This window comes from Phaseolus vulgaris, chromosome 4, assembly GCF_000499845.2.
Source record: "Phaseolus vulgaris cultivar G19833 chromosome 4, P. vulgaris v2.0, whole genome shotgun sequence".
Classification (NCBI taxonomy): domain Eukaryota; kingdom Viridiplantae; phylum Streptophyta; class Magnoliopsida; order Fabales; family Fabaceae; genus Phaseolus; species Phaseolus vulgaris.
In genome coordinates, this window is record NC_023756.2 from 7,246,633 (window position 1) to 7,318,721 (window position 72,089).

General features: G+C 32.0%; 4 protein-coding genes across 7 annotated transcripts; 3 read left to right on the top strand and 1 right to left on the bottom strand.

Moving 5' to 3' along the window:
• Nucleotides 1-2,694: 2,694 nt before the first annotated feature.
• On the top strand, nt 2,695-9,788 carry LOC137837116 (sulfite oxidase). 2 transcript variants are annotated; one of them, XM_068645981.1, is made up of 12 exons: nt 2,695-2,884; nt 2,983-3,098; nt 3,176-3,238; nt 4,120-4,156; nt 4,250-4,331; nt 4,560-4,678; nt 4,791-4,886; nt 6,867-6,977; nt 7,063-7,164; nt 7,528-7,575; nt 8,273-8,488; nt 9,432-9,788. In XM_068645981.1, the coding sequence occupies exons 1-12, from the start codon at nt 2,810-2,812 to the stop codon at nt 9,465-9,467; spliced, it is 1,101 nt and encodes a 366-aa protein (XP_068502082.1). In that variant the 5' UTR covers nt 2,695-2,809; the 3' UTR covers nt 9,468-9,788. The 2 variants fall into 2 exon arrangements, with proteins under 2 accessions (XP_068502082.1, XP_068502081.1); XM_068645980.1 differs by having other exon boundaries at nt 9,439-9,788.
• A 15,348-nt stretch (nt 9,789-25,136) lies between these two features.
• LOC137837117 (uncharacterized) lies at nt 25,137-32,055 on the top strand. 3 transcript variants are annotated; one of them, XM_068645982.1, is made up of 7 exons: nt 25,137-25,275; nt 25,464-25,625; nt 27,472-27,607; nt 28,425-28,509; nt 28,611-28,658; nt 30,674-30,774; nt 31,672-32,055. In XM_068645982.1, exons 2-7 carry the CDS (start codon nt 25,478-25,480, stop codon nt 31,811-31,813), a joined length of 660 nt encoding a protein of 219 aa, XP_068502083.1. In that variant the 5' UTR covers nt 25,137-25,275; nt 25,464-25,477; the 3' UTR covers nt 31,814-32,055. The 3 variants fall into 3 exon arrangements, with proteins under 3 accessions (XP_068502083.1, XP_068502084.1, XP_068502085.1); XM_068645983.1 differs by having other exon boundaries at nt 25,181-25,257; XM_068645984.1 differs by having other exon boundaries at nt 25,208-25,275; nt 25,461-25,625.
• A 925-nt stretch (nt 32,056-32,980) lies between these two features.
• LOC137837118 (SWI/SNF complex component SNF12 homolog) lies at nt 32,981-36,186 on the bottom strand. The gene is made up of 3 exons (XM_068645985.1): nt 35,819-36,186; nt 33,986-35,576; nt 32,981-33,546 (listed from the first exon to the last, which is right to left on the bottom strand). The coding sequence occupies exons 2-3, from the start codon at nt 35,554-35,556 to the stop codon at nt 33,474-33,476; spliced, it is 1,644 nt and encodes a 547-aa protein (XP_068502086.1). The 5' UTR covers nt 35,557-35,576; nt 35,819-36,186; the 3' UTR covers nt 32,981-33,473.
• A 17,680-nt stretch (nt 36,187-53,866) lies between these two features.
• Nucleotides 53,867-56,171, top strand: LOC137837119 (small ribosomal subunit protein bS21c-like). Its single transcript, XM_068645986.1, has 2 exons — nt 53,867-54,329; nt 55,922-56,171. The coding sequence occupies exons 1-2, from the start codon at nt 53,923-53,925 to the stop codon at nt 56,028-56,030; spliced, it is 516 nt and encodes a 171-aa protein (XP_068502087.1). The 5' UTR covers nt 53,867-53,922; the 3' UTR covers nt 56,031-56,171.
• Nucleotides 56,172-72,089: the final 15,918 nt, after the last annotated feature.

A 72,089-nucleotide genomic window follows, 5' to 3' on the forward strand; every position in this document is an offset into this window, starting at 1 on the left:
AACCCGAATATGATTTAATAATAATAATAGAATTAAAGGGTCTGTTGGTTAACGTGAGAATAAATATATGATGATACTTAATGAAAAACCTACATTTGATGGAGATTAGGAATAAAAAGTTATAGGGTTCTGTATCTGCAAATAATAGTTTTCTCACTGTTAACCATCACAAAAGTGTGTGACAAGAACAAAATTGCTAAGAGATAGATTAGGACAAAGGAGACACAGTAATTGCTCAAGTAGGATCACTCATGGATCAAGGTAAGTGCCCATTCCTTCTTGATTGTATGGATATATGTGAGAATCATGATATGATAAGATTTATATGTGAACATGAATGTATGCGTTTATAATCATGTTTAATCGTGTTTTAATTTACAGTTTCCTCTAATTTTTAAGTTGAATTGTGTTCTTGAACATGACTTGTAGAATTGCTTTAAATTGGGTAGAAATAAGTCGGTGGATATATAAATATGAAATGCATAACTATATTATCTAAAAACAACAAAGAAAATTATGAAAGAGAAATTAAGAGAATTAGTCGAGACCTATAAGAGCAAAGAGAAAAAAAATATATAGGACAACTCACAACACATTCACACCCTTATATGCATGTTCTTACATTTCTAGTTTTGTTTTTAAAATGTAAATGTACTTGTCTATAGTTCAACTTTCTTAATTTTTGTTTGTTTTGGTGCTCATATTCTAGACCTCTTCCTTATTTGAGTGTCTTTATTGAAATTTGCTTTAATTTTTGCTTGTTTTCTTTTGGAATTTTTTTAGTTTTGTCATCTATAATCTTTCAATTGAAATTTGTCTTCTTCAAAATGTGCTTTTCTTGATTTTTTTTCTTCTCACTCTACTTGGAAATTATTTGATCACTCTACTTGGAAATTATTTGAACTCTTCCTTCCCTTGAATATTGAAAGAAACTCACTTCTAAAGTAGCTTTCTAGGTGTTGATAGAAGAACTTTTTAAAGACTACCTTTTTAGGAGACTTTGGAAGAAAAGAAGAGCATTTTGAAGAAAACATCATTGACTAGTGGACGAAAACATTAAAAAAAACCCGCAAAGCATCAAAGCCGAATTAATGCCATAATTCTCCATCACAAATGTAGAAATCCATCACTAAAGTTCTTGTTTTGTAACTTGTTCTTGTCACAATTTTTTTTAGCAATTTTCTTTCTTTTTCTTAAGTGTAATCTATCTCCATATATCTGTATAATAGTTTCATTTTAGACTTTTGGAAATGTTACAACAAACTCAAAAGTATCACTTGGACACTGGTATAGTTTACTTTTGTTTTAGCTCTCCTTTACTTTAAGTTGTTTTACCATTTAATGCTTCATATTGGTGGCAAGACTAAGAAAGAAAAATCTCTTGAACTAGTTATTGTCTTTTGGTCCTAAGGATTCTACTCACACACTTGAAAGATTTTTTAAATTTTTTATAAAGAAAATTTGTGAAACTGGTAGGAAACGTTTTAACTAAAAAATAATTGATACTTAAAAGTGTGTCATCAAATTCTCTTTCCTGATAATATACTTAGTAAACTTTCAAGATCTTTTCCTTTTAAAGAACCTCTCTAGACAAACACATTTGTAAAAAAGTTATAAAAAATCATATAAAAGTTGGATTTCTATGAAACCAAATTCAACTTCTCCACAGTCAAATTCTAGCCATGTAGAGTGAACATGTCTATTCATATAAATACATAAGCACCCACACTAGGTTTATTTTGATTTTTTTTTTTCTTTTAAAAACTCCAATTTGTTAGTATAAAAAACCTTTAAAAAAATAAAAAAAATTAGAAGATAAGTTTGAAATGCGTTGCGAGACAAAAATACCCCTACCGGCCCCAAAAATACAAAATATTCCAGGGTGGCACACTAGTGCATTACACGTGTTCAATGAATCCGTGGAACACTCGACAAGCACTTACGGTGAATTTAATAATTTTTTATAATTGATTAAAATTTATTACAATCAACCGTTTTAATAAAATAATTTTCTATCATCACAAAAGGTAGAAAAATAATCACACTCCGTACTGTATGATAGATTCCATGATGAATGTTATAAAATTTAATTACATATTATCCATGACTTGTCTCGGTCTTTCTATTCGAGATGACAGAGTCACACGTTGGCACGACTCTGTTTACCTGATCGACGATACACAATCAGACTGACCGACACGTATAACTATTAATGCTCAATTTAAAGTTAGTGAAACTAAATCATCATTAATGATTAGGTAATGTAACTCTCAGGTTCAATGAATTAAGTCTATTAAAATAATATAAATAACACATATTCTAATGACACAATCTACGTCATTTATTAGTATGCACCTACCTAAATACCGATTACTCGTTTTACTGACTTGAACGTCGAGTGTTTTCCGCAGGTACTCCGTTCGGTGTTCACCCAAAACCAAGAGCCGAAGGAGAAGCACAAAGACGAAAAGGACCACAGTCAAGCGTCCAACAACTTGTTCAACCGAAAAAAGAAGACGAAGAGTTCAATATTTCTCTAGTCTCATCTTCCTAATAAGAACTCATATTCTGTAATAAAATTATTATTAAAAAACAATAATAAGCAGAAATCAGTAAAAAAGGAAACAAAAAAATAGAAAGATAATAATCTAACTGTTTTTAAACAATAACAACTTAATTTTATCTATTCATTGTAACTATCATTCCTCCAATGGCACGTATATAACCACAAGCATTCTCGATTATCGCAACGCACTGAACTTCACTGCTTCACTCGCTTTCTTCTCTCTGTTTTTCCATTTCAGCGAAAATGCCAGGTCTCACAGCACCTTCTGATTACTCCCAGGAGCCTCCGCGTCACCCTTCTCTTTCCGTCAACGCCAAGGCAAGCCAATTTATTATCCTTTTTCTCTCTCTCTGTTCCCCAATTTTCGCAAACTCTAAATACCAATCGTCGCTGCGTTTTTTCCTTTTCCCTCTCAGACACCGTTCAATGCGGAGCCACCGCGTTCGGCGTTGGTTTCCTCCTACGTTACCTCTTCCGATTTCTTTTACAAGAGGAATCACGGTCCAATTCCCGTCGTTGAGGACATAAACAGGTTTCTTCATCGCTGTGCCTTAATTATGTAGGTGTTAGTTTATCTTGCTTTGTGACGCGTTTGGTTGTGTTGAGCAGGTACTCCGTGTCCGTGTCCGGTTTGCTGGAGCGTCCCAAACAGATCATGATGAAAGATATCTGGTTAGTGTGTGTGTGTGTGTGTGTTTGGTATAGCTAATGGTTAAACTTGTACATTGAATGTCGTAATTTGAGCTAGGATTTGCCATGCGTGGCACGATTTGAGGTTGAATGTTGGCTATTATGTCAAATTAGTCACTTAATTTTGCAGCGTTGGTCAAATTAGTCCTTGAATGATGTGAACTATGCCTAAGGTTTTTGGCTGATGAGCATGGTTTTAAAGTACAGTCTCGGTTGTGGTTTGGTCGCATCTCTTATATTTTGGGAACAAATGCGGTCGATGCAGCCATAATTATGATTGTTTTGACAATGTGGCCATAATTGTGGCTGTGGACCGTTTTAAAAGCCTTTTTGATGGCTAAAATGCATATTAAGAGTGTTGAACACACCCTATTTGATTATTCGAATGCTATATTTTCACTTTTCTTTTACGTTTTATACTGTCAGATTCATTCCATGCAGTACATTCGGCTGTTCCACTGTTCTGTTATCAATCTTCAGAAATGGAGTTCATGCACTTAGTTATGACTTATTGTTTTATTTCACGAGCCTTGTATATTGTCCATTTCTGGTTTTAAATATAACTATGTTACTAAACATTATTATACGATTTATTTCAATCTATATTTTTCATTGTGACTAAGTTTTATGATTTGATATCATTTATGATTCACAATTCACAAATTAGTTGGACAGTCAGGATTCAACAATCTTGCTTTAAAAAATTATTTGATTATTTACTCAGTAAAAATTGGATAAGTCGTAATAGTGACATTTCATGTATCCAAGAGTTATTAACAACACCAACCTGCTCTGAGAAAATAATTTGGGTTTTTTAATATTTGTCATGTTTACAATGAAATGATCATGTTATTTGATGACAGGATGCTCCCAAAGTATAATGTCACTGCTACATTACAGGTGTGTGCTGTTTTGCAGAACTTGGATTGAATTGAAGCCTTGGATTTTTTGCTGTTGATAAGATAGTTACATCCTGCAAATGATTTATCTCAGTGTGCAGGTAATAGAAGGACTGCTATGAGCAAGACCAAAGCAGTAAGGGGAGTTGGCTGGGATGTTTCTGCTATTGGAAATGGTTAGTATTGTCAACTTTCTTGGAATAATGGGATGAAAATTGACGTGATAAAGGATTGAAGGAGCTCATAAAACTTTTATAAAGGTGGAAACAAAAACATATTGAACTCTTGATTAATTAATTTCCATAGCAACTTGGATGCCACTTGAGTACTTAGCTACAAAATAAATCTCTACCCTAATAGATTTCATATTCTAATCACTGTTTCATTATATTTGCCTTTTTCAGCCATATGGGGTGGTGCCAAATTGTCTGATGTTCTAGAACTTGTTGGAATTCCAAAGTTGACTAGTGTAACTCAATTTGGTGGAAGACATGTGGAGTTTGTAAGCGTTGATAAGTGCAAGGTGATGGCTATGGCTCAAATGTTTACTCCAGATACATTGACTTCATTTTGATTATTTGTACATATTCATTGAAGTGTTGTATTATTTTTTTCAAAATTACAAAATCTGATAGGAGGAAAATGGAGGCCCATACAAGGCTTCAATACCACTTAGTCAGGCCACAAATCCCGAAGCAGACGTTCTTCTAGCTTATGAAATGAATGGTGAAGTAAGTACCTTTGACTACGCTATCTTCCTGCAGCACTAAAGTTTTCAAGAATTTTTTATTATCAGATTTCATTACCTTGGGGAAGAAACAAACATAAAAGGTTCTCTGTTCATGCCATGCTGTAGGTTTCTGACATCTTTACTAGAAGTACTGCAGGTTTCATTGTTTAATTTGTTTGTAAGATATTAAATGAATATTGTTTATTACATGAATGGTTTTCTTTTTCTGTTTTTTGTATTTTTGGTCATTGATGAACATTGATGACAGGGAATAAAAACAGGAACGGGTAACGTAGCATCAAAGGTTATTGAACAAATTAATGAATTGATTATTTGACTTAAAGAAATAAGATTGAAGAGACATGTAGGAACAAGGAGAACAAATCTTAAGTTTTAGGAAAGAAAAAGGGAAACTTGACCGATTCCTTGAGAAACAACTTTAGATCCATAAGCTAAGGTTATAAAATGAGGAATTTTAGGAAAAGAAAGGAAAGAGAACATATAGAGGTATTGCCAGAAATATGATCAAAAGCACTTGAGTGAATTATCCATAGACTTTGACTTTCCACTGATTGTGAAATGTAATTGTTGACAAATTGGTTTTTGTAGATGATTGTGCTAGGCTGTTGAATTTAAACCTCAAATATTATTGATATTCCTTATCAGAAAACTTTAGTTCAACAACCTAAGATTTTGAGATATTGGCTATCTTGTTAGGAAATCTATGGAAAAGGTAGCAGTTCTCTTGGGTAAGACCCACTTTTTAACAATATGTGCATTGAGGATGTCCTTTACCACCACATCCTCCTCTAATGCCACAAACTTCTCTTCCACATGTAGATACCATAATAGAGGATTCAGTAGATCCTTGAAAATTTCCACCTTTAAGAGTTGAAAATAATAGAGGATTCAGTAGATCCTTGAAATTTTCCACCTCTAAGTGTTGGAACATGAAGAAAAGTCAGTCATGCCACTATAGGTAGTTATGCATGTCTGGAGAAGATTTAAACCCTACAAAGGAGATCAAATGGAGGGTAGCCCTGTCACGTAAAGCTAGGAGGTCAAGAAAAACTATAGGCAAAGTCATTATGAAGGATTTAGTAGTCAATGATTTGTCTAATGACTACAGATGTGATTAACAGTTGCACGTTATCATTGCGGTGTTGTTGGAACAAGGTAGCCAACCCTACCTGGTGGGAAAGAGGCTTCATTACTTCGGTTGTATTTAGCATCACAATCCAGAAAAAATTCTACACCTCTTCGAGACCATAACCTACGAAAAGAACATGAATACTAGAATGCTTTTATAACTGGATTTTGAATTAGAAACTGCGAAAAGAAATTCAAAATATAAGCACCAGAAGGGTGGTCATATTTTTTACTTTTATTGATCTAAAATATGAGGGAAATGATTATTGTTCATAATTGTTAAACCCTAGATAAGGGAGAAACATTGAGTTGAAACCGCGAGTTTCTAAGACAACATGGGTGCTTTATTTATATTAAGAAAAAGAAATCAATATAATAAATAGATTGTGTTATTTATGCCAACAAGTAGGTCTGGCACTAGTCTATGGACTTTGAACTGTCATACATCTGATCTAAATAAAGTATCTTTAATTTAGAATATTTATTGAGTTTCCTCTTTCCTTTTTTCCTACTTCTTTACATGTATCCAATAAATTCATAGTAGAATAAATAAGATTAGCTATTGAATAGATTTCGCAAAGTTTAAAACAATTACTTTCTTCTAGGTAACGAGATGAACATCCAGGGGGTATGCATGACTACTATTCATTATAGACTTTGTCATTGAACCATAACTATCTTTAATCTTTGTCTTTCCTTTGTAACAGAATTATACATTATACTTTCAGTGTGAATTTACTTCTGGATTTTTCTTTTGGCTTTGAATGGTGAGGTATATTATGTAATTATTTTAGTTAGTGTTTTTAGCTCTGTTTAATGCCCCTTTCATTAGCCTCTTAATAGGGATCATGGGTATCCATTACGTGTGGTTGTTCCTGGTGTCATTGGAGCTCGATCTGTTAAATGGCTGGAAGAGATCAATATCATTGCAGAGGAATGCCAGGTCTAATATATTATGTAGAGTTGTATTGATATACCAAACATTTACTATTCAAAATGCCCTATAACTTCAAATTATCATGTATCAGGGTTTTTTCATGCAAAAGGACTACAAAATGTTTCCACCATCAGTTAACTGGGATAATATTGATTGGTCTACCCGCAGACCCCAAATGGATTTCCCAGTTCAGGTATTTTGATTATTTTACTGTTTCTGGCTTCCTTTTTAAGTAACATAAAACCTGTCAGTTAGTATTTTTAAGTCCCGTTTAGTACATATAATTTGTTGCATGTTGAGTAATCAGGTCATGATGAACCAAGTAGAACAAGTTTGTTTGTTTTTTACCTCTTTGAAACTTTAGCAATGGTGACAAAATGGTAATTTGTTTACCCAGGTGTGTGTGTGTGTGTGTGTGTGTGTGTTGGTATAAGGTTGTGAAGGAATACAAACTCTTTCTGTTACTCTGCTTTTTGTAGCAGAGTAGGTGTTGTGTCTTAGGATTCCCGTTTCTTGATTTCCTAACAAAAACTAATACTTAATATTGTTGTGGCAGTGTGTTATATGTTCTCTAGAAGATGTGAGCACAATAAAGCCTGGGAAGGTTAGTTTATTTAATCATGTGTATACCTGGTTGAATGAGTTTCTCCATAAGTTCCTTTTAGGAGAAGAAAAATTGAAATTAGCTAATTCATAAGCTAAAAGTAGCTTATGCATGAGCCAATTTGTAGATGCTCTCTCTCATATAGCTTCTCTAATTTTAGCTTATTGAGAAATCAAATTTGTTTTTTATTCTTATTTTTCTTCCCTTGAAGAGTTTACTGAGAAACTGGTCCAAACCGGCCTATGATGGGCTATTCATGAATATTTGGGAAGCATTAATTCGTCTTTTCTTTTTTTTGAGTTACATGAATGTGTTTTTATTAGTCACTATGAAGTTCCAAAACATATAAATTTTCTTTGCTTTTATTAGTCACTATGAAGTTCAAAAACATCCCTGTATTTGACTTTTTCTTCAGAATATATTGTTCTGGTTCCTTGATCGATTCCCAGTACTGAGAAAATTATTTTTGTTTTCCTCTTATGTAAATTCAAATAATATTTTTATTTGAAGTTTCCTGAAAATGAAAACACGTCCACAATCTTTCTTTGCACAAATGAATTTTCAATACACACCTATCCATCTACCTTAACTCAAATTTTGGCATATATTCCATTTGATGATTTTTCGCAATTTTTTTCTTACATTTTTGTCCTTGTTGTAATTGACTGAAATCTTAATTCTTGCATATCGTGTGCAGGTAAAAATTAGTGGATATGCCTCCTCAGGAGGTGGCAGAGGCATTGAGAGAGTAGATGTCTCTATTGATGGAGGCAAAACATGGATGGAAGCTTCAAGATTTCAGAAAAGTGGTGTTCCCTATATATCAGACCATGCCAGCAGTGACAAATGGGCATGGGTATTCTTTGAAGTCACGGCTGATATTCTTCAGAGCACTGAGATAATTGCAAAAGCGGTATGTCGTCCCATTGTTGTGATTCTAGTATCTTTTCTAATGTACTTAATGAGTCTGTAAATCTGTTGTTAACATGTATAGATGTATCATGTACGACCACGATGGTAGGATAATGGTCATTCAATTCAAATTTAAGTGGTTAAAAGTCATCTATTGTTGGGGTTAGCAATTAACCCCAACCTTTGTACCAATATACTGGATACAAAGTTGTGTCATGCTCCATTCTCAATCAATACCATGACTCTTTTTTTCAGCCTTTGATTGTTCCAGTGTTTTTACTGTAGGCGTGTATGGATTAGTGTTGATCTGTAGGTAAGTTGTGAGTTTGTTTTAGGTGAAATGCAAGCATTTGGATGGATTATTTATTGTAAATTGGATCCATGATGTTTACAATGCCATGTGTATAATCAATTATAAGCTTTCCATAATTGATTATGTATTTACATAATGTATTATGCATGACAATGATCGATTATGTAGAATATTTAGAGTTAAATGTCGGAGGCAATGTGCTTTGCTGATATAGATTCTACCTGATAGTACCATAGAAGAATGTGTTGACTTAGAAGAGGAGGTAAGCAAAGTGGAAGGAGTAGGTTTAACCCTTGAGGAGGACCTTCAAGCTCAAGATGCTAAGTTAAACGGAATAGAGATTTTATTAATTAAAAGAACAAAGGTTACACTGAAGAATTTACAGGATCAGTGTAGTTGTCTGAGTGACAGCTGTATAACTAACTACCTATATTAACACCTTAGTTGACTATAATACTTAACAACCTAGTCATTGTGTAATTGACTTAACTACTTTGCTAACAACTAACCGCCCAAGAAGTTGAATAACTGCTATTCTAATACTATATTCACACCATTTTCATTATGGTTCAGAGGGATCACCCCTCTAATTTAGTCGGGGATATTTTGTGACATCTCACCTTTTGTCTAGTTTGCAGGTAGATTCTGCTGCAAATGTCCAGCCTGAAAAGGTTGAAGACATTTGGAACCTGAGAGGGATTTTGAACACTTCATGGCATCGGGTAAAAGTCCAAGCAAGTCACTCAAACCTGTAAAAGTAGCACCAACATTCCAATACAATATTTGATGTTGGGCACCTACAAATATCTCTTCTTGCACTTACCTTTGAGCACTCAAAACACCGAACAATGCATCTAGGCATCGCGATAAGCTATGTAAGCTATAGGAAAGGTGTTATAAATAAGTAATCGCTTTACTTTAGTTTTGCAGAGTTTTACATGGAATATCTGCTACTCCTTCTCTTCAAGGAAATAATTTGAGATCTTAATCATGATGCATTTGCTGTTCACCCATTTTATCATTTTCCCCGCACCTTAAATTGTGTCACATCTACGCATTTGATTTATTGTTATCCTAGTAAATTATCATTCTGAACTTTGAAAAATAGAATTGATGTTTTTGAAACAGTTATTAGACCAGTAAAAAATAGTATGAATAAGTAACGAACAAATCTGTATTACATGATTCATCCGCTACCACCACTGAATCAACAAATCATGATCCGCTACATGGTTATAGAAATCAGTCATGTCTGTTTTAGTTTGTTACGTTTCTTTTATTTTTTATGTAAAAGAAACATTGTATTCAAAACTTGAATGAGAATATACATATACTCAGTAAATTTCTTTCCAGTTTTCTTATGATATCTCTAGCCCCTCCTTTTCTCTAGGAGCTATGTTGTGCAACTCTCCAGAAATTCAAATTTAGAATCGGGAAATGGTGCAATCACTATCCTAGACCCTATTCTTAGGTTTAAATGATGCCCCAACCATTCTTGGGCAATAATGATGCCCCAACCTCTTTGATCGCGAACAAGAGATACAGATTTGTTGAAGAAGCTCCTGGTGCCACCTGTTATAGATTCACACTATTTTTCTTGGAAAAGATGCAACTAATGAATCGTGAATTCCATCTCCTTATCAATAGGAGAGTGTTGTTTTCATGGAAAATGTTATAGACATCTGGTCTGATTTAAAAGAATGATTCTTACAAAGAGATTTGATTCGTGTTTCAGAGCTTCAACAAGGAAATCCATAATTTCAAATGAGGACCTCTCGGTGTAACTGAATTTTCCACTAAGCTTAACAAGCTGTGGGAGAAGCTTGAAAGTTATAGATCGATTCTTACTTGCACTTGTCCTATTCGATGTAATTGCCAAGTGTTGAGTAATGCAAAAAATTATAGACTTCAAGATACAATTATTCAGTTTCTGAATGGTTTGAATGACTATCTTAGTACTGTCAAATCTCAGATATTGTTGATGGACTCTTTACCTTCTCTGAACAAAGTTTTTTCTATCATAATTCAACGTGAAAGGCATGGTAACCTAAGTATTGGTGAAGAGAAACAAAGTGTTTGCTGGAAACATCGAGAACTTTTGCAGAGGCAAAGGCAATAACAGTTGGGGACGTGTCTCAGAAAAGCTTTGTTCCTATTGTGGAAAGAATGGGCATTGTTAACGTGTGTTATAAGAAACATGAGTATCCTCTGAATTTTGGTTCAAAGAATAATTTACAGTGCACAATGTTGTCTAGGAAAAGATTGAGGAGAATCAGGACCAACCAAGAAACGAGGATTCATGTAGTCCTCAACAAGTATTGAATGACTTGAATAGAAACTTGCTTACATTAGTACTCCAATTAAGTTTGCTAGCTTCTTCATGCCACACTTCAAATCATGTCAGCATTAGCATGCCTACACAATCCCATCTATCCTTAGATAAAATTCTATATTTTATCTTGTCCTTCATGTCAATATTCTAACTCCTCGATATTAGATTCATGAGCCATAGATAACATATATTGTTCCTTGATATTATTTGATATTGTCAATATTGTTAACACCTTGTAGTTTTGATTTAGTGCTTAAATTAACAAGATATGTAGTTGTGTCTTATATGACGAATATTATATCATACAACTGCACAATTTCTTAGATGATAAGAGCGCCATGTTGATCAACCACATTTTCTAATAATTAAAAATTAAAGATGATCAGACGATAAGTATAGCTAAATGATCAAGCTAACACTTTCATGAAAAATATTTTTGAAGTTTGAGTTTGTATTGCAAAAAATGTATTCTACATCTATTCCCAAGGAAGTATGCACCAAACAACAACATTTAATTATATCTTGGGAGTAGAGCCAAAGCTGCAACATTTGTCAATTCTCCTAACACAAGTTTTTTTTAACTCTAGCCCAGCTATATGTCCTCTCCAGTGTATTTAACCATTATTTGGTGAACAAGTTATGCTATGGAAGAAGATAAGTATTGTCATCTATCTGAAAGATTAAGAGAAGAGAAATTAATGTTACATGTCATGCATAATGTTTCTCAACGCAAAAACTCATTAAAAGCTAGTAGAAGAAGAATAAGACAATCAAGAGAGTTCAAAGCTACTCAAAAACTAAAAAAGGAAATACAAAGACTACTTTTTCCAAGCCTATATAAAGATATGCTTCAAAGAGAAGAAAAGCTTTGTAAGAGTACAATTTGTATTTATTCCTACAAACTAGTAGAGAGAACTTAAACCTTTTATACATTGAAAGACGTTACCCTCTCTAGTGAGCGAAAACAATGATATATTAATCGCTCAAATTTTGTAACTATCTTGAGTCAGGAGTGACTTGTGAAAGAACACTTAGTGGTTAGCCATAAGTGGTTTGATTAAAGAACACTTTGTGGTCATTCAAGAGTGACTTAAATAAATAATACTTTACTGAGGTTAGTCAAGAGTTGCTATAAGCCCAAAGAATACTCACTGTTAACCAGGAGTAGCTTAATCAAATAATACTAATTTATATTTCGTAGCGGTACTCTATTCAATGAAACTTTATTGGTCAAGAACTAGACGTATTGCGACAGACGAACCAATATAAAAAATATTATGTAAATACTCTCCTTCAATAATGGAAGTTGCAAAAGTTAAAAGTCTTTTATTTTTGTAAATACTGAATCTATCGTCTAATTGTGAAATATTAAATAATGCTTATGAAAAAGAAATATTTTTTTAAAACAAAATTTAACTCTCCTTTCTTGTTTTTTTTTTCACATATACCTTTCATCAAAATAAATTTGTTAGTGTAATTCTACCTAAAGGGCATAAAACTTTGCCCAATCACTCTGGTATAATAGTTTTCTCTCTTGGCCTTATTTTGACAAATGAGTTATTTCTCCCAGAATTCAATTTTTACCTTTTTTTTCATGTCTAAATTATGTCAAAATTCTAAATGTTTTGTAAGTTTTTTGTTTGAGAATTGTCAATTCTAGAATATGAAATCAATGAGGATGATTGATTTGGCTAAATAAGTGGGAGGTTTGTATTTACAGATGATATATACTTAAAAGAAAATGGTAGAGGCTCAGTTCATCAATGCTACAACAGAAAGCATACCAAAATGAAGTTTATGGCACTTTAGGTTGGGGCACCTTTGAAATGAGAGATTAAGAACTATATTTAGGAAAGATCCTAACATTTTTATAAACAAGGATGTTATTTATGATATTTTCAATTTGGAAAAACAAATGAAATTGTCATATTTGATTAGTAAGAATAAAGCCTTTGAAATTTGTGAGTTGTTACATTTTGACATATGGGTTTCTATCAAATAAATTTTGTTCATGGTCACAAGTACATTCTTATTGTCGTAGATGACTATAGCATATTTGTGTGGGTTGTTTGATGAAATCCAAATTCGACGCACACATTTGCAAAATCATGTAGATATGTTGGAAATGTAAGAAATTATGTAAATTAATTTCTATAAAGTGACTCACATGACTTAGAGTTTGGGCTTTGGGCCCAAATATGATTTAATAATAATAATATAATTAAAGGCTCATTGGTTAACATGAGAAATATATATCTGATGATATACCTAATGAAAACCGACATCTGATGGAGATTGGGAACTAAAGGCTATAGGGTTTTGTCTCTGCAAATAATAGTTGTCTCAATATTAACCATCACGAAAGTGTGTGACAAGAACAGAATTGCTAAGAGATAGATTGGGACAGAGGAGATAAAGTAATTGCTCAAGTAGGATCACTCATGGATCAAGGTAAGTGCATATTCCTTCTTGATTGTATGGATATATGTGAGAATCATGATATGATAAGATCTGTATAAGAACATTTTTGTATGCGTTCATAATCATGTTTAATCGTATTTTGATTTACATGTGGTATCATAGCGTCGTTGCTCTTGTTGTGATTCTCCATTAATATTTTTCTAAAATCAAAGAACCCTAATTTTAAAATATTCCCAATTTAAAAACTCTAATTTTAAAATTAGGATTTATAGATTAAGGTTTCCATTCCTCTATAATATATCTCTAATTGTCCTAAACCATAAAAAATCAAAGAACCCTAATTTTAAAATTAGGGTTTATGGATTAAGGTTTCCATTAACATAACCCTAATCTTCCTTTACCCAACACCATTAACGGTGTTAAAAACCCTATGAACCTATTAGTGGGACCGCAAGCCTTCGCCGCTTCCGTGAACCTTGTTTGCACGATGGTAGTGTTGTGACGGTGATAGGAGCCTTTCGAAAAGAAAGGCGTGATGAAGATGATGATGTGGATTCAATTCCTGATGATATTAATGAAAAGCATGAATTGTAATATAATATTGAATTCAATTTATGAATAGCAATGAATTCATTCCTGCACCTTATGTCATTCATTCATCTTATGTTACTTTATTTTTAATTCAATTACTGAAACTTATGAATTAATTTCCTTACCTCATTTATTTTATTAATGATTTCAATTAAAATTTTAATTAAAGTGAGGAATGAAAAATTATTTTTTCCACTTTATGTATTAATTTTAATGTAATTTAATTTGCATTAAATTAAAGTTTTAATGAAATTTTATTATGTTATAATGTAATTTAGTTTGCATTAAATTAAAGTTTAATTAATTGATTGAAAGTGAGGAATGGAAAATTAATTTTTCTGCTTTATGTATTATTTTTAAATTATGATTTTGGAATTATTGTATGATAGATTTGTAATCACCAAAGTGATCAAATCTTTATGTTTTATTTAATTCCAAATTATGGATGAATTTTATTTCAATTAATGATATGATTTTGGAATTATTTGTATGATAGATTTGTAATCACCAAAGTGATCAAATCTTTATGTTTTATTTAATTACAAATTATGGGTGAATTTTATTTCAATTAATGATATAATTTTTGGAATTATTTGTATGATAAATTTGTAATTACCAAAGTGATCAAATCTTTATGTTTTATTTAATTCTAAATTATGGATGAATTTTATTTCAATTAATGATATAATTTCTGAAGTTATTTGTATGATAGATTTGTAATCACCAAAGTGATCAAATCTTTAAGTTTTATTTAATTTCATATTACTAATAAATTTTATTTCAATTACCTATAGAATGGATGCTAAATTATTTATGTATGGGTAAATGGAAATTCATTATTATAAGACATTTTTGGATCACCCAAAGGTTGATTAGTTGTCCTTATAATTAATGGATATGATTGTTGGTAGTGAGTATGTGTTATTAGTTTTGCTTGTATATCCAAAGATAACAAGTGTTTCTAGTTAATGCATATATCTTACCAAATAAAGTTAATACTATTAGCATCATTATGTTTTGTGTATTAATGAATCTCCCAAAGGAGAACATTAGTATACATAGAATGTTTTCTGAATCTGTATTGTATGTTTAGTTTATGACTCAAAGTATTAATGTTAAGCATGTGTGATCAAGTATATGTTCCTGTATCTTTATGCGAATGAGCATAGCAAGTAATATTAAGTCTGCTCTTCCCAAAACTGATAATGCAAAAGAATTTATGAAATTTGTGGAAGAGCGCTCCCAAACTACTGATAAGTCTCTTGTTGGGACATTAATGAGTACATTAACCACCATGGAATTTGAAGGTTCTCGTACTATGCACGACATGTCATTGAAATGACTAATATTACGACAAGACTTAAGTCTATAGGAATGGCAATGGATAAGAACTATAACATGTTAGTACAGGAAGAGACTAGATTGAAGAATCGAGGAAACCACTCTATACACTATGTGAACAATCAGGGAGCTGGAAAGAAGGTCTTCAAGAAACATGGAAAGGGTAAAGGACCACTGAAGATAAATGAGTCCTCTACTAAGCTCCAGAAGAAGAATGGCAAATGTCATTTCTGTAAGAAATTTGGACATTTCCAAAAGGATTTTCTGAAACGTAAGGCTTGGTTCGAAAAGAAGGGTAAGCATAATGCTTATTATGTATGTTTTGAATCAAACCTAACTGAAGTTCCATATAATTCTTGGTGGATTGATTCTGGATGCACAACTCATGTTTCTAACATGATGTAAGGATTCCTTTCAACCCGAACCATAAAGCCAAACAAAAAGTTTGTCTTCTTGAGGAATAGAGAGAAGGTTCCAGTGGAAGCAGTCGGGACTTATTGTTTAATCCTCGACACTGGATTTTATTTAGACTTGATGGATACTTTTTATGTACCTAGTATATCTAGGAATTTAGTTTCATTGTCTAAACTTTATGTTGCCGGATACTCTTTTAAATTTGGGAATGGATGTTTCAGTTTATATCAGCGTACCTATTTGATTGGATTTGGTACTCTTTATGATGGATTATATAGATTGAACCTTGATAATCTATATGCTGAAACTCTTATGACCTCGCATCATAATGTTGGCACTAAACGTAGTTTAGTGAATGAATGTTCTGCTTTCTTGTGGCACAAACGTTTTGGGCATATTTCCAAAGAAAGGGTGGAGAAGATTAGTAAAGAATGAAATACTTCCAAGTTTGGATTTTATTGATCTGAATGTATGTGTGGATTATATTAAAGGCAAACAAACAAAACACATAAAGAAGGGAGCCACAAGAAGTACTCAACTTCTTGAAATTATACACATTGATATATGTGGACTTTTTGATGCAAGTTCTTTCAATAAAGAAAGGTATTTTATCACCTTTATTGATGATTTTTCACGTTATGGTTATGTCTATTTACTGCATGAAAAATCACAAGCAGTGAATGCCTTAGAAGTTTATATAAATGAAGTGGAAAGGCAATTAGACAGAAAGGTGAAAATTGTCAGGTCAGATAGAGGTGGTGAATATTATGAAAAGTATGATGAAAGTGGACAACACCCTGGTCCGTTTGCTAAGTTCCTTGAGAGACATGTTATTTGTGCTCAATACACAATGCCAGGTACACCACAACAAAATGGTGTTTTAGAAAGGCGTAATCGAAAATGGATATGGTTAGGAGCATATTAAGTAAGTCAACTGTACCTGTTTCATTGTGGATGTATGCTTTAAAAATTGCCATGTATTTGTTGAACAGGATTCCTAGTAAGGCAGTTCAAAATACACCTTTTGAATTGTGGACAGGAAGGAAACCCAATTTCAAACACCTGCATGTTTGGGGATGTCAGGCAGAAGTTAGAATATACAATCCATAAGAAAAGAAATTGGATGCAAGAACAATCAATGGATATTTCATTGGTTATCCAGCAAAGTCAAAAGGGTATATGTTTTACTGTCCTACCCATAACACAAGAAGTGTTGAATATGGAAATGCATGGTTCATTGAAAATGGTGAAACCAGTGGGAGTGATACTTCACAAAATGTGGAGATTAAGGAAGTTAGAGTACAAGTTCCTTTAACTAGTACCTCTACTTCAAGTATTGTTGTTCCTAACGTAGTTGAATCACTCAATGATGAAGAAAAACAACAAATTAATGATCATGAAGTTAACAATGAACCTGTAGTAGAACAACCACAAGAAATAGTATTAAGAAGATCTCAAAGAGAAGGAAGGTCTGCTATTTTGAATGATTATGTGGTTTATCTACAAGAGTAAGAAAATGACCTAAGTATTGATAATGATCCAATTTCATTTTCAAACGCCATCAATGATGATAATTATGATAAGTGGTTAGATGCCATGAAAGATGAACTTAAATCAATGGCACAGAATGATGTATGGGACCTTATAGAATTGTCAGAAGGATGCAAGAGAGTCAGGTGTAAATGGGTCTTTAAAACTAAACGTGACTCTTATGGCAATATCGAACGTTACAAGGCCCGACTTGTTGCCAAAGGTTTTACTAAAAAATGATGGCATTGATTATAAGGAAACATTTTCACTTGTTTCTAAGAAAGATTCCTTTAGAATTATTATGACATTAGTAGCTCATTATGACCTTGAGTTGCATCAGATGGAAGTCAAAATTGCTTTTTTGAATGGGGATTTAGAAGAGGATGTTTATATGGACCAACCAGTGGGATTCATTGAAGAAGGAAAGGAACACATGGTGTGTAAACTTAAGAAATCAATATACGGGCTTAAACAGGCTTCTAGGCAATGGTATCTTAAGTTCAATGATATTATTGTGTCCTTTGGATTTAAGGAAAACATCGTTGATTGGTGTATATATCTGAAGGTCAGTGGGAGAAAGTTTATATTCCTGATTCTGTATGTTGATGATATCTTGCTTGCAACTAATGATCTTGGTTTATTAAGTGAAGCTAAGAAGTTTCTCTCTAATAACTTTAAGATGAAAGACATGGGTGAGGCATACTATGTGATAGGAATAGAAATATTCTATGATAGATCATAAGGACTGTTAGGTTTGTCTCATAAAACATATATTAATAAAGTTTTAGAGAGATTCAGAATGGATAAATGTTCAACATCTCCTGTTCCAATACAGAAATGAGACAAATTTAGTCTCATGCAATGTCCAAAGAATGATTTGGAACGAAAACAGATGGAGAATATACCTTATGCATCTATTGTTGGGAGTTTAATGTATGCTCAAACTTTTACACACCAGATATTAGTTTTGCAATTGGTATGCTTGGTAGATACTAGAGTAATCCAGGATTGGATCATTGGAAAGCTGCAAAGAAAGTTTTAAGATACCTACAAGGAACGAAGGATCACATGCTTACTTATAAAAGATCTGATCATCTTGAGGTGATTGGATATACAGATTCAGATTTTGCTGGATGTGTGGATACAAGAAAATGTCTACTTTTGGTTATGTGTATCTTTTAGTCGGAGGAGCGATTTCGTGGAAAAGTGCGAAGCAGACAATCATTGTTGCATCCACCATGGAGGTTGAATTTGTGGCATGCTTTGAGGCCACAGTTCAGGCTAATTGGTTGCGAAGTTTTGTTCCAAGACTTGGAATTGTTGACAGTATTGCCAAGCCGCTGAGAATTTATTGTGATAACTCCGCAACTGTCTTCTTTTCTAAAAACGACAAGTATTCCAAAGGTGCTAAACATATGAAATAGAAATACTTTGTCGTTAAAGAAGAAGTTCAAAAACATAGAGTGTCAATAGAACATATTAGCACTGATCTTATGATTGTTGACCCTCTAACAAAAGGGTTACTGCCCAAAACATTTACTGGTCATGTTGTAAGTATGGGTATTATGTCTACTAGTGAATGATGAATGTTGTTATTAATGCTTATTTGACACTCTGAGCTCATTGATAAATAAAGCTTCTGAAATTTATGTTTTCTACTTTATGTATATGCATATAAATTATGTTGTGGAAAACAAATTATGTTGTTATTGATGAAAAATGACATTATGTTTGAACCTATTATGGATTTCTCACTATAAAGTCATATTAAGGAGAAAGAATGATATAGTAGTACATGGAAGGAAATGTGTTGATTGAAATGACATGTAACCACCATGACTCTTATTATTTTTGTATCCTTGATCTTGATTAATGATAGAAACAATTTACGTAAGGCCTTTTAAATGTGCATTTATGTAATTATTAAATCATGAAAGTATTATAACTCATATGAGTCAAGTGGGAGAATGTAAGAAATTATGTAAATTAATTTCTATAAAGTGACTCACATGACTTAGATTTTGGGCTTTGGGCCCAAATATGATTTAATAATAATAATAGAATTAAAGGCCCATTGGTTAACATGAGAAATATATATCTGATGATATACCTAATGAAAACCGACATCTGATGGAGATTGGGAACTAAAGGCTATAGGGTTCTGTCTTTGCAAATAATAGTTGTCTCACTATTAACCATCACGAAAGTGTGTGACAAGAACGAAATTTCTAAGAGATAGATTGGGACAAAGGAGATAAAATAATTGCTCAAGTAGGATCACTCATGGATCAAGGTAAGTGTCTATTCCTTCTTGATTGTATGGATATATGTGAGAATCATGATATGATAAGATCTGTATAAGAACATTATTGTATGCGTTCATAATCATGTTTAATCGTATTTTGATTTACAAGAAAGACAATACGAAAAAGTAAAAAAGATAAGATATGATAATGGTCCAAAATTTACTTAAACATATTTTTATGCAAAAGAAGGAATTATAAACCAAACATCTTATGTTGATTCTCGTGAGAAAAATGGAAGTGTAGAAATGAAATACTACATTTTAAATTTGGCTAGATCTTTGTTGTATCAAGTTGATATACCTAAACATTATTGAAGATATCTAGTTACACATGATGCACATTATAAATAGAATTCCAAGAAAAATTTTATAAAACCATTCCAATATTTTCATATTGGTTCTTTTGATAGTACAAACTACGTCTAATTCTTAATCAACTAGTCAAGTTTCACCAAGCAAACTAATGTTCTAAAGTACAAAGCGGGTAATATTTGAACTCAGTCACTTTTAGCTAAAACCCAAGTATTATTTGACAATCAACCACTCTTGACTGAAAAACCCGAATATTCTTTGGAACCCAACCACTTTAGCTAAAATTGAGTATTGTTTAGAACACGACCACTCTTGACTAAGAAAAATGATTTTCTAATAATGTGATCACCAAATCACATGTTTTACTCATTATGGAGGGATTGCCTTTTTTTAATGATTACTAGGATAAACACTTTCTCCTAGTTTACTAATGAACACAAACAATGTTTTTTTCTTTAAAGCTTTTGGGTGTAGAGAAAATTTAGCTTCATTTAGCACTTGCAAATAATGTTATAGTTTCTTTTTTCTCTTATCGAAACATGTCTTTATATAGGTGCTTGAAGAATGTAGTCATTGCAATCCTTTTTTGGTCATTGAGTAGCTTTGAACTCATTTGAATATCTTCATCTCTCTTTTATCCTTTATCAAGCTTGATTGTAGAGAAGCATTGTATGCGCTTCATGAAACATTAATAGTTCTTCTCTTCTTCTCAGAACATCTTTGATAGTTGACAATACTTATCTCTCTAGAATGCATAATCTTTCATACCAAAACATGGTAAACATACACACCATATTGGACAGATGACTAACCCAAAGTTGACATATGTTTATGTCAGGATAGTTGGCGTACAATGTAGATTTATCTTATCCTAAGATATCTTGATGTAGACTTGTCTTAAGAGTGGACATCTTGGCGACATATAGTGAATACTATAGTATAAAATTAAACTTCAAGAATATTCTTTATGTTTGAGTCTATTTGCACTTATCACTTATCAGGCTAAGTGGAAAATTTGCATAATGTTATATCGTCAATCAGACGAAGCACAAACATTTTTGCATGATCTAATATTTTTATACAATGTCTATCAGACGCATCTTCTTCGTGTTTCATATTTTGTTTTATTAAGCACTTAGTCAAAATCATAGGGTTGTTGCAGTTTTGCTCTAACACTCACCAAAATAGACTTACATCAAAATACACACAAAACTAAATATATCATTTCAAACTTCACCACATGCATATAAACATACTCCTCTACTTATTGAGTCAAATCCGTCACCACCCCAATCGACTACTCTGTCAACCTTCCCTTTATTCACCCACAAATCCAACCACCAACTTTTCTCTAAATAAGCTTGCTATGTAACAAACTGTGAACTCAAAAAGTCATCTAGGATCAGGCGTCCACCATCACACTTGGCTGATTACATCTATGAAACTCCTACTTGAGCATCAAATTAGTTTTCCTTAAGTATGCCTCATTTCTTATCTAAATTCACGTATCTTTTTCATCTATCTCCTTCACATCATTCTTTACCTTTTCTTTGCTCTTTAAGACTGAACCCAAAACCTATGAAAAAGCTTCCAAATTCCCTTACTAGATTAATGTTATGCAAGTCGTGTTGCATGGTGCATCAATTGTATCATGGTGTAGATCAGGTAGGCCAAGTTACAATCGAATCTTGGTGCTTGAGTTGTTACACTCTTAAGTAATATAGCTTATAGTTTTTGGCTTAATGGTAAACACTCGATCCAATAAGCCAAAATACAGGCTCTTAAGGATAACAAAACTTTAGTCTTGGTTGATTTACTTGTTGGAGTAATCCCCATTGAAAATACGTAGGTATTCAAAATCAAAAGGCATCACAATAACATTAGTGAGATTTACAAAGCATGTTTAGTGGGAAAAGAACGCACATTTATAAAGCTTCGATACAGAGTGGAGCCTCCACTTTTGTGCCTTGGACACATCGTCGACATAGACACGTAGTATATGCGTGAACGACGAGATGCTAGATACACTTATTTTGGCCAGACACGACGTTGTCCTTGGATGTGCCATAGATGACATAGAGCACCCCTTAGACATGTCACTCACAAAAACCACACATGAATCCATTATACTTAAAAGAAACAAAAAATAAATAGATAATCCAGGAACAAATAATATATTCATTCCTTAACCATGATTTAAATTATCTTAGTATATCTCATTTTAAGAGGAAGATGAGACACATACAACTCTATAAATTACACAAGCATTACAAAATAAAAGAAAAGGAATTAGAAAGAAGAAAAAGAAGAAGAAGAGACGAAATTTTGTAGCTTTATTGTGTTGAGTTGAAACCATGTTAACTTGCACGAATGCGTTGAGTTGCAACAAACAAAGAAGAAGAAGAAGAAAGAAAAAAAAAAGAAACAAGGATTTGGAAGAATAAAATGTAAAGAAAATTTTTAACAAATGTTTTTAATTATTTTATTTAAACACAATTAGCCCTCTATAGTATACTCTCCGCTTAAGAGTTGTTTCTTAGTAATTTTGAAATTGTCAAACCGTTGGCAGACTTGTTAAAATAAGGAGTATTTTTTAAACTTTCAAACCATAGACTTGTTAAATTAGGAACACTTCATCATATTAATTTAAAATTATCAATTTACTCTTTGTTAATTCTAATTTAAACGCATCAATGTCAAATCATTGCCATTTTGAAAATAATGAAGGCTTGAAATAATTTTTTATTTTCAACTTATGTTTTTTTTTTCAACTTAAGTTGTGAGAGAAGAATATTTTTTTTATTTAATTTATGTTTTTTAGTTTAAATTTAAATATGACTTGATATATAATTATATAATTATGTTATATTATGTGTTTTTTTTTATAATTTGGATACTATATTTTGATTTTATTTTATTTTTAAATTACAAAGATAAAATTATATTTTTTATTATTTGAATATGTTTTTAAATGGTAAATTAAAGTTTTATTAGAGCATAATATTATAAAAAAAATAAACTAAACTTTTACTTAAAAAAATAAATATTAAAGATAACATTTTTTACAATAATCATATTGAAATTAAAAATATAAAATAACCTTAAATAACATAATAATTGAATATTATTTGAAAAATATAATGTATTATATTATAATTAATTAATGTTTTGAGTGATTCTTTATTCAATAGATTTTATATTTGAGTAAGAGTTAATTTGTTAAAAATCACGAGATAAGGAGCTAAAATTTGTCCAGATGCGATCTCGTCAAAACCTGTTGAGTTTATAAAATTAGACAAAGAAACAACATTGAAAATAGAAAATTCAAATAAAAAAGGGTCCCTCTATCACCTGTAATTAATGGAGGAAATGAAATAAACAATGGTGTTAACCAATACTCTTGATTGTGAAATTAGGAGGATGCTTTATTTTTCATAACTACCATTTCATTTAGCAAGAAGTCCTTACTATACAAGTGCATTTTCATGTAGTAATTTTGTCTTGTCTAAAAAAACTCCTCAAAATACAAAAGAGAGAAAACTAAATTGTGAGATATTGTAAAAGATGACTTTTAAATAAATGACAATGAAATTCTTGTGATTCCTAGCTTATCTCAGGATAGACCAGACTTATAAGTTGTATGTTTCAATGAGGATGAACAAATATAAAAGTCAAACATTGTGATTGAAATAAGTTTATCTTTTGTTAAACCTTTTTTTTTATAAATGTCTCTCTTTATTTTTTTCTTCTTCATATTATGAAGTATATACATTTTAATAGATTCATAATCATATATATATATATATATTATCGTATTATGTGTTCTATAATTTTCAATTTAAGCTTATCTTTTTGTCCATGTATGAGTCAAATTTGTGTTTGTGCTTCAAAGATGGACACAAGTTATAGAGCTTAATTATCTATATATTTTTCTCTTGTTGCTAAGATTACAAACATGAAAACACTTGTTGTTTCTTCCATAAAAGGGTGGTTTTACATCAACTAGAAGTGAATAACACATTTTACATGAAGAGTTAGAAGAAAACTTTTATATGTTAGTTCCTCAAAGTGTATCTAATTCTAATCAAGTGCATAAGCTCACCAAAAATTTATTCATAGATTGAAGCAAGCAAACATTTGGTATGATCACCAAAAATTTATTCATAGATTGAAGCAATCAAACATTTGGTATGAAAGGTTTACAACCATGTTATTGTCATTGTCTTGTTAACAAAGTACATAAAATTACTTTAACAAAATACAATACTCATTTGAGCTAGAACTCCCAATTAAAACTTAAAAAATATTGTTAATCAGTACCTATTGCACCTACATAAAAGATATTTTATAAAAGAGAAATATTACAAAGACTCTTTTTCATTAGTTGAAATTTATTAACAATCTCAATCTTATTTAATAACACTCTCCTCTTTTTATTGTTTTTAATAAATTCTAATCAATAAAAAAATATGTTAATAATTTACATTCCTCTTTTCATTATTTTTAATAAATTCTAATCAATAAAAAATATGTCAGAAGCAATATTATGTAATTATAGCACTCATTCTATAATTATGAAATTTTTGCAATTACCAAAATTGTTTCTTGGGCGCAATTGATTTGAACGTGACAAATTCTTTCTGTGCTTCCATATTTTCCTTTCCTAAATTTTTAAAAATACTAAAATTATTTTCATATTTTATTGATATTTTTTTAATTTTAAAATGTGGAATTTCAAGACTTCCTAAATTATAAATTTGAGAAGTTAATACTTGTGAATTATTTTTTATTTTTATTATATAATATAAAATATAAAATTTATATTTTGAATTATATAATTCAGCAAAATTTGTATTTTGGATTTTTTATTATGAATGGTACAATCTAAAAATTAAATTTTGTATTTTAGATAATAAGAAATGATGATTTTATATTATGAATTATATTATAAATTGTACAAATCTAAAATGGAAAATTTGTATTTTAGACAACTAAAAAAAGGGTATTTTGGTATTTTCGAAATATGAGGTGTAGGAAGAAACAGATGGAGGTCCAGAAAGAATTGGCTTTTGAATGTTCAAAGTAGGTGGGCCGTTTGGGAACCGTAATGGGCCAATCTGGCACCCAAAACAAAACCCACTGCCCTGAACTTGTCTTGTGTGTGTTCCTTCTCGCTGCACTGCTTCCCCAATCTTCTCTCTGGCGATCAAGGTATCAAAATCGAAACAGGTACTTTCGCAAAAGTATCATCTTTTTACGTACCCATTTTCGTTTTTGTTTTCACAGTGCCTTCAATTGCATTTCCACTTACAAAAGACGTTTATTTATCTATGCTTCATAACAAAATGAATTGGGTGGTGGCTAAGATCCTCTCTTTGTTGTTTTTAACTTCTCATTTTATGGTTTGGAAATAGCAGGTGTGTTGTGGAAGATGACTTCTATTGTTAGGGCTGCATTGAGATCCAAGTGCAGTTCAAGTGTTTGTGCACTTGTTCCAGTGAGGTGTTTCTCCACTGAAGCAGCACAGCCACCTCTCAATTCAACTACCCCTCCTCCATTCTTTGACGTTGATCATTCTGGTACCACCCTATTTGTGCACTTATTCTCCCATTTCTATTGCTCTTAAACTTTCCTTAGATTTTAGAGAGAAAAAACTGTTCTACCACAACTGGAGGTTTTAAATTGCTATCATGGTTGTGGTTTTGCCGCATTCCTTGATATTGCGGCAGATGCAGCCATAAAGATGCCACATAGAGTCCAAAAACCTTGACATTATGGCCGAAATTGTGGTCAGAGTTGCCGACTGATATGCAAAACTTGTTGCTGCTGTTACTTTTAGGACCCGCTTGGTGGCCAGGATATGATATAATAGGATAATATAACTATTCTGCCCTGCTTTAATCAGTTGTCTGGTTCTGTGGTATAGGATATTTATTTCTATCATAGCAACTACGCTACATGGTCACTACTTCTGTCACATACTAATGGACAGCATTAGTGTCACTACATCTGTCATGATCATTGTCAATGTCATTAGTGTCACTACATCTGTCATCATCATTGTCAATGTCACCCTTTTTGTCATAAGAGACATTACCACTTTCACCACTGTTATCACTCTCACTATCTTTGTCATTGTCACCATCATTTCTTTATTATACTGTCATCGGTCCATCTTTGTCGTCATGTTTACCATTTGCTACCATCTCGTTATTGATGTTGTTGTCATTGTAACCATTTGCACGGACATCACCGACCAACACAACATATTAGTATTTGGTCCTTATCATGGTATGCACCAAATATCATATATAATTAATGCTTTTCTTGCTCTTATTTTATCATGTTCGTATCCTACTTTTGTATCTTATCCTATCATGTCCTGACCATCAAACAAGCCCTTAGAGTATTAGTACATTGTTGTTATTATTCTTATTTGGAGTAGGAGGAGGTTCTTGTTTCTGTGAGAGTATCAATACCTTTAGGCTATGTTTGGGAGTTGGGTTTTGGAGGAGAAGAAAAGGGAGGGGTAAACTAAACAAAAGATTAACATTAAGGATGTGTTATTTTATTGGCTTTGAAGGAGAAGAAAGGAGGATATTTTATTTTAAGTTAAGAGACTTGTGCAATATTTCTAACAATAAACAAAAGATTGACATATTAAGTCTGTTAATATATTAATTTATTTCTTTTTGTTTTATAAAATTATAAAATTAGAGAATGTTTATTAGAAAGAAAAAAAAATCTGTCACTCCCTTCTTTCCCATCCTAAACCTAACTCCAAAACTCGGTATGTTAGGATGGAGAATTTGGAAGAAAAGGAAAAGGTGGGCTAATCTTTCATTTTAGGTAATGATGATTCATTCAAATGAGGAATGCCATGCCATGTTAGATCATCTTGTAACCTTCTAATTACTGTGTATATAGTTCTTTAAAGTTTATTTGGGTCCTACATAAGGCTTATGGTAAACTTTACAATGGGGAGAGGAGATAAGAGTGAGAAAGGAGGAGTGCATCCCTTTCTCTCTAATTATTAATTTCAAATAATTGGGATGCCTAGCAAAGTCCTCCTCCTCCATGTCATCATCATCATCATCATTGTCCTTGTTTTAAGTTTTTGGTTACTCCTCATATCTATTCGTGTGTATTATTAACATTCAAAGGCCAAATAGTTTACGGATTTGAGAATGTGAAAATAATAAATGTATAAAATTATAGGAATTTGGCATACAGTATATATCATTGATGCAATTGACAATATATTTTTGCATACATTTGGATTTTGAAAATAAGATGTTACATTTCTAACCCATTCACTGCTAGCCATGTTATTTAAATAATACCTTTTAACACTTTATAGTTCTTTTGTTTTAAATAATTTCCATCTAAGGTAATGACCGTTTTCCTTTCTCTTTATTTCTTTAGGAGTGACATATGGTAAGCTGTTTGGTATTCGTAAACATGTACTGAAAACAGATATCATCAACTTCTTTGAAGATTGTAATTTGACTCTGGAGGATGTTAAATTGGATTACAACCGTAGCTTTTTTCCAGTTTCAACGTAATGTATTCCATCTTTTGTCTTGCTTTGTGTGTATTGTGAAAGTTCTAGTATTTTGTCATAGAAATATAATCAGTGCATTTTCATGCCTATCACAGGCAATTGCATTTTCTTTTCTTTTTCCTTTACTTTGAATGATGTTTTGGAGAACAAGAGGGAAAGTTCAATTTCATTATATATTTGTTTGTTACATGTCATGATCTTAGAATTTGGACTTTCAAGCCTTAAAATCCTATAAAACTGACTTGTCGGTGAGGACTGTTCAAGATATATATATATATATATATATATATATATATATATATTAAAGTTCTATTTAAGTCATATTTTTAGTTGTTGTGAAACTAAACACCATTAAAAAACACTCCTTTGAACTTTAATTAAGGCGTCTTTCCATAATATGGAGTGTTAGATTTTGTCATACTCGTTTTGTTATATGAACTCATGTATTTCATTGAAGACAAGTAGAAATAATCCCAATTGCAGAGGTAAAATCATAATACAGGAAAAGTGAAAAGACAAAGAGTAGCTTTTTGAGGGTGTGCTAACCTTCCCTTTCAATCCTTATCCAATTATTGCCTACCTCTTTCTTCCCTCTCCCCGTTTTTTTTTAAACTGATTTTCCTCTCTTTTACTTCCTCAATTGCTAGAATTAGTATTTCGTTATTACCTTGGTTCATCCGCATGACTCTCCCCGTGCAATAATCATCTAGCATAGCTAACATCCTGAAAGTGGCTTATCATTGTGTTTTCTAAGTGGGCCTCCTCTTAGATTGTTTACTTCAAATTATCATTTAAATGTTTTGGGTATAATCAGGTTGTTGCAATTCCCCACTCGGAAATCCTATGACAATGCTATAAGGGTGGTTGTAAGGAAAGGTCGCTTGTACAGATTGGACAGGGTATGCTGCTCTGCACAGATGTATTTTTCAAAAATCAAATAGTTTTTATGGTTGTTTATAATTGGAAAATGTTTTTATTTTGTTCCTTTTTCTGATATCAGGCTGATCGTTCCCAATGGGACATTGTAAAACCATATGATGGAAAAACTGTCAGTACAGATTCTTACCTATCTTTGCTTATTGTTTTTAGAATAGTATTTATTTTTTTATGGTTTATAATATATTTAAACTACCCAAATGCATAACCATAAGGTTTTTTATTGTTGGATTTTTAAATAGTGAGCAGATCACAATAATTTGGAGGTAAATCTTAGAAGTTTTAATCTTTACTTCTTTGTCAAGAGATGCATATTATTGTTTTTTCTGTTTTCCCTTAATAAATGAAAAGTTTAAAACATTGGTTGATTTTGTTGACTTGTATAATTAAGGAATGTTAATTAAACACATTTTACAAGAATTCTTTGAAATTAAAGTACCAAGGATAATGGAAAAGGATCAAGAAATGTAATTCTGTTGTATGAGGAACATGCAAATCAGAATTATTCATGAATATCTAAGTATCTGAAACTTGAACCATCACAAACAAAAAATTTCTTCCCTTAAGATTTTGAAAGTTTAGGGTGTTGTTTGTTATAGTCAGGATCAAGCAACACATAGCGATTTCATGTTATTGTTTTTTTGTTTCAAAAAGAGATTATGGAAAAGCATCATTGTAAAACATATGATCCCATCTATGTTGTCATCCTATGTTATATCATATCAATTATTTGTAGGTTACTCAAAAAGGGTAAAAATAAAGAAAAGAAATACAAAAGTGTAGGGGAACTATACCAAAACCTACTCAAGAAAGAAATCTATAATAAGGTTGAGAATCCTTAATAAATCATATGTAAGAAAATCCAAAATGTCATCCTACCAATGATTATATCTTTCAATTACACCATTTAAGCATGCAAGTTTATCAACACAATTATTCCCTTCCATGTAAATATGAGAAACATGAAATCTCAATTTTACATTTAAACTTCATATTTTGCCATCTAGAGCAAAGATACCAAGGAATAGTATGATAATTTTGAAAAGCTTATACAACCAACTTTGAGTCACTCTCTAGCCCCAAGCTATGCCAACCTTCATCAAAAGCAATATCAAGTGCATGAATAGCTCATGATTTCAAAATGAATGGATTCAAGAGAAACCAAAAAGTTGCTTATTAACATAAATATTGAAAAGAGAAAACAGAGAAAGCAAAAAGGATCATTGAGACATTTATCTTATTGAAGAAAGAGTACAACTAGAGAATTTATATAGATGATGACAAGTCATGATTGATGAAATGCATGCATTTGAACATAGTAGTACTTGAGAGTTTGTCCCCCTTTCTCCTAGTAAGAAGTCTGTGGGTTGTAGATGGGTCTGTGCAATTAAAGTTGGTCCTCTTGGTGAAGTAGATAGTCTCAAAGCTCACTTAGTGACTAAGGGATACACTTAGATTTATGGTCTGTATTACTATGATACTTTTTCTCCTATGGCTAAGATTAACATTGTTCGTCTTTTCCTTGCCATGGCTTCCATTTGTCACTAGCCTCTTCACTAACTTGACAAAAATGCCTTGATTCATGGTGCTCTAGAGAAGATTACATTGGTCTCTCTTTAGGGTTAGGGTTTAAGGTAAGTGCCTTACCTTTTGTAACTCCTATATATACATCAATAAAAGGCACAAAAGTGTAGCTTGAATACCCTGATTTTCCTCCATCTTATTTTTTCAAGTAAATGAATAAGAAGATTCCAAATATATTTTTCTCCTAATTATAAAGATATTGAAAATATTTTTATCCTAATAATCCTTCATTTACAACAAGTTACAACATCAAACTTATTCAGTTTATTTATGCATTACTTATTGAATGCATTATCTATAAATCAAAAGATCGCTTGGATTCTCGTATGGAAGTACTAAGATTGTGGATGCCATAAAAATTTGGTATTTGGTGTTGTGCTTCTATTTACCACTGTTGTGTGATATGCTGGCTAAAGCTGAAATTATATTTAGAATTACTTTATAAACTGAAGACTGCCAGTTGAAGTGTTATAATTTTTGTTGTTTTATGCAAATATTACAGTGGAAATAACACATTTACCTAACACTGCCTAAATTTTTTAGATTTTGATTCAAGGAATGCATCGAACTGCTTCACATGAAGATGTAGCGCGCATCCTGTCCGGTTGTGAATTTGATTCCTCTGCCATCAACGTATTTTTGAGGTTAACATCAACTATACTTCAAATTTGATATTTTATTTTAGAGTTAAACATGTTTTTAGTCTTTTGTGAAGAGGGCAATTTTTAGTTTAGTTAAGAACGTGTTTGGCAAAACTTCTTCATAAATACTTCTAGGAGAAGATAAAATTAAAATAAGTGAGAAAACTTCTACAAATTACTAGTTTACGCTGTAGTTAAAAATCTTATTTTTGAGGAACTAACGACAGATCTTCTACAAAAAGCATAAATCATATTTAGTTTATGGAGAAGTTTAGTGCATTTCTTATTTTCTTCTCTTACAAGTGCTTTTAGTTTCATTTATGGAAATGTATCATGCATGTGTGGTCCCCATTTTCACCAGTGACCTAAAAGTGAAGAACTTCTGTGGTGGACAAGGATCACAGTTGACACATTTAATGGATCAAATGCGATAATTTTAGTTTTAGGGTCTGAAGGTGAACAGTTCTACATTTATAAGGACTAAAATAATGTTTAAACCTTGAGGGGTTGTTTCAAGGTATAAAATTGTATTCATAGAAAGAGAAGTGCTTGGAATAAACTCTTAACATTCTGAACACATACTCTCATTGATTGAAATATGTTGAAAATCACAAAATTTGGCAGGTCTCACTTTATTTAAGGATCTCTCTCAATTTTGTACTTCAATAAATTGTATCTATGTTCCTAACCCTCCCAAGAATGTTATTACCATGAACAAGTATTAATATTAGTAGTTTATAAAAAAGTTAGAATTTATGTAATTGAAAAAAAAGAAACATGAAAAAGGATGAAGTGAGGTAGGTGATTGTTATAGAAAGAAAGTAATTTTTTCGGTGCCTTGAAACAAATGGCTGCTTGATTATATGCTTCTAAAACTGGAGATTATTTTCTTATTTTCAGGTCAGGAGATTGGGGGGCTGCAGAACCTATTAAATTGGCCACAGTACGTTTCCATTCAAGGACTCAAGCAATGAATGCATACATCGCAAAAAATGGAACCTTTTGCCAAAACAATCGCCTTTCTATACAAGTTTTGCAGTAATTCATCATGCCCGTTAGTGGTGCTAGTATTATATACTTTAATAGAGCCTAGAGTTTTTAACAAGTTTTTTTTTATTCCATGGTTATTTGGGATTTCATAATGCCTTTGGCTTACGGTGATCCAAGGAAATGTCAAAACTGTGGCAAAATGTCTATCTTGAGTAGTAACACTTGACGAATCAGTTTATCAGTTACTGATGAAGAGTTTGGTTTTTCTTTATATTGAAGTGTATTTTTATGTTATCCAATTAGTCAAATGTGTTTAGCTATTTGCACGCTGATATAAAACTAGTAACTTTTCAGTTATTGATTATACGTGAGTTCGTGTAGTCTAGTTCTTTGAATAAAAATATGTCCGTGGATATTTTGTTGGAAGTTATGTAAATATGTTAGCAAACACAGAAATAGTAGAAATTATTGCCAAACAAGAATTTGGTTAAGAATATGAGAGGAAGAGTTAAATTCAAAAAGAATATTAAAGAAACAAATTTTTTCTGTCAAGACTGGATAATTTGCGTTTACTGTCTTTCTTGCTTGTGGTAGTTGTTTCTCAGGTTCCATCTCCCAAATTAAACCTTAATTCTCCGTCCTCTGTCCCTACAATGGTAGGTCACTATCCTATCATCCAAAATTAATAAAGCACAAATTTATTTGCCTGTTTACATAAGCCATGTCTTTCTTATACAATATTTGCCTGTTTACGGAAGCCATGTCGTATTATTTAGTAAATTATGTTAAACAACAAATATGTGAAGTGTCAAACAACTTATGTTAGGCAACTGTATTGGAGATTATCTAAACGGTTTCACAGTTAGAACTTGATGTTGCTATGATAACCAATGTAAAAAACTATGTAAAGCAAATAATACTTGAATAAATCAGATTATAGAGTACAATTTTCATGTATAATCATTATAAATGATCAACTAATCCAAAAACATTACTTCTATTAACATTTAATGTAAAATAATTTTACATCATCAAATAAACCAAAATCATTATTTGTAAAGCTTGGAGCCTGTTATATGCGGTGTTCATGAAAGACTGTTGCATTGCTTCAAGTTGAGTTAAAGTAAAAGAAGAAAAGCAACCAAATTTTACTATTAGAGAATTATTTATTTACCACTACTACTATCATTCATATTGAGCAGGTAACACAGTCCAAAAATCAATGTCAACAGAAGCTATAGATATAGATGAAATACGAGGCATGGGGTGCAACATTTGTTTTTTATCGTGTTGTCGCAAGACAACTGAAGACACTGTACACCAATCAAATCCTTCCTAATACAATTTTCCATAATGACAAGCATCTTGCGCGGAGAAATGAACTCTGAGGTAACCAAAGAATTCACCACAGTTGACTACAACTAGATGTGAAACTGTGGCACCATTTATCACCTAACAAATAATTATCAGCACTGCAACTAGTTGTGCTCATACTACCCATACAACAACATATTGTATATATTACCATGGAGCAGCATTCCTTCCCGCCACTAATACAGCATGGAAGTCGGAAAACTAGCTACTTCAGAAATTCTCGTAGTATATATCTCCAAATACATCGCCAAAAGGGATGAATTACTGAGTATATATATCCCCAAATACATCGCCAAAAGGGATGAATTACTGAGTAAGTGGCCCTCCAACTCCTCCTGTCATGTGCTTCCTGGTGCATCACTTCCCACAGCTGGTTTGCGATTCAGATATCGAATAACAGCATCTTCAACCCTGTTCAAGTTGTCAAACAAGATAAAATTTAACAATGATTGTAACTGACGTGCATTTATATAACATTGAAGAAAAAACACATGAACACTGATCAACTCTACTTTTAGTTGGCACAAACACTAACATCTCTTGAGACTTAAAACTGCTGTGAATAGGAAAAATAAGAAGAGGGTTAATGCAATCTCAAGAAGCCTCGGGTGTCAATATGATGCACTTTTAGTCACATCTGAATTTTGAAATGAAATCCTTCCATGGATATGAGTTGGTGATCTAAGTGTATCAGTCAACTAATTAGAATCCAAATGATCTAAGGCAACATATAGAAGTCAACTATTAATATCTAAACTATAAAGCTAGATTTTAAATTATTCTCATTAGCTAAATCATAACCATGTTAACAGTATTATAAACAAAAAATAACATAAATGTTAAGGCTTACCATGGTTGGTTGAAGAAATCTGATCTGCGCTCTTTTTCTGCATTGCGACTAGGTTCTCCGGAAACAAGTTTCAGATCCCTGCTTTGAGATTCAATCAATGCATTAATAAATTCTACTGGCGATTGACTGAAACCAAGAAAGAATGACCGTCTCCTTCTGTGCTCATGAATTTTTCTAATGATTCCACATATTGCTTCATCACATGTCTCAATCTCTTTGTTCTTTTCCACATTAGCCAATAAAGCAGACAACTCCCTCTGAATTGGGAAAGGAACATCAACCATCACATCATAACAAGCAGTCCCAGCTGGACTGTTTCCCGATAGCTTGATCTTGTGTTCCAAAAGTATAGGCTGTGGAGGGAACAAATGTGAAGATATTTTCTGAGAAACCATTGTAAACTTCATCTTTTCTTCTCCAAATACTTTCTGAAGAGGCTGATCACAGTGAAAGAAAGAAGGGTCATTAGGGTTTTGCAACTTCCTGGCCTTTACATAGTGCCAGATCGCAGCAACAATTCTTGGGCGGGTATCAACCTCAATACCAAGAACCTCTGTCAAAGCAGGCGAAAGCTTAAACTTCTCTGGTATATAATTCATTTCCAGCCGTATATTCACTGTAAACTCTTTATCCCCTTTCCTCTTAACTTCAAAACCTTCATGTGGAGCAGGTGATCGAGCATTCTCCCACATAATAATATGATTATCTGGATATAGTCTCTGATCTAAAGAAATGGTTACTCTTTTGAAGAAAGCTGAAAACTTGGGATACAAAGGAGTCGACTTCTGAACCACTCCTGGCTGATCAGGGTCTACACCATCTTCCAATATCCTTCCAACTATCTTCAGCGTCCAGGTTGGAGGCTCTGCAGTCGGCTTCTTTGGAATTGTGCGAATTTGATTAGCAAAAGTGTTAAATACATAGATGCGAAGGGTTTTCTGAATACAGGGTGGGTTTTTGAGCGCTTCCTGGATGTCAGCCTTCTTCCTAGCAAGTGCTGCATCAACACGAGACTCAAACTCGAGAAGCTGTGTGTACAGGGCAGACTCGGGCAGTATAGCTGCCACTTTATCTTGCAGCTGCTTCTCCGGAAGCTTCTGCTTCTTCCTCCGGGAAGCAGGTGTGAGCTCCATCGGTCTCAAAGGAGAGAAGCTGTTGGGAGGGGAAAATCCAACTGGCCGAATTGGAGGTTTCAAAGGGATCCGTTTCCCACTAGCATTGCCCGGTGTGGAAATAGGCGAGGACAGCCCCAAACTCCCCAAACCACCACCTTGGTTCTGATTAAGACTCAAACCCTGTGCTTGCAAATGAGCCTGGATTTGAGCATGGGCTGCAGCTGCTGCTTGGGCATGAGCCTGAGCCTGAGCCTGGGCCTTGGACTGAGCTTGGACAATAGCATGGGCCTGTGACAGTGGAAACTGCCCTTGAAAACCAACGGGAATCTGGCCCGGTCCTTGGGACTGTGAAAAACCAAGGTTTGTAGGTATAGAATTGGAGGATATTCCAGCATTGCCAAAGGATGAGGAAGAGGCCCCAATGCCCTTAGAAGGGTTATTATTGTTCACAGACATCACTATCCAAACCTAATCCACTAGTCAACCAGAAAAGGGCAAAACAAAAACAAAAGCAAAAACAAAAACCTCAATACCAAAATGAAAAGATCATATCTTTAACTCTCGATCTTAACCAGTGAACCAAGCGAGGAAATAACCAACAAATTCAAGCGTCCAAATTCAGAACTTGCGTGAGTCACCACCGACTACGAATTTGCATTGCCCCGGAAAATTAAAAAAAGCCCGAAAATGAAAAACCACTTAATCGACTAGGGTTTACCTCGATCTGGCCTTAGAAGGATCCGCGAAACTCCAGATGGTTAGAAGAAGACGAGATTATCTTGGGTGCATGGGGGTTGGGTGGGAGAGAGGGATGGATTGGAAGGATCTTGAATTTGAGAGAAAAGGGAAAGAGTGAGAAAGATTGGTTATGGTTCTTTTCTGGAAGGTGGACGATGATGGCGGTGAAGCGTGGCTAGGGTTAGGAAAATGGCCCAATTTTGGGAGGTCAAACCTCAATGTTTAGTCACTCAATGAGTATGCCTTCCCTTCTAAAGCTTTCCACCAAAACGCCGTCGTTCCTGTTGCTTCTTCTTCCTCTAAACTGATAATTTTTTTAAAAACATTTTAATAATAAACATGATTCCTTTTTTCATTTTCATGATTCATTTATTTTATCACTTTGACCCCATTAATATTATGCAATCTTTTTACCTAATTAAAAAAAATTGTTGAAAAAATATATTAATAATTTGAATTTATTTAGTACAAATTTGAATATTACATCAATTTCAACTAATGAAAGAATTGTATGTATTTTTTTTTTTTTATAAATTGATTCAAATTTTTTTGTTAACAATATTTTGGGAGATTTAATTATATCTTATTTTGACAGATATCGAGAATGAAACGGTGCTTGTTTCTATAAATGCATTTGAAAAATAAAATATTTGTGATCGGCTACATTAGCATTATAACTACAAGTGGAATACACACGATCTCGTATTTATTTATATATATATATATATATTTATTTATTTAAACAAAACATAAATGTATGTGTATTTGTATATATGAGAAAGAGAACATGAGAGCTATATTATTGGATTTCAAGATATTTGAGAAAAAGAGAGATAAAGTGAGAAAAAATATAGAAAGAAAAAATATGATAAAATTCAAATTGAAAAGCATCTATTGTCACTAAAAAAAATAAAATAAATAAAAAATTCCATTCAAAACTTTTAATAACTGTTTTAATAAAATTAAATATTAATATAAAGATAAAATAAAATAAAAATTGAGAACAAGAGAAGAATCTCTTTATTCAAGAAGAAAAAGAAATTATTGTCTATAATAAAAACTTTCCTAATAAATATATATATATATATGAGTTTTTACTATTATATAAAATACTAAATTATTGACATTCTATGAAAAGGTTTTAAAACACAACTCAAACAACTTTTTTATATTTTTTTATTTTACATTAAATAGTGTTTTAAATATTAAGTGATTTTAGTTAAGAAAAACTGTAATAATAAATGAAGACAAATTAAGTAAATTGTTCTATAAGACTTTAAAAATATAATCAAATTTTTTTAATAACAAGGTTAAATATGTTTTTTTTATTGTATTTTATGTGAAATTATTCTCCATTTCTAGTCCAAACTATAAATTTCCTGGTTTTTTTAGTATGAAAATTATTGGAACGAGTCTTTGATAATATACGACATTAACTTTTTTTGAAGTGACGAACATACTTTCAACGTGGATTGTATTTTAACGTCCACGTGAATCGTTTGGTTTGAACAGTGTATTTGGAGGGAGAAACAAAGGAGAAAACAAAGAGTGACAAAGTTTAACTGAAAAAGTTACATTATTGCCCTCTACAAGAAGATTATTGTGGTTGAGTGATTGTGACATTCGTTTTATGAGGTGAATTAGAGTTTTGGTGGGGTGATCTTTAGGGTTGTTTTCGTAGAATGACATTGGTTTTAAAAGGTAAGAATTTTTTGTTTTGCTTTGTTTTGTGTTATGAATGATATTTGAATAAAAATGTAAGAAATGGGATTCACAATCAATCTTCATCATATGAGAAAGTTTATAACATCTCCGTTGTTGTTGCATTACAAAGGAGGTGAAAAACATGTTTTTCATTGGTTGAATTCAGATAGGTGATGACTCTTTATGGGAAGTGCACCGCATTGTCAGAAGTAATAATGTGTTCCTAAAAACGGATATTGAGTCCACAAGGAACAGTTGAATAATCAAGTAAAACATTCGCTAAATATAAGACAAAATAATAAAAATGTAATGAAAGTTGTTATGATGACAATGATTAGTCAAAAAACAAGTAAAAGAATTTGTTGCTTCAAGTTGGAAAAATAGGGATTGGGTTTCATCTTTCTTACTCTTTTGTATTTTGATTAGCATGAAAATATTATGTCCTTTGATTGATATTGATGCTCCTATAAAAACCATTTATATTGATTCCTCGCATATAAAATTTTTAAGGTGTTTCTTAAATATCGATTTCTCGCATATTTATAAAAACAACTTATCATTACGATTAGATGTTGATAGCAATTAACATTCCAAGTCTATTCCTAACACTCAGATATGTTAAGTATTATTAATTAGGTCAGAACCCTAAAAATACTTTCCAGACAAATTTAAGATTCTAGATCAAGAATTAAAAGCAAAATAATAATATCAATAATCAATCAAGAACATAATATTATGTTCAGATATCACCTCAATACATAAGAGTTTGAACAAATTACTCTAAATCCTAAAGGGTAGAATTAGTCACTCGTGATGACTATTACACGCAAGGAAAGCATGAAAAGAAGATCCATGATGTTTTTCCTTGACAACTGCCTCCTTTAATGTTTCTGACACCTCCTATTCTCCCAATTGGGTTACAAGTCACTCAATGATGTTTTCCTCTCAATCTTACACACTAGGGTTGTGCCTAAAACCCCCTATTTAACCTAATTTGATTGGGCTTAAGTGGATTCTCGCGCAAGCAAGAATGGGCTCACTTGAGCGAGTAAAACGTTGAAATTGACCAATGTTGCTGGAGCATTCTAGCTCAACCGAGAATGGGCTCGCTTGAGCAAGATCCTATGATGCTCAGTTGGGTATTTGTGGGCTTGGTGCATGTCGGGGCCTTTCAGCTTCCCCTTTTAACTTATATTATTCTCCTTTTACTCAATCATCTTCATCCTACCCTAGAATCTTGAAATTAATACAAAATTTGGGAATAAATCGTTCTTATTCAAATAAAGATCACAAAATATGTAAAAATGTATAAATTCATAAATTAGGATTTTAGCAATTATTACTTATAAGTGCCTATTTTTTAATATGAAATATTACTGATTTTGGCTCTTATCAATAGGTGGTCATATTTTGAAGTGGTTGGGATAATTAAGGAGTTTAAGTATGATTATAAGGTTAAGCTATGGTGGAAACCTAAGAAAGGAAGGATGGAGAAAAATTTGAAATACTTAATTAGGGATAGAGATTCTATGGATATGGCTAACTGCAAAAAATACAAAGCCGAAAGTAGAAATTTATGCTTAACATGATGTCATTAGTGAAACACATATAATTGAGTACATTGGCTTTGATCAAAGTGATGAAGTCAATGGTAATGAGGGTTTAAGGGTGATGATGTGGAAAGGGTTGGGAGTGATAATGTGGAATGGGTTGGGACAGGATAAGAGAAGTGGAAATTTGTTATCTGTATGGTCTGGACAGGATAAGTTCCAATTTACATATTACACTAAAAAAATATGTTGTAGATCTTAAGCACCATACTTGTACATGTTCTTTTGGGGTTTTAGTAGGTATACCTTGTAGACATGTTGTTGCAATCAATTGTAAGTTAGAACAACCTATAAATAAGATATTACAAAAGGGATGCATATGATGCTTATTGCAACCAAGAAATTTTTGTCATAAATGGATAGTAGTTGTGGTCAAGAAAAAATTCACTACACATCGTAACTCCATTGCATAAGACACCTCCGGGAAGGCCAAGATAATTAAGGAGGAGAGAAGTTGATAAAATTTGTCATGCCACAAAAATTAGCAGAACAAACGTGAGAATGAGGTGCAACACATGTCAACAGTATGGTCACAACAGTAGAGCTTGCATAAATTAATTTAGAAAAGGTCCAAAAAAACTACATAGGTAATGAACCATTTACCACTTACACTGATGTAAAGCTTCTATCCAAATTTGCTTTTAATGTGTACTATATGTGCAAGGGAAAATGAAGACACCAAACAATCCAACTGCAACTGCAATGAGGACCATGAGTAAAGGTTCTACATCTGGAATGATAGACCAAATCACATCCACAATAGCTCAATGAACATAGAAGAAGAAGAGCAAATCGTCCACCACTCACATGGAGACACCTATTGTAGGCTATCAAGCAAGTTCTACTAAGGTCTTTCAAAAGAAAAAGTAAAACTGCATTGGGATGTGTAAAATTTCGTTATTAATGGTCATGTGTTGCCTCTTTTGAACATTTTTTGTTCCATTTGATGGAGGGTTTTTTAATGTAGTTTGTCCTGTTGTATTTGAGGCTCCACCAACTTTTGTATTTACTTTATCAAACATGTATGGACAAGTTATATTACCTATTACTTTTAAATTTCTTCATTACAACTAATGACTTTTATTACTTCCATTTGACATATTCAAAACGCTTCTTTTGCCTGATACAATCATAACTAACATTGATTTCAATAAATAGAGAAAACACAACATTCCAATAAAAAGGGAAAACATGTATTTGTACTTAAGTTCATTTCAGATCCACTTCAAAGGGGATAACATTACATATTACATTTTCTATTTAGCAAAAAAATGAAGCAAAAGATAATTGTAATGCCAAAGATACACCCAAAAAACACATTCATTTTCCCAAATTTTCTCTTGTCACTAATTTTTGCTTAAACTTAGCATTCTTCTTAGATAGATAATACAACACTATGTTGTCTTTTATTACGTTTGATAAGGCACATAGTGTAAGCTAACCTTGTACTTCAATAAATATAAATATATGTATATATATACATACATATATGCTCATTCTATGTTGCATGGAATATTATATGCCAAAGAGACCCATTAAAAGCAAAAGTTAAAGTCAACATTAAAAGATATCTTGGAGTTCGAACTAAAGTTACTTCTTCTTTGCAATTCTGAAGTATTGAGCATTGAGCATTGACAACTCTGGAAAGAATATTTGCCTTGTACAACTATGCACAAGTAGGGAAAATTAAGCCAAGGCACATTGTCCAAGGAAAGATAACTGGATCTAGCTTTTGGAAATATTACATAAAGAAGAAGAGATCATTTAATGCATTCCAATCAAGCAAGCTCTTTAGACGAAAGAAGTATATACAAAAGAACTAAAGGTGATTCAGTGGCAAAAACTTATTCACAACAATCATCTTTTTCAAACCCTATATTAAGCATCTCAAGGAGAAGAAGAAAATAATAGACCATGTTGTATAGTGCTAAAATGTTGCTCAAATTTTGTGTGCCCTTTTAAAGCTTCACAGAAGAACATTATTGGTGTTCAATCAACTAACTGAGAGAGAGTGTGTGTGATCAAATTCTACATACACCTTTAGACGATTATCCTTTCTAGCAAGCTTCAATTTGATCAATTGATCATTCTATGTGCAAATTATTCATCTTGGCTAGAAGTGGTTGTTTGGAAAATCATACTTAATTAAGTTAGGAGTGACTTGTATAAAGAATACTCAAGAGATTAGCTGGGAGTGGATACAAGCTCAAAAAATACTTAGTTGAGCCAATAGTGGCTTGTGTCAATAATACTCAAGGGGTTAGTCAAGAGTGGTTAGGGTCCAAAGATTACTCGATTAATCCATGAATGACTTGTATCAAGAATACTCAAGGGGCTAGTTAGGAGTGACTATGTGCCCAAAGAATACTCAATTGTATTTCATTGTAGTAGTTTGCTTATGGATCTCAATTAGTTGATTGAGAACTGAACATAGTTTATTTGATTAGACGAACAAATATAAAAGTTATAGTGTGTATCCTTTCTTTTTCTATCTCTCTACTTTGCATATTATTGTTATATGTAACAAAGAAGGAGAGTCACTGCAATATTAGATATAACCAAAATGTTTCATATAAGTAATTTCGTTAAGCTAAATTGCTTTGTTTGATACACTGCATTAGATACAACTACCATTAGTTGATTACTTAATTATAAATCTATTGTTTACGTATTCATTGTCAGACTATATTTGCGAAAAGTGCACAAAAGTTTTAAAACAAAAAAACAATTCAATCCTCCTTTCTTGTGTTCTTCCTATTTTAACACAAGTGGATTTGTTAAATAAAAAGTTGTTTAACATATCTTATTAGACTCAATTTCTATTAAGAAAATCGTTAACATTTTTTTTAACCTATAATACTATCGTCTGAAATATCATTATGAGACAATATTCACGAATTTTTTTTAAAGAATTATTAAAACACAATTTAGCACGCCCCTTCTTGTGTTTTTCTTGTTTTCTACAGTAACATTGAATTGATAAGTGTCTAATTTCAATAATATTTCATATTAAAATATAGACACTTATGAGTATTAATTGCTAAAATAAATATAAAATAACCCCTAATTTATGATTTTATACCTTTTTTTACATATTTTATCATCTTTATTCGAATAAGGACATTTTATTCCCAAATTTGGTGTTAATTTTAGGCTTCTATGGAAGAATTGAGATGACTGGGCTAAAGAAGAATAATATAAGGTAAAAGGAGAAAGTTGAAAGGCCCCGAAATGCACAAGTGCAGAAAAAGCTCAAATCAACATCAGAGCATCTCGCTTAAGCGAGCCCATTCTCGCTTAAGCGAGATAACGCTAGACACATTGGGTCTTTTTATGTTTTATTCAATGAGCTCATCAATGTCAAGCAAGAAGTCACTTAACCCTAGCAGATTAGGAAATAGGGGGCTAGAGGCTCAACCCTAGTGTGCAAGATTAAGAGAAAAAAAATCATTGAGTAGCTTGTAACCCATTGGGAGAATAAAAGGTGTTAGAAGATGTGTGACTAATTCTACCCTGTGGATTTGGGAGTAATTTGTTCAATCTCTTATGTATTAAGGTGATATCTAAATATAATATTTTGTTCTTGATTGATTATTGGTATTATTGTTTTGCTTCTAATTCTTGATCTAGAATCTTAAATCTAACTAGAAAGTATTTTTATGGTTCTGACCTAAACAATAATACTTAACATATTTGAGTGCTAGGAATAAACTTGAAATATTAATTGCTATCAACGTCTGATCTTGATACTATGTTGTTTTATAAATATGCGAGGAATCGATATGTAGGAAGCATTTTAAGAACTTTATATACGAAGAATCGATATAAATGAATTTTATACTAGCATCAATATCAATCAAAGGACATAATGTTATCATGCTAATAAAAATAAAATAGAGTGAGAAAGATGAAACCAAATCCCTATTTTTCCAATTGAAGTAACAACTCTTTGCTTTGTTTTCTTGTTAATCATTGTCATCTCAACAAACTCCCAACAAACTTTTATTATTCTGTTTTATATTTAGCGAATCTTTTACTTAAATATTCAACTGTTCCTTGTGGGTTCGATATCCGTCCTCAGGGACACATTATTACTTCTGACAACGCGGTGCACTTGCCGTAAAAAGTCATCAAACATAGGTCTATAACGAGCTCATCTATTCTTACATTTTATACTTGAAACTCAACTTGCATCCTATCAACGACTTGTGTTTCATTCATGATCTAATATCCTTCTTTTGTTTTCTTCTAATACTTATTTCACACCAGGTATCTTATGTTAGGAAAACCAAAAATTTATTTTGTTATTATCAAAAGTTGGGTATCAATGGTAAGACTATGAGATTAAGACATGTATCATATAATGACTTAATTCATATTGGCCTTAATAGTTAGTGAATGGAGTTATCCATTCTAAAGTCAAATGTGTGAAAATTGTGTTGGAAATCACTCTATGGAAAGATGTGGCTAGCTTCAAACTTGATGGAGTCAAAATTACGATGGTTGTTGAAAAATTTGACAAATTTGGTGTCTACAAAGTATGTTTGAGGGATCCTAACATCCAAAATTTCTTCATGTTTAAAACACGTGCTATGAAGAAAGATGATAGAGTTCTTACCTTTGTCATAACATAAATTCTTGTTCCAATGTGAATCAACCTTACTTAAATGACAACAAAACATATATTGATGATTTGTGCTTTAAAAAGTGCACAAAATGGATTGGAATGAAATTGTTTTAAATAATACCATGTAAACAAGGAGGTTGACTATTTATCCTGTTTCCTATTTTGCTTTTATCTCGTTCCCTATTCTTCTGTTATCCCTAATTTTTATAACACTATAAGGTGTATTTTACATATGAAGCGTCAATCATTTGCTTTAGTTTAAACAAGATCAACAATAATGAACTTGACCATATGGGGTTAACTAAACGTAGTGATGATTTTGTCTACAAAGAATAGCCTTTCAAAGGTAGAACTAGAATAACTAAATAAAATACTTTAAAAAAACTTGAGAAATTGTTTTCACCTTTTAAAATCACTACTAAATAAATTGGATATACTATATAACTGGTAGCTTGAGAGGTAAAAACACTATGATATTCAATTAGATATAGTTGATAAAAAAATTTCTGGTATGTAGAAACGTTCACACATCGGAGGAGGATGAGTTAGAAGATGGGGAGTGATTAAATGGTCCCATGTGTTTTAACATTTTTTTTTGTCTCTTGTGATTTCTAGTGTTTTTAGTCTTTTATGATTTTTCTAGTTCATCAATGCCTTTAGTCGTGATGTTCACTATCTTGTTATCAAGGATTTTTTTTTTCTAGTGATTGTAATTATTTTTTTATCTATCAATGGAAATCATTTCTATTTTAGTATCTTGTTATTTTTTTTTATTATTACATTGTTTTTGGTAATGTCCAAGAGGATAAAAATTATATATGATTTTATGAATATTATATCTCTATTGCACTATATAAAGTTATAAAATACACAATGTTTTTTTAGTGTTATCAGGATTGTTGATAAGAGTTTAAAGTTTAGGGTTTATAACTTTCATGTTTAAATAATATGGAACATGCATTCCAAAGTTATTAATTAGATTAATCAAAACCTTTATTCCAACTTAAACAAAATTTAAAAAAAAATTAAATAGTTTTTTTTACCAAAATAGTTAATTATAACTTAACATAATTGATTATCATATGTTGTATAATTTATTATCATTAATATTGATTGATTATCTTTTAGTTTATTTTAAAACACAAGCGTGGAGTTAATCAATTATTCCTATAGCAATTTGTTGGATTCTCATAACCAATTAAGAGAAAACAAACTCAATTAAAGTAAGATATCATTGATTATCTCATAAACATAACTTACATTTAATCGTTTAAATGATGAAATAATCAATTACGTTTCTCAAATTATATTTCCAAATGTAACGAAAAATAATATAATCAATCATCATTAAATCTAATCCATTAAGTCTTCTCATAAATGTTTTCTATATTCTATAAATCTTTCTTAGTGCATTGTTAAGTTTATCAATTACACGTGTTATAAAATGTTTTACTATATCAAGAAAGCTAAAAAACACTTAAGAAACATTTGTTTAGATATTTTATGAAAGTTTTTATATCAAGGCATTTTGGTATAGTGCAAAAAGATTAAAAGAATACTCCTTATTAAGTGCGGGTTTGCGATTAAACGCATTTGTAAAAAACGCGGTGGCATTTTTGAAATTAATTTAATTTACAAATGCGGTTCTAGAGTAAAACCGCATTTGTAAATGCTTTTTACCCTAAAAATTTGAAGCGCGCCACTCCAGTTTCAGACTTTCACTTTCTTCTCCGCTCTGGCCTTCGTTTCCACTGTTCTTGCGCGCGCGTCCTCTCTGCATTTTCCTTCCTTTTCACCATTGTAAGTTTCGTTCATCATTCATTCATTCATTTTCGTTCCTTATTTCGTTGGCATTGACATTTTTGTTCCTTACTTCGTTGGCACATTTGCATTTTAGGTTACTGTTCCATTGTATTTGCTGCTTCATATTTGGTCTTCGCTGGTCTGTACCTGCTCCGCCACCGCCACCGCTTTCGCCGCCACCTTTGTCGCGTGCCTCTGCCACTCCGATCACCAACAACCTTGGTTCACGGAAAGGTTGGTGTTCTATTTAAAAAAAATTTGAATTTTTATTTAATATTTTGAATTTATATTTTTGTGTATTATAATTTATATATTATTATATATAAATTTGTATTATATAATTTGTATTTTCTTAAATTTATATTATATATTTAGTTAGTTGTTAATTACGTTTTAATAAAAGTTTTATGTTATGTTAGTTGTTACTTTTACAATAGAATTATCGTGTTTGGATTGAGTCCGGGGGTGTTCGACCCTCGGCAAATGTGTGAGATATAATATTAATTATTAGAAAATCCTAACTATTCCAGAATATATAATGGATCGAGGTTGGATTAATGTTGTTCATATAAGTGATGAGTACGAAAGGGGAGTAGAGGAATTTATACAATTTGCGCAGCGTAACGCGATTATTAGTGGTCATGATGGAGCAAAGATCAGGTGTCCGTGCGTTAACTGTTTGAATGGAAGGATACTGGATGTGAATATCATGAGGGAACACCTGCTATGTGATGGGTTTCTTCGATCTTATACAACTAGGACATGGCATGGTGAATTATTAAATTTACCACGTGTTTCCGTAACTCAAGAATATGTGAGTTCTACCATGGATGAAGCAGTACACGATGATGGAGATGATGATCGATTGGAGGACATGATTCGTGATGTGGGAGCTGATTTTGCAAAAGCGCATGGATATGGAAGTATGTCAAGAGATGCAGAGACTCCTTTGTATCCTGGATCAACTAACTTCACACGGTTGTCGGCGGTGTTAAGATTGATGAATTTGAAGGCAATAAACGGATGGACTGATAAAAGCTTCACGGAATTGCTCCAGCTATTGAAGGATATGCTTCCAGAGGGAAATACACTACCTAATCGTAATTACAAGGCCAAAAAGATTCTTTGTCCAATGGGTATGGAGCACAAAAAGATACATGCATGTCCTAATGATTGTATATTATACCGAAAAGATTTTGAATTGTTGAAAAGTTGTCCGAGGTGTGGGTTATCACGTTATAAGTTGAAACAAAAAGATGATGATTCTATTGATGAGATGGAAAAGCATGGACCCCCAATGAAGGTTATGTGGTATCTTCCCATCATTCCAAGGATGAAGCGTTTGTTTGCAAACCCAGACGATACTAAGAATCTTAGATGGCATGCAGATGAGGGGAAATGCGATGGCATGTACCGACATCCAACTGATTCTATTCAATGGAAGAAATTTGATGATGACTTTCCAGAGTTTGGTAAAGAATCAAGAAATATCCGACTTGGTTTAGCTACAGACGGAATGAATCTGTTTGGTAATATGAGTACAAATCACAGTTCATGGCCTGTATTACTAGTTATTTACAACTTACCTCCTGGATTGTGCATGAAGCGAAAATACATGATGTTGTCTATGATGATATCCGGTCCGAAACAGCCAGGGAATGATATTGATGTTTATCTAAGTCCCCTAATTGAAGATTTGAAGTTAATGTGGGACCAGGGTGTTGAAGTATTTGACGGATTTGCTAATGAAACTTTCAAGCTTCATGCCATGTTATTTTGCACCATCAATGACTTTCCGGCATATGGTAACTTAGCAGGTTATAGTGTTAAGGGTCACAAAGCGTGTCCAATATGCGAAGAAGACACTGCTTCTCAACAATTGAAACATGGAAGAAAAACAGTATATCTTCGGCATCGGAGGTTTCTTAGAAGTCATCATCCTTACCGGAGGTTGAAAAAAGCCTTTAATGGACACCAGGAGGGTAGTGGTCCACCAACTCCATTAACCGGTGTTGAGGTTTACGAAAAGGTAAATAACATAGACCACACCTTCGGTAAGTAAAAAAAAAAAGTCATCTGTGACAAATATTTGGAAGAAGAAATCAATCTTCTTTGATCTTCCGTACTGGTCGAGGTTAGAAGTCAGACATTGTATAGACGTAATGCATGTTGAGAAGAATGTGTGTGACAGCTTAATTGGCACACTTCTTAACATTAACGGGAAGACGAAGGATGGTCTAAATGCTCGTTTAGATTTGATTGAGATGAACATATGCGACGAGTTGGCACCCATAGAAATGGGTAAGCGTACATATTTGCCCCCATCCTGTTACACAATGTCAAAAGATGAAAAAATTAGTTTTTGTCAATGTCTAAAAGGTGTGAAAGTGCCACAAGGACATTCCTCAAATGTGAAGAGCCTAGTGTCAATGCAAGATTTGAAGTTAATTAGGTTGAAGTCTCATGATTGTCACATCTTGATGCAACAGTTGTTGCCGGTAGCTATCCGTGGGATCTTACCAAAAAATGTTAGACATACCATAACCCGTTTGTGCTCATTCTTCTCTTCCATCTGTTGTAAAGTCATTGATCCCTCAAAACTAGATGAACTTCAAAATGAAATTGTTGTTATCTTGTGTGAATTGGAGATGTTTTTTCCTCCGTCTTTTTTTGACATCATGGTTCATCTAGTGGTGCATCTGGTAAGAGAGATTAGATTGTGTGGACCAATGTACTTAAGATGGATGTATCCTGTTGAGCGGTATATGAAAATTTTGAAAGGTTATGTGAAAAATCATTATCGTCCAGAGGCTTCAATGATTGAAAGGTACATAGCTGAATAAAGTATTGAATTTTGTTCAGAGTACATGACAAAAGCAAATCCAATAGGTGTTCCAGCTAATTCATGGCACCACAGGCGTTCTACAAGTAAATGTTTACGTGGTGTGAATATTGTAAGCAAATCTCGATCAGAAGTCTTGCAAGCACATTTGTACATATTGAATAACACAGATGAAGTTGTACCTTACATAGAAGCTCACAAAGCCATTGTGAAGGCAAATAACCCAAGACAAACAGAGAAATGGGTATTGATGGAACATAATAGAACTTTCATGCCTTGGTTTAAAGACGAGGTGTTCAAGGATTCAACGACATCAGAGACCTTGACTTGGTTGGCTGCTGGATTTAAGTTTGATGTCATCTCATGTACAGCGTACGAAGTGAATAATTGTATATTTTACACGAAGTCCATGGATGAAAAGAGTACAGTTCAAAATTCTGGTGTTACTCTTGAAGCCGAGTCAATGCAGTTTTCGACTTCGAAAGATACAAATCCAGTACTTGGATCAATGGCATACTATGGGTTTATAGAAGAGATATGGGAGATTGACTACACTAAGTTTTCCGTTCCAGTTTTCAAGTGTAAATGGGTTGACAATAAAAGTGGGGTTAAAATTGATGATTCAGGATTCACACTAGTGGACTTTCGAAAGATAGGGTATCGAGATGAGCCATTTATAATGGTTCAACAAGCATCTCAAGTTTTCTACGTGAAAGATCGTACGTCAGAACATTGGTATGTCTTTTTACACGGCAAAAAACAAGGGGAGACCATAGATGATATTGAAAATGGTGACCCCTGTTCATTCACACCAAAGATAATTAATAAAGATGACGATGTAGTTGATGATGTACATGCAACCCGTAAAGACCACAGTGAAGGAATTTACATATGAACTTTCAACCCCCATGCAACCTGTAAATAAGCATTTTAGATTTAGATTTTTATGTATTATTTTTATAAGATTTTAATTCGATGTAGATTAACTAATATTTGTTACCTAATTTTTTTAACAGAGACATGGATGACGATCAGACCCCACTCAAACCTCGATCCGGACGAGGCAGCAGAGGACCTACTAGATTGAAGCATCTCGCATTGAGACGTGCTACCGGTGAGAAGACACGTGTTGACATTGACGTCAACACTGGAGTGGCTTTTGGTCCTAAGGCAGATGAGTTTATGAGCTATCTTGGAGTTGTTTCTCGTGAGAGGCTCTCCATTCTGATTAATTCATGGGATGAGGTGTCAGAGGTCGACCGTAACATGATCTGGGAGGATGTTTTGGTAAGCTTTACATTTTGATATAATGCTTTTTAATATTCATTGATTAATTTTAATTTGTTGATGTTATTTTGCAAGCAAACTATGAAATTCCTGACGTGGAACCGCTTCGATCAAAGATAATATCCAATATCGGACTCAAATTTCGTACCTTTAAGTCAAGACTGACTTCGAGATACATTTTTGGCGACCTTAAAGATGAAAATCCATGTTTAAAGTACAAACATATTGATGAAGAGACATGGCGTCTTTTTAAAGAAAGCCGTCAAAATGAGGCTTGGATGGTAAGTGAAGTAACTTTTTTGTTTATATAACATTGATAAGTTTATCCTATTTACTTTAGTTTGTTTATTTCAATTATGGCAGGATCGTTGGAAGAAAGCTCAAGAGATAGCTTTGAAGAATCTTACCCCGCACGTTATGTCTCGTTTGGGGTATTGAAAACTTGAGCAAACACTGATGGTGGAAAAGAATAAATCTAAACAGGGGACGTTGTCTGAGAATGTGGAAACAGGGGTCACTTCTCCTCCATCACCACCTTTTAGCCATGTAAAATGGAAGAGGGCCCGAATTAAAAAGTCGGGTGCACCAAGTTCTGAGCAATCCGGGGTTATCATCGAAAAAATTGTAAGTTATTTTTGTTATTTTCATTTATTTTAAAGCATTAATTATATTAATGCTTGAAAATATGATTTTTGTGTACTCTTGCAGGATTCCTTGGAATCCGACGGTAAATTTGTTGCTGAAGGTCGTCACGATATCCTGGTTGAAGCAATTGGACGACCTAAGCACTCTGGTCGTGTTCGTGCAGCTGGACAAGGGGTCAGAATTAAACTATATTTTGGAGTTTCAGAACGACAATCATCCTCCTCCTCCAAAGAGAACAAAACTCAAATGAAGACTAAGATATGTGAAGAATTAATGGAGGAGATGAGAAAGGAGACTGATTTGATGTGGCTAGAGATGAAAAAGGAGAATGATCGAATGCGACAAGAGTTTCTATCGCAACAAGTTTGTGCTGAGCCGATTGAACCCCTTGTTAGTCTCACTCCCAAGAGCACAAAGGGGAGTTGTGTGGCTCCTCCAACATCAGGGGATGATATCAATGGGCAGACGGAGGATTGTGAGCTAATGGTAGTGGGCGGCAAACTTCCTCTGGTGGTGGCCCTTGGAAAAGTCTATCAAAACGCCACCACCTTACATAACGTTCCTCTCTCCCCTGATGTGGCGAAGGTAACAGTTGAAAAAGTACGATTTCCTGATGCTCGTGTTCCACTACCTTCAGATGAGGTAACCATTGTGGCCGATGCATTTCAAACATTCATTGCCTAACCCATAGAGCTCATTCGATCTATGCCCAAACCTCATGTAATAATTTCATTTCATTATATTATTTTTTATTTATATTTATATATTATATATAATTTAATACAAATGTTGTTTATCTTGTAGAAACTTTTTCGGCCACCAAGTCCGGAAAAGAAGCGTGAGGTTCTATTTGACGATCCTATAGCTTCCTTACGTCTCATTGCTAGTCAGATTGGCAATGAACCTTTTCCAGTTCCGTGGGATGATACATTTTTTCAAATAAACACTGAACTGCCACTAATGATTTACAACACAGATTTATCAGAATTTATATCTGGGAAACAGGAGCTCAATATAAGTATAATTCAATTTTTTATGATGTAAGTATCTTTACCTATTATTCAATTTACTTTATGTTAAATTATTATTGATTATGCTTTAACTAAAAACTTGTAGGTTTTTGCATAGAGTCTGTATCACTGAGGGGAAGGAAAATATGTATGGATTCTTAGATCCTGCATATACTAATCTCGTTGGACCAAACTCATCTGAGACTCAAGCATACATCACTAACACCCTGGAAAAAGAGGGAAATTTTTTTTATTTATGCCCTTATATTAATGAGTAAGTTTAATTATATGTCATCAATTATATTATTTCATGTTTTAAATATTTACTAACTCTTTTCATTGATGATATAGGCATCATTGGAAGTTACTTGTCTTATCAATGGTTGATAAGACTGTTGTGTGGTTCTGTTCCCTACACAAGAAGATTCCCACAAAATTTAAGGATATCATTGATACGTAAGTACATTATAAACTGAACTTTGTATATGTTACTAATTAACCATTTACTAACGAGGTTTTTTGTATTAACCAGTTCATGGCGTGGATATAACATCCTAAAAGGTCGATCAAGTTCAAATAATTTGAACTGGATAAGAATAAAGATTTGTAATTTTTTTTCTTTCTCTATTATCATTGTTTATCAATATACTAACATATTACTTTTTATTGAATTATAGTGTAATAAGCAACCAGGAAGCTATGAGTGTGGCTATTACATTATGCAATGGATGATTACCATTATAAGACTAGGTGTTAAAACTGGTTGGAAAGAGGTACTATATATGTTAAATCATTTTTATAATTCTTGAACATATATATATCTAAAAACTAATTTATGTCAACTTTGCAATGCAGTTATTCACAGAAGAAACACCAATGAATGAGGAAGACATTTCATATGTTAGAGATTCTTGGTCCATATATTTCATAAATTTTTATAACTTTAACATAGGTAAACAATAGTGGTTTTATTATATGTAATTTGATTACTTGTAAATGTACATTTTGATGATCTCAATTGATTACTATATTTTTGTATTTGTCTGGCTGGGTTTGATCATTATGCAGGTTATTAATTTATATGGTTTATGCACAATACAAACTACACTTTAAAAAATAAACACTATTTACAAATGCGGTCATTTACCAAAACCGCATTTGTAAATGTGATTTACCTATTTACAAATGCGGTCATTTACTAAAATCGCATTCGTAAATGTGATTTACAAATGCGGTTATTACCAAGACCGCATTCGTAAATCTTAAACCCCTAAACCCTCATCCCTCATTCAGAATAATATACAAATGCGGTTATTTAAAATAACCGCATTTGTAAATCTAATTTATAAATGCGATTCTATGACCGCATTTGTATATCTCCGATTTACGAATGCGTGCTGATCAAATGTGGTTCTATAACCGCATTTGTAAATGTAAAATAGCCGCATTTATTTTACATTTCTGTGCTAGTGGTCACTTAATTCTTTGTGATCTTGCTCTATTGGATATGTGTCATTTTAAGTGATTTCTTTCCAAAACTCTTAGTGAATCCTTTTACACCTTATGTGGTGTGTTTGTATAGTAGGTTTATGCATTAGGTGATATCTCTTATGAGATAATCAAGAGGTTTAGTTGATATAATATGTAATTACATATTTCACATGTGAAGTATGATTGTAGTTACATAGTGATACAGATAAAAAATTTATAAAAAAAAAGTTTTTATGTTCAGCAATAATTGAAATATGTAATCAAATAAAAGTAAAAATTTGGTAAATTTAATTTAAATACAATATTTGAAAAATAAAATTACTCTGAACAAAATAAGTTCAAATTCAATATATCAAAGGTGAAATTTTGCATCCAGACGCAAAGTCAGTATTATTCAATAAAAAATAAAAGTGAACATTAATAGAAAAAAAAGTGTGTGCTAGATTCAACTATTAAAGGACTTTTGCTTCCTACACCACATAGTTACTAAGTGCACTTTCATAATTTATAACGGTTACTTCTAGTTGATTTGTTTTGGAAATCTTTCCGAATAATTTTTTTTAAATTTTTGGATTCAGAACATGTGAGATAATTTTTAGAACGAGTTTTTTAGAGCAACTTTTCTCTATAAGAATTTTTTAAACATATATTTTCAGAATATATTTTTCAGAACAAACTTTTTAAAATGTATGAAATGCTTTCTGAAATAAGATTTCCAAACTAAAATATATAAGATACACAATTTTTTCACCAAACTCAATATTTTAATTTTTCTCTCTATCTCTCTTCTTTTTCCTTTTCAAGGAGTGTGATGAAAAAATTAAAGTGGAATTAATAATTATAAACTCTAAACCCTATAATATGAGGAAGAATATTATTTTAGTTTTTTTTTAATATTTAATATGGAAGTGTAGTTAGTGATGATGGGGTGCAGGAAGAAAAAACCTTACCCGTGTATCTAGCCCAATTAATTAACAATAATAAAAAAAAAACAGTATCCTTACACCAAAGCGTGATATTGATAACAGATAAAGTTAGTTTCAGTGATCACTATTCAGATCACTCATGGCTGCCTCATCCACCATCAACAACTTCCTCTCTTTCTTCTTACCCACAAAACCGCCGCCACCCTCTACACCGCCGCCACCGCAATTCAACCCCACCACTTCTTCTTCCACCCACAAGCCCTCACAACCTCTAATTGCGCAATATGACCCTTCATCTTCATCTGAACTGTCCTCTGTGATATGCCCCTCCATGGCCTACTCCAACACGCTCTTCTTCCAGTCACCCTACAACGTGCAGGTGGTGGTGGCCGAGGACGAGCCCGAGGAGCGCCTCCTCAACAGGTTCCGCAGAGAGGTGTTGAGGGCCGGCGTCATCCAGGAGTGTAGGCGGAGGAGGTACTTCGAGAACAAACAGGAAGAGAAAAAACGCAAGTCGCGTGAAGCTGCCAAACGTAACCGCAAAAGGTCGTCCCTTCCTCTTCATGTCATTGCTGTGACAAGTGTTTGATAGAATAGAAACACAAAATTCAAATTTGGTTTCTCCAAATTAGTTTGTGCGTATTAAGATTATGCATTAGTTATTTGTGAGTTATCTCATTTGTTTGGTGAAGAGAGGGATAAACAAAAGTACCATAACCTGCTGTGGCCTACTAATTGTAATTTGTATCTGTTTCTTTTTGGATGGATAACCCACATCAGTGGGTATTCATGCTGGATTGTTTTGTGAGGTTGGCTTTTCTTAATATGTGGGTTTTCATTGAGGGGAGGGATAAATTTAAAGATCATGAAAGGTTTGGTATGTTAAAATTTGTTTGAAGGTTGGGACTTGAGTACTACAATGGGGTTTTTGGTTTTAGTGTGGGGTATATAAGGTCATAGTTAACTATAACAGTTAGCTTTTGTGGTGTAGTTTTGTCTAGGGTGCCATTGTGTAAGAAATTTGGTAGAACCATATCTCAAGATGTAGCTTAGGAACATGGCATTAGAATTCCATATTTCCAATTGGAATTCAAGTTCCATACCTTTCTATTGACTCCTAATAGGGACCTAAATTGTGGTCTTTTATTCATTTTGTCATGTCAAATTTAAAATTAGCATTTGAAAGTGTTCATCCCTGTTTGTGTCATTGTTTTTGTCTCTCTCGGATAGTGGTGTGAGTAGAAGAGGAGAGGAGTCAAGTGAGGCCTGATAGTTATGAACTTTGAGAGCGTTTTGTACAAGCTGGAACCCTTTTTTTTTACCCAAAATTAACCCCATAAAATTCTCCCGTAATGTTAATACTGTAGGCCATTCTCTGGATTTTGGACACCATCAACATAGTGGGGGCCTATTGCTCCACTAAATGCCGCTATCAGGCTGCTACATTGAAGTGTGACATATGGAAGTACATATAGCACTAAATGCCACTGTGCACCGCTATTCACTAGTCTGGTTTTGTCTTTTTATAGTTGCAACTAAAATGGACAAAACTTGTGGTATTAGTGTGTATATACACATCCGCAGGAAGTGTAAATTTTGTAAAAGCAAGAATTCTATGAAATTCCCCCATCAGATACCTTAAATTAGGCAATGAAGGTCAAGTGTATGTCATGGTGCAATGGGGAGGTTTCTGCCTGAGTGCCCTGTGACCTATCACGGATCATGGAATTAAGTCCAGAAAATAGTGTATTTCCTCACACAGGGCATACATTTATCCTTCTTATGTACCCAATGAGATGATATTCTCATGCACTGGACAGCCCTTTTCCCTTTCCTCAAGTGTCATGTCATGTCTATTCATAAATCAATGAAACAGGGATTTTGTTTTGAGAGAATGATGCTGACTTGTTCCTTTTCAATGTTATGGAGCTTTTTACTGTCCAATGTTTTCTGCGGTTGGTTGAATGGTGTAAATTTCTTTTGATTATTTGCTCTTTGTTGGCCTCTAGAATGGAATTACTGCTGATGGCTCACAAATTTTATTGTAAGGTGTTGGAAGAAGTTTTTGTAGTTAGATATATCCATTAGCAACATATTAGTTCAATTTTGATACTTTTTCTGCCTATCATCATTTTCAGACGCCCCATGTCAAAAACTGTAGCACAGAAAAAACAGGATGTCCCAGCAACCAAGAGAGAAGAAGACAAGGATAACTGGGATCTACCTGAAGGAGACAGTCTGTATTAACGCTTTCATCCTCTAAGTTCTGTAGGTTTCTTTGATTTCACTGCATGTAAGTTTTGTTAAGTAGAATATGCTTGTAGGTGGACTTTCTATTATGTAACTTGCTTGTGTTGTGCATCCTTATTTAGATCTGTTCTTGGTTCACTGTTTGGCAACCTGGGAAGGTCAAAAATAATTTTCAAAATTATAAAGTCGCCAGTAATGTTTTTTTTAAGAAAAATATTAGAAAGAACATTTCTGAAATTGATTACGCAATGGGATGTATATCTATTAGATGACTTAAAGCAATTGAAAATTTTGACAGTAGTTTAGCTCACCAGAAGCGATCTCCTATTCTGTTTTTTTTTTTTGTTTTTTGTTAATATATTTTTATGTGCATTGGATAATCAGAATGAAATAATTATTTGTGGGTAATTTTTTTCTAAAGTATTGCTTTTTTTTTTTTAAATTAAAATTTAATTTAATTAAAACAATGTGAACTAACCAATAACCAATAAATCAAAAGTAGAGAAAATAATTGAATCTTAACAAATTATTACAAAGAATTAAAAAATGGATTTTTTATTGATTAAAACTTCATAATCTAAAGGAAAATTAAGAGAATCAATTGAGAAGGTTTAGGTTTCAGTGAGGAAGATGAAAAACAAAATAAATAAATAAATAAATTAGGTTAGAATGTGTTATGCCGCGATCAAAAAAAAATATTCTCCTATATTTTTTTATAATCCTTTTTCATTAACGGAATTGAATTCATAATCGACCTTAAGATATTGTTTAACAATTATCAAAATGATGTTTTACAATTATGAAATGTTTTTTTTTTTTTTATGAATTATCAAGTAGATATCTTCTTTCCCGATCAACTCTAGATTTCGTGCTCGCTTCTCTTCCAAATATCTTGTTTCTAAATTTTGTTTAGATTTGTGCATTCATTATAATTAAACACGACGTTATTGCGAGAAATATTTTAAGAAGATTTCCTAGAAAAATATTTTCAAATGAGATTTTCTATATTTTTGGTGCATTTAATAAGGTATTTTTTATTTCATAAATTCAAGTGAATATTCAAGATTTACTTTCAATTATGTTTATGAGATATTGCAAATTTAATTCTATAATTTTTTAACTCAAATTTTGTTTTTCGTTTTGATTCAAAGAAGCAACTTGTACTTTTGCGTAATTCAACTCACTCGCAGTGGTAAACGCTTCATTGAGACCATTTAATCAAATGCTTCTATCAAACCATCTACTTTGAGAAATATTATATCGTCTATTGCGACTAAAACATAAGATTAACATAAATAACAATTAAGTCCAAAATAAACTCAATTAGATGAATATAAATTAAAACAATGGAGTTATTCATTATTACAGTCCAAGAATCTTTGATTAAAGCTTTAAAGTGTAAATGAAATTATGCTCATCAAATACCCTCCACATATATCCTTTTGCACTCCTAGGAAAAACACTTTTTCGACTCACAAAAAATCAAAGGAACAAAGTACAAATAAATTGAAGTTAAAGGTTGATTCAAGAATTACAAAATTTTCATTAGACGCTCTCTAACTCTCAAGTGTTTAGGGTTTGTATTTATACTCAACACTCATGTTCACAGTAAAAGAATAATCGGCTGTTTTCTCTTACTCAGACTGGTGTCTAGAACCTCTTTGTTGTATGAGGTATTTGAAAGTCTGATTATTTGCGTTTTTAACTAACGTTTTTTCCCAGTCTTGGTAGTTGTGGTGATGTTTGTGCAGGTTTCATCGGTAACTCCTTTCTGACAAGGTTGGACTGAGGCTTGGAAGGTATTGCGTGGATGTGTAGGTGTCTTGGTCATTCCTTCTTGGCAGGGTCCGATTGATGACTTTGTTCTGTGCTGCAATAAAGGAAGTGTTTTTGTTGTATGCTTATTGGTTTGGTGCTAGAATTTTTACGGTGTTTGAAATGTGGCAAAAGGTTATGTGGCGTTTTTTGGTTACTACTGTGGCCAGTTCGGGAGGATGCTATGTGTATTTTGTAGGGTATTTTTGGCTTACGTATCCTTCTTATAAGGATCGGTTTGTCGTTGTTAGCACTTGGGTTTTTGGTATTCTTAGTCGTTACAAAGTTATGACTTACTTGTTGGATGGTGTGTCTTGTATTGGTTTGTTGAGTTTGACTCTTGGGTAAAGTCCTCCAGCATGATGACAAAGACCTTGTTTAGTTGTTGGATGTATGTCCTTGTTTGAGGGTGTGACCTCTCTGGTGGGGTGATATAACTGTATTTGTTGGGTTTCTTTACCTTTGTCTGAGATTTTAGCTTGATCTGTAGTACAATGTTTGTTAGATCCCTAGTTGGTAGGGTTCTAGGAAACCTGTTTTTGGGGTTTTGTATAAGGGTTGAGACACCCTTGAAGTGTCTCATTTTATTTTATTTATTCTTTGCTGATAAAAAAAAAACAACTCAATACTCATGTATTCAAATACTACCATATGCTTAACAAGACTCTAATATTTACAACAACTGAAAAAATATGCAATCAGAGATCAAGAAGACTTCATAAAGGATGTAATTGGGCCAAGGTAAAGGTAGGTAAAATGGAGAAAAGAGGCTAACAACCATAGAAAAACAAAGGAGAAATGAAGGATAGGTCTAAAAACAAGTGTAAGTATCACGACAATTCAACTCCTCTCATTATTTTAAGATATCATTTTGTTTTTGTTTTTATTTAGTAGAAGATCTAACCACTGTATTAAACAATCCACTCTTATGTTCTTTATTTATTTTTTCTTTTTTATATTTTTTTTCATTACTATAACTTATGGACAGTGAGGTACACCCGCACAATTATGTAAGAACCTATTCCTAGAATAATTTCAAAAGCTCCTTTATCTTTTAAGGTAGGGACACACATGCTTTTTCTATTTTGGGCTTATAATAAGGATTAAAAATAAGAAAAAGGCTATAGGCTCAAGGGGGCTAACAAGTAGATTATCGTGAAAGTAATCTAATATGGAAAGTGGGTTAATTTAAGCAAAGAATGCTTCAATTATATCAATTCATGCATGTAAAATACAATTGCAAAATAGAGAATCAAACAAAGTTTTAGAGTTTTTTGGTGCATTTAACCAAGGATTTTTAAGTTTAGAAATTTGAGAGAATATCCCTACAAAAGATTTTTTCCAATTTTTTTTTCTAATATATTATAGATTTAATTATCTATTTCTTTAACTCATATTTTGTTTTCAATTTTGATTCAAAAAAGCAACTTGAACTTTCGTATGATTCGACCCATTCGTAATAGCAAACACTTCATTTAGATAGTCTAGTCAGATGCTTTTATCAAACCGTCTACGCAGACCGGCTACTCTGAAAAATATTAGATCATTTACTACGTCTAAAACATAAGATTAACATAAATAATAATTAAGGCTAAAATAAATTCAATTAGATGAATCTCAAATAAAATAGTGGATTTATTCATGATTACAGTCCAAGAGTTTATTATTAAAGCTTTAAAGTGTGAATGAAATTATGCTCTTCACCCACTCACCTTTAAAAAAACATTCCTTCCTTTCAAGCTCACTAAGAGATGTAAGGTAATGCTTCAAGCCATGTACAAACCTAACATCATCAAGCAATCTCTCAATTCCATTGTGTAGACAAAACTTTGTGGTTTCAACTCAAAGTAATTTTACAAGACTTGTTATCACCAAGGAGAACTGAAACTCTTTCAAGTTCTTTAAACTCTTAGAACGATAGATGGTTAGGTGTCACATGGAACGAACATACATAGTTCGTTATCCAATCACAATCTCCAATACTGCTCGACAACATCAAGACTTGTAATGGTTTGTAACTATCTTTAACTAGAACTACTTCACCAAACATATATGGTCTATCAAAGCTAGATTGTTTTCCAAATCCAGACAATCTACCAAGGTTTTTAGCCTTCTCTCTCTAGACAGAACGGTTTGGTGTGACCTTCCTTCTTGAAACGAAGACATCTAATAAATTGTATGCCTTACCATTATGTCTCCTTCTACTTCCTCGGTTATAACTAGAAGACACTCTTCTCCTTATTATAAGGTCGTCTCCAACAATAGACACCTTAATATCAATTTTTTCGTTCAACTCCTTTGAGCTCAAAGTTGCCTAAACCTCCTCAAGAGAAAGTGTTTCTCTTTCGTACAACAAGGTTTGGTTGAAATGATCACAGTTTTAGGCAATGAACACAACAACAACGTTCAATCCTCGTCATCAATTTGAATGTTAATATTTTCCAAAATAAGCTTATTAAATTCATCGAGTTGTTTGCTAATTTCTTTTTCACCATTCATCTTGTATGAGTACAATACTTTCTTAAGGTATAAACAACTAACCATAGACTTCACCATGTACATGTTCTCAAACTTTGTCCATAGTTGTCTAAACTTGCCTCAACACCTTGTGACCAAGACTAAGAACAATTGCATTGTGAACCTTATCCTACAATTATTTCTTGTCCTTCTCTACCATTGCAACATCAAGCCTGGATTCAACTACTAGAGTTCCAAGGAGGCTTTTTAAACAAAAAGACTTCAACCACCACAATCCAAAATCATTCAAACTAGTGAATTTTTCAACCTCATACTTTGCGAAAGTTGTGATGATTGAATCTAAGTTCACTGCACCAATTTGTTATGGAATAACACTAGCAAATTCACCACATAAGCGTCTACTACACAAACAATAATACAATGATAGAGAGAATCCAAAAACTTAAAGGTAGAAGGTAAACTAAGAGAAAACAAAAAAGAATACCATATAGAATTAATGTGGTTCAATTGAAGTGGAACATACTTCAATCTACACTATTATAATTCACTTTGTATAGAAATTACAATTTAAAGTTTTTCTCCTAGTGAACTATGACACAACTCTCACAGTTTTTTGTTATTACAGTTGAACGAAAACTTAGTTAATAATAACTTTCAATATAAGTTCCTATTTATACAACATAACTTTCGTCACCTAAACTAATGAAGAAAACACGTGAAGTGTACTTCTCATTACTAAGTTGAAACATCACTTACGTTAATTCTCTAAACTAGACTATCTCAATAGAAACTAGGAGATTAGATGTTATACTAAAACTATCAACCACATATACTAGAATTTCTATATCTTTTACTGGATAATATGATCAAATTAAATAATTTAAAAATTTGATTAAAATTTACCGAATTAATCTTCAACAAAAATGGACTATCAAATAACAGAAAATTCTGGTCTGTATTAGATTATCTACATAACAAATAACAAAGGTACATGTTACCACTAGATCATCCCTAAAATAAACTATGATTTGTGAGCCACTATGAGCATGATTCGTATTTTAAAGAGATAACCCAGTTGTTAATTTATTGGCGGCGTAGAGATATATAACAATTGTCTTGTTAATAAGTATTTCCCTTATATCATAATTGAATTATATTCCAATATGATTGAACACTTGAAAAATTCCAGAACTGTTCCTATTAGGCTGTAACAGTGGTGGGGTTAAAAAAACCTTAGGTGCAAACAAGTCTTACATAGCAGCCAGGTAGGACTTAATTGTCTGGATTTCTTGCCCTAGATCTGAGCCAAGCACCAACCCTGAATTCCTGCCACAATCCATGACAATACCAAAACCAACACATGATCCAAACCAAACCACCTTGGACGCCAAGAATAGACAAAAGTTGAGTTGTCTATTTCTGGTTATTGTTTGGGGTGGCATGTCTACGGTTTTGGATTGTGTTTGGTTATGATAATTTATGTAAAATATATCCAAACAAAATAGCCTTTGAAGAAGTCAAGAGCCAATGTAATTTTGCACCCTTGATCTGAACAATTTCTCCATCTCAGCAACACTTTGCACCTTACACTTGTCTTCCCTGAGTTATTTTATGTGGTCCACCACTATCTTACAGATAGCATAATCAATGCATGTATGAATATTATAAGGTGGATAAATCAAAATGGAAATGGAGATCGGTTGATCATGAATGGAACGAAAGAACCAATCATAAACCATTGTTTATATTGCAAGCATGATGCTAATTAATTGTTTGATGTTCTATATCTGATTGAGCCTGTACTTAATTTAGTTTATTTTAAAGTATAATTAGTTGGTTCATTTTATATTTTTATAATTTGTTTAAAATTTAATTATTGTCAAAGAAAATTAAGTGATTATTATAATATTGTTTTCATTTATCTTTTAAAAATTAGACATCAAATGTTGGAAGTATTCCCAAACCAAAACATTGTAGGATAAAAGAGAGAGAAAGACAAATTAAGATGTGTCTTGTAAAATGTGGAATAATTGTTATTTTGTAGATTTAAAGTTATTATTTTCATGAACTTGTATTTTGATATACTTTGAAATTTGTACAATTTAATATAATAATGATGATTACAAACGTCGTGTATTATAACGTATAAAATGGCATGTAAAAAAACTGTTATTTGTAGTGAGATGATTTTGACCAGTTAAAAAGTTATGACATTTATAACTAATATAAATTATACGCTTAAAACGGTTACTTTATAGGTGTCATATGATGGGTGCTACGACAGTTGACAATAGATCGTCAAATCATACTTTGTGGTGGACAAATCTATTGCAAACGCATAAATAACGACATCTATAAATAACACTATGTAAAAAATAATCATCACACGTATACGTATTTATACATACTTTCTTAGATTTAATTATCATTTAGAAAATACTTGTGTTAATGTGAAGATATTTGAGTCTTGGTTAACGTCAAAATCTTCTATGGTGAAGTTAGTAGTTCATTAAATAATAAACAACAAACTTTACATCAGCATTGGATTTTAAAACTTCGTTTTAGTATAAGTTATATATGGTAATTTATTTTCTGAGGGAGTAGGTAAAGTTATAACTTTTATAATATTGATGTACATTCAAAATATAGGTCTTTAGAATACTTAAAAACAAGTTTTTGTTAACAAATCATTGTGAAAATTGTTAACTTTCAATTATTTTTTAAAATAAATACTTTGACTATATATAATTTTGATGTTCTTGTAATAGAATTAAAGTGAAAATTGTCAAAATATACGTTTTCTAAAAACGTAAGTAGGCATATGTCAATAAATATTAATATATAATGTTAATAAATAAATAAAATCATTAGATAACTTTTTCAAAACCTAAACCTCCCAAAAAAAAAAATATTGCACTCAAATGGAAACAATCTATTTATTAAACACATCAAATAATTTTCTAGAAATGAACATTTATCTCTACTCGGATGTTATAGCTCATTTACAACAAGTCCATAACCCAATAAAGAAATTTTTTCCTTTTCATAATTCATCTTATGACTCTCCATATCTTAGTAAGAGCATTCGACCCCATTGTAAGGCTTAAATAAAACATTTCTCAATATCCACAAGTTTATATAGTTCTCTCTAGAAGTCAAAGTACTATTTCTTAAATATTCATTGGCAAGATGGACCTTCAAACATGAAAAACCTAATCCAAAGAACGATGAAAATGCAAAACAGAATAGTAGTAATAGAAGAGTGAGGAGAAACGATAGTAGGACAATATCCAACAATACATAGAGCTATACAACCTACATGATCAGTTGTATATATTGGTGATAACAACCACCTCATGTCGAGGATGACTAACAAAGTCATGGCCCACAACCCAGCAAACACATCGTTGAATTGTGTATAAATTCATCCCACATCCAAGATATTGCCAACCCCAACAAACAACCCACACATATGTGACATAAGAGGTAAAATATTTTGATGACTAGGAAGTTTTTGTTTCCAAGATGATTAAACCTCAAAGTTCTTTACAAAAATACTTTGTACAACATCAAACGTTCTCTTCTTCTTTACATAAACTTCCCAATAGCTGGATTAAGTTATCTTTTCTTACGCAATGTTCCTTAGCTTGATTTTGCCTACTTGTGCGTAGCCATACGAGCAAAATATCCTTTCTAGAGTTGACAATACTCAGTGCTTGGGAATTACGGAGAAGAAGTAGTTTTAGCTAAAACTCCATGAGATCTTTTGATGTTTACTTTAGCTTATGCTTTTAATGGATCTTTTTGGCAGACAAAGATTCCATGTAACATAGAATAAGTACATAGTATTTTTTGAAGTATGAGGTTAGCTTAGTCTATGTATCGTCTAATATTTTATGAACATTTCTTATAATCTTCTACAGATCTTATTAGATGTTATAAAGGATAACATATTATTATATTATTTTTCAGAAAAAACACTTGTCTTACATGATCCGTTGTTTTTATAAATTTGATATCTTATATACGAAATATGACCATATTTTATACTTAGTTATTTTTAACACTTAATCAAAATTCTAGGGTGTTGGACATTTTCCTTAACAAAATCCTTCAGTAAACTAGAAGGAGTATGAGGATAGGGACAAGGACATGGAAAGTGAGTACATACTCATTCCTATCTACATATCTAATTTAAAAAATCAAGTATCATACTACTTGGTCAATGCAAAGGATTCCTTATTAAAATCCGGACGAGTTTGAAAAATACCCTTATGGACGAGTTTATTTGACATCTTTACTCTTCCTCTATTACATCTTTGATTAAGTTAAAAAGGCTCATGTCAAGATCCTGGTAAAAGAAGGAGGCTTGACGCATCGCCTTCTTAAAATCTTTGGCATAACCTTAGTTGTTAGTTGTAACATTAGCTGATTCAACCTTTAAGTCGACTTGCGCTTTGTTCGCACCTTCCAATGCTTCTTAAAGCTTTGTAGTGCTTTCCACATTCAAGGCTTTAGTTGACTTTGTTTTTAATTCACCACATCTAATATTTCTTCAAAGAACTTAGCTCAACCGCAAAGTTCACTTTCTATTTGTTCTTTATTGCGTTTTCCTCAACAAGTCATTCAAGCTTCTTCACCTTGGTAGAGAAAGCTAGTTTATCTTCTAACAAGGATTTATCCTTGGAAAATTTTCTTGGAAACAAATTTATTCAAAATGATGAATCATGGTTATGCTTCTTTCCATCACCATTTTGGTTGAGTCCAAACTCCCCTCAAGCCTCATGAAGTTCAACATCTCAACATACATTCACATGGAAAGACTTTGCTTATACCTTTAGCTCTATTTGTTGTCATGTTAATGTGCCATAAATATTTTATTAAGGGATAGAAGATTCACTCATGATCAAACAAAATTCTATATATCTTACCTAAAGTTACCCACGATGATGGCAACAAATAATACGAAGTTTTGATTATCTAATAAATTTTGTTAGTGTGAAACAAAAAGGTAAAAGTCCATTAGTCTATATGGTTCAAAAAAGGTCTTCGAGAAAGGTTTTAGAGGATTCACTCGATGGTGTCTAATGAAAGCTCTAGACAATGTCTCAAGGTGTGTTAGACTCAAGCTTTCAAGACCAAATGAGTATCAAGGTATGCTAGATGTAAGCTACAATATCAAGACACTACTAACCTCATAAGATCATGTTTAAATGTAATATCTTCATAAACATTCTACATGTATCACCATCTTATCCCAAGAAAGAAGTCTCATATTTTCCAAAGGATATTTTTACACATACATACCTAACTTGTGTTTGTATACTCATTTTTATGTTTATAATATAATAAAAGTAGTAGTAGAGAAAAAAAATAATTAGTCACTATATTAAATAAATTAGATACTAATTTAGAGACTAAAAAATTATTCGTATCTAAAGGGGTTTCTATTATTAACAAAAAAATATAAAATAATTTCTAATTTGGTATCTAAATTAGCTACCCAAGTTTTAACTACTAATATTTTAAATTCTAAATTAGTCTCTAAAAGGCTAATAGAGACTAATTTAGAATATAAAGTAGTACGTAGCTAATGGTTAGATACCAATTTAAAAATTATTTTGTAAATTTTTATTAATAATAGAAACTACTTTATATTCCAATAATTTTTTTAGTTTATAAATTGGTCGCTAATCTAGTCAAATAGTAACTAATTATTTTGGTCTCTAAAATTAGTTTCTATTTAATGATTTTTCTTGTAGTGTGTACTCGTTATAAGCTAGAAGTGATAGTTAAATTACTTGTAATCATTTATTGATTGGTGGAATCTTCTATAGTTGGCAAAGGAAAATGAATGTAGCCTAAGTTAGGTGAACTAGTATAAAAATAATGTATTCACTATTGCCTTTTATTGCACCAAGCTTATTACTCTTGATTGTCTTTAAAACATCTATAAAAGCCTTTGTGAACTCTTTTGAAAAACTATTATATGAACCCCAATAGTGTGTAATAGGCCTTTTTGTGAGAAAAAAAAATTCAAAAGTCTTAAGCTTTGCTTAAACCTCTTTTTCTAGAGTCAACCTTTCTTTCCAAAGTTCTTATCCAATAAACTCGTAAAAACATAAACCACCTGATTTAATGGACATTCCTTGCAATCAAACCCACCCAAAGAATCCAATTCCCAACCTTATACACCTTAGCCTATCTTGAGATTGCTTGTCTAAATCCTACCCAATTCTTGGCTACAAGATTCTTCCAAGATATGTTCTAATATTTGCGTAACCTTCCAATCCCTTTATCGTTTCAAGATCACGCAACCTACAACCTAAGCAATATTTATACCAACCCAAACTAGGTGATTTTTCTTCATTTCTACTTATCTTTGTCTCTTGAGTTATGAAGTTTGCAAGTGAAAATATTCAACCCTTGTTTCCCTAGCTAGAATCTCATCACAAAGGGTTCCATTCGTAAAATATTATTATAATTATCATTCACTACCACTTCTAGCTTCTATATGAGTACATAAAACCATTAATAACTATCCACTTATCTCTCTTTAGATAAAACACAAGTACATTGTGTCACTCCTTAACCAAGTACATCAAAGTTTCTCTTGGCTATACAACAAAAGTTGTTTGAAGATTACAAAAAAAACTATAAAGGAAGGATCTATAAAATGAATCGTTCTTGCACTAAAGCCTAACTTCATAACAATGAAGCATTTACAAATATAACTCTTACTTTAAAGACTTCTAGGAAATCTTTTACAAGAGCAATTAGAATCTTAACGAAATTGTTATATGCAAGTATCATATACAATGTGTGTTTCATTTTTTCTGCATTCCTTCACTTCTATTTATAGACACCTTACAAAGTCTAGCATACTTTTGTTGTCTTTGGAATATTTTTTCAAGATATTGTTTACTTTACATTAACAACCTTCAATGTTACACTCAATGTGCATTGTGAAGAACAATTTTTCATTTCTAGAAGCACCAAAATGAGAATACAAACTCAAACGTTATATGTGCATGTGCCAAAATTATCTTTAGGAAATGTGGGTACATTTCCTTCAAAAGTATAAATTATTTCATTTTGTTAAATGTGTTTTATTATATTCACTTGTTGGCATTTGTAGAACATGGGAGCTTTGATTTTTCAAATCTATGATGAAGGTTGAAGCTGTTCTGCTTTTGGTTTGAGCGTAATCTAGGTTGTTTAGAATTCTTGTAAAGATCATTCCTAGTCCCTTGCACAAGCTAGCTCAATCTATTTTAAAAGAAAAAAATGTTTTTCTAAATAAAGAGAAAAACAACCTGTTGAAACCACGAAATAATCGGTTGTTTGTCACTTAGCTTGTTTGAAGGTTTTAAAACTGTTTTTGACTTGGTTAAATAACTGTCTAACCAATTCAACCAGTTAAAACGACTTTTCAACCGGTTGATTGTCACATTTTATAACAGCTTTTCAAAAACTTGTTGGATTTGTTTTCAGTTGGATCAAAACTGTTTTGGCTCATGATTGATTGCCTAGAACGGCTAGTTTTAAGAGCTATAAGTATGGATTCTCTTTTGATTTAAAAAACAAGAAGTTAACACATTTTACAGTGTGATTGAAATTGTTTTTGAAGAGATTCAAATCAAGTTTTGCAAGATTGCTAAATAGCTGTGCACTGGTTCAAGGTCTAATCTTATAAGCTCGTGATTCTTGTAAATTCAGGTGTAATCTGTTCCTTTCATGATTCTTGTATTTGTTATTTTATAAACTTGTGAAGTGTGTGAAAACCTGTAAAGTCAGAGGGTATTCTGACTAAGGGTGTGAGTGCAACAAAGAGGGTAAGTGGTTCTTATGGTATCAAGATCACCTTTTTGTGTTTGTGTGTATTGTAATCTATGATTTGTTACTAGTGGAACCTAGTGGTTGTTCTGGGAACTGGATGTAGCTCAATGTTGAGTGAACCAGTATAAATTGATTGAGTAATCTCTCTCACTTCTTATAAACTGTTTGATTTAATTCTGTTTTTGCTGCTGCCATAAACAACCGGTTAAAACAAAGTTTCAACCGATTGAAATTTTGCAAACAATTTCTTTTACATTGTTTGATTGGCTTCCTTGATTGCTTAGTCTGTGATTGTTGATAAAGCTTCATTCTTATTCAATCTTTGCGAAAATATTTTGACAAACAATTCACCTCCCCCTCTTGTTTAAGCCATTAATTCTAACAACATTGTCTTCTAATTTTAAATTGTGTCTTATCTTAATTGCTTGTGTCTGATGCTTTCATTGGACTTGCATCTAATTTTCTTTTGCTTCCATTCAAGAGTTTGTTGGATATGTATCTAATAATCTTGCTTATGTGCCCAATGCTTCTTCATAGACTTTACCTAATTTTAATGTTGTTGCGACTAACTTTTTTGTAGACTTCATATAGTCTTCATACATATGTGTCTAATGTTTTTTTTTGTTTATAGATTTTGTCTATTCTTCTAGCACTTTTTTTTATAGATTTCATCTACTGTTTATACATATGCATCTAGTGTTTCTTTGTTGAATTCATCTGATCTCCTTGTCTTGTGTAATATGTTGCACACTAAGTAATTTTTTTAGACACACTAAAACATGATATAATTTGTTATCATAAAAACCATGGATGTCTTTGGGGAGAATCCCAAACTTAGACTTGCATCTAATTATATGAAATTTTTTTATGTCTTAATAAGATCCCTTCAAATCATAATCAGAGGCATAACTTCACAAGTACTTAACGGTACTCAAAACTCAAGATCGAGGAAACTTGTCCTTTTGTTTCTCTTTGAGAGTACTTGAACTTACTTTACTTCTACCATCTTGATTGAAAATATTTTTTTTACACTTTCATTAGGTTTAAATCTAAATGAAGGGAGATTCAACCATAACCATGGAGGAGCCTCCATACCAACTACAATGTTTGAAGGAGGAGGAGAACCAAAACCTCCATAAATTCTTCTTCTAAGGCTGATTACCCTCAGAGAAAGAATATCTCCATATCAACAAGGTGGCTACCACTATGAGAAAGACTAGAAAATGAAGAAGGGAAAGACATGATGGAAAGAAATGTACTTTGAAAAAAATATAATAATAAAAAACACAAAGAAGAGAAAAACTCAAATTCTAGTATAAATTTTGAAACAAAAGGACAACGCACAAAAATGGAAGACAATGACGCCTTTAAATAGGAGCATTCATTGTATTTAATGTAAAACAATGGATCTCTACCCAAACATCACATCTTTAAAGAACATGTTTAGAGAAATCAAGCATTTATTGTCCAAGTATTATAATGTTATTCTATTTCTAAAAATCATTTTTAAAGGACACTAAATAACATCATCATGTTCTTGATTACTTTTAAAGACAAGAATTAAAAATATTTTTTATAATTATTGTCAATAAATTCAAAGGTTTATCATTAATTATATTCTCAACAAAATAAAATCCTCATGGTTAAAACACATTAAACATACAAAATTGTTGCAACCCCGTATAACATAAATTGTCTAATTAATAACTATTGCAAAAACTTAATACAAAATACGTTAATGCCATAACAAGAAAAACTAATTATCTTCGTGCTCAAATAATTGTCTAATTAACTTCTAAGTTTAAAAAACTTGTGTACCTACCCATTTTAAGTATCTTGAAATAGACATTCTGATTATTACGATATATCAAAACCAAAATTAACACAACCACTTAATATTAAATAAAGCACAATCACTTGAAAAGGTAAAAAGATTTTCACTCTCCTATTATTATAATAATTATTATTATTATTGTGATTTTACTAATTTAAGTATGAAAAATCTTCAAGAAGTAATCATGCATCAATTATTCAAGCTTTATCATTAAGAATCCACAACTCCAAATATTTTTCTTTGCACAACTAGTCGTCAAACTCTTCATAACCCCTAGTGAACGTAACTTCTACGATGAATCCAAATCTAAGAAAGAATTTTAACTTATAGTGGAAAAAATTGATGTTTTCAATGTTCTTAAAAAGAATGCGATAAATCACACGGATGTACCAAAGAGAATATATTAATTTCCAAAATTCAATAAATAATAGTTTTTTTTCTTTTTTTCTTTTCCAATAAACCAGAAACACACAAAAGGAATTTGCATCTATTTTATTAATTAAAAAAGGGATCAATTACCTTTTCCTTTATCTAGGTGCTCACGTTTCTTTAGTTTTCTTGTCTTAACCCACTACGTTCCCTACTTAGCTTCTTTTGACTTTTCTCAAGCTTTTTGCCACCCCAATATATGTATATACCCCACAACCAATAAATTAGTTGGCTCATGTAACATGTTTTCATGAGTTTGTCTCTTTGATTTTTCTCATTAGTCATCTCTACACTAATTACTCTCATAAACATGTATTAGAAATTAAATTTTAAATTTAAATCAACTTTATAAAACCAATTTATAATATGAGATTATATGTGAACGATCATTTATATTTATAGTTAATTGATGTGATATTTTATTAATTAATAAATTTATCAAAATAAAAAAAATAAAGGATTTATTGAATAGAATGTGAAAGTGTGAGAAATTATAGTTGTCAATAAATGGTAACAAGTACTACAATGTTTAATTATATGTTTTAATTTTCATATGTAATTGATTACTTTACAAATTTTATCCCTTAAACTTTTTTTCCTATATATTTTATTATTCTTTTTTAGTTTTCACATATTTTATACGGGTAACAAAGTGTTGATGTGTCTTTATAACTTGACCGACATTTTATGTCAAACGTTTGCAAAATAATATATATTTTCTATTAATAATAAAATACGTAAAAATTTAAAAACATGAGAAACAATAATAATAAAATTCGTGAAATAAATTATAGTTAAGTTTCGAAATGTAAAACTAATTTTAATAAAATTTGTTAACATATTTAGTTTTTCTGTTTTAAGTTATTGGGATTTGTTTGTTTAGCTCAATTTTCCTTTTTTTTTTTCAGTTAGGTCTTAGTCTTTTTTTTATATATACAATATGTATTTTACTCTCTAATACACAAGTAAATAAGAATTTCTTTTGTATTTTCTTTTTTATGTTTTTCTCTCTTTTATGCTTAAGTAATTGTTTTTTTATCATTTGCAATTAGGATTCATCAGAACCTCCATTTCTTCATTGTGATTATGTGCGATTACGTGTGTTTCATTTGATGCACCATATCAGACAAGAAATATTCATCTTCATTGATTTTAATAAATATATTGAATTTAATAATAATATTTTTTTATGATAATAATAACTCATCTATTTAAATGTTTATTGGTATGTCAGGTATCTTCAATATAATCTTACATAAGAGTCGAGATAAGAGATATAGAGAAGAATAAATATAAAAAAAATGAAAATATATAATAAATAATGTGATAAAAATAAAGAAACATATAATAAGAAACACGATAAAAGCAAATGAAAAAAAAAAGTACTTGTACTTAATATTTTTGAATTCAATTAGTTGAAAAGAAGATACGAAAATTATTTTAAAAAAAATTGATATGTAACGTGTCGATTTGAGGACTCTTAACAAAAAGTGTGATGAAATGTTAAAGGCTTTATGGATAGCATCAAAATTGAAAAACATAACATCAACCAAACCTAATGACTAAAAGATTATCACACGTGCGTCACGTGATGATAATTTTGCTGACTTGTTGCACTAAAGATGATTCGCTGGGATGTCGTAGAAGTTTCCCAAAATTCT

Excerpts from the sequence above, each read along its gene's own strand:
- LOC137837116 (XM_068645980.1), top strand. The coding sequence starts at position 2,810 with ATGCCAGGTCTCACAGCACCTTCTGATTACTCCCAGGAGCCTCCGCGT. Across the intron at positions 3,099-3,175 it reads GTCGTTGAGGACATAAACAG|GTACTCCGTGTCCGTGTCCG; the intron begins GTTTCTTCATCG and ends TGTGTTGAGCAG. Across the intron at positions 4,679-4,790 it reads TAAGCGTTGATAAGTGCAAG|GAGGAAAATGGAGGCCCATA; the intron begins GTGATGGCTATG and ends AAAATCTGATAG.
- LOC137837117 (XM_068645982.1), top strand. The coding sequence starts at position 25,478 with ATGACTTCTATTGTTAGGGCTGCATTGAGATCCAAGTGCAGTTCAAGT. Across the intron at positions 27,608-28,424 it reads AGCTTTTTTCCAGTTTCAAC|GTTGTTGCAATTCCCCACTC; the intron begins GTAATGTATTCC and ends GGGTATAATCAG. Across the intron at positions 28,659-30,673 it reads AACCATATGATGGAAAAACT|ATTTTGATTCAAGGAATGCA; the intron begins GTCAGTACAGAT and ends TAAATTTTTTAG.
- LOC137837118 (XM_068645985.1), bottom strand. The coding sequence starts at position 35,556 with ATGTCTGTGAACAATAATAACCCTTCTAAGGGCATTGGGGCCTCTTCC. Across the intron at positions 33,547-33,985 it reads GATTTCTTCAACCAACCATG|GGTTGAAGATGCTGTTATTC; the intron begins GTAAGCCTTAAC and ends CAACTTGAACAG.
- LOC137837119 (XM_068645986.1), top strand. The coding sequence starts at position 53,923 with ATGGCTGCCTCATCCACCATCAACAACTTCCTCTCTTTCTTCTTACCC. Across the intron at positions 54,330-55,921 it reads GCCAAACGTAACCGCAAAAG|ACGCCCCATGTCAAAAACTG; the intron begins GTCGTCCCTTCC and ends CATCATTTTCAG.